The 72089-nt window shown below is 39.1% G+C and overlaps 1 protein-coding gene across 1 annotated transcript; it reads right to left on the bottom strand.

Annotated features, from left to right (window-relative positions):
- Positions 1-12033: 12033 nt before the first annotated feature.
- On the bottom strand, positions 12034-67725 carry FAM120B (family with sequence similarity 120 member B). Its single transcript, XM_075707955.1, has 11 exons — positions 66478-67725; positions 63027-63207; positions 55954-56049; positions 49564-49736; positions 45405-45497; positions 25056-25262; positions 21015-21123; positions 19600-19713; positions 17782-17820; positions 15772-15850; positions 12034-13484 (listed from the first exon to the last, which is right to left on the bottom strand). The coding sequence occupies exons 1-10, from the start codon at positions 67495-67497 to the stop codon at positions 15789-15791; spliced, it is 2094 nt and encodes a 697-aa protein (XP_075564070.1). The 5' UTR covers positions 67498-67725; the 3' UTR covers positions 12034-13484; positions 15772-15788.
- Between the last annotated feature and the right edge of the window lie 4364 nt (positions 67726-72089).

Below are 72089 nucleotides of genomic sequence, written 5' to 3'. Positions count from 1 at the left end.
GGCCCGGGTTGTCCCAGCAACGGGAACACTTCATCAGCTCAGCTAACAGATGGTCAGTGAGCAACAGGCAGCATATGTTCCAATAAGCACTGACATCAGCACAGATGGAGGGTGGGCAGGAGGCTGGCCCTGAAACATAACCTGACATTTCCTTCTCATTTGGTGCTGCATTGTTATAACTCACACAGGAAGATTAGCAGGGAAAAGTGAATAGCATCAGGGAATCTGCTCAGGAACCGATTACTAACACTTCACTGCAGTTTTAGTTTTTTACTTAACCAGAGTGCAACATTGTTAACAACATTCAGGGCCAGAAAAGGAAAATGCAGTGGGTTTTAATGATGGGGCTTTATTTTCATCACGGGCAGGTTTTCCCAAGAACACTAATTAACAGATTGCCACCTTCTAGGACTCTAGATCTCCAGTTCCACTGATTTCTACAGCTTTTTCTTTTACTCCTTCCATCCCTCCCCCAACAGAATGCACCCAAATACCCCACAGGATTAAATAAAGCCCCACGAAGGGTATAACTTTCCTCAGCCCACAAATAAACTTTAATGGTTGCTACAAAAGACAGAAAAACAGCCACAGAATGAAAAAAAAAATCAAGCATATATCCCTGCTGATAAGCATTCAATAAAAACTAGGAATCAAAGGAGACTATAGTCCTTGGAAATCAACAACAGATTGATCTGGGACACAGGGAATCAGTATGCAAACAGGTTACACACAAGTTGTATATTTATAGATTTGCATTAAGGATAATGGGAAAGCATGCTGGACGGCTCCAAAATGCCTCTTTGTGACAGACAGCAAATGTCAAGTAGATACATCCAAATGATGTAAGCATACAGCTGTATTACAGGCAAATATTACAGAATGCAACATGTGCAGCAACAACATTCTGTTACCTCGTGAGATACCTTTACAAGACTTTCCCTCTGCTAACTCATGAGAAAGTTTAGCAGGCACCTCCCTTCAGTGCTAATGGGACTTGTATGTACATCCATCTCTTGTGTCAGCAGAAAAACAGACCCTCCAGTGAAGCCAGTCTACAGTCCTGGGGCACTGCCAAGCTGTTTTGGGGATGGCAAACCCTTCCATCTCTGTTCCTTGTGCCTTTCTTTCAAGAGCATGAATTTGATCAGAGACTTGCAGTCTGGATAATCCCCTGTACACCCCCCTATTAATTCACACAGTTTCTTCTCTGAAGATTTACGCAGATACTATACAGTCCTAGAGCTCATTCACATAAGGATCTCCTGCCCTTCTTCAAGCTATAATCTCTCTGAGAGGTGAATATCATCAGCTCTCTTTTAGCAAAGTGCAGCACAGGGAGTCAGTTTCTGATATTTTCAAGTGGCTTCTAGTTTTGCACACCTTGGTATCTGGCCTCAGGATTACAGAGTTATTAGAGGTAATATTCCACACATTTAGTGGCCACCCACTACAGCAATCAGTGCCCAATGGATATAAGCTTCATAGAGACTTGTAAAGATGGCAGGCTGTGCTCCACCAGATGACAGTGAGCATCACAAGGTATTGGTATGTCTTGACCAAGGTCACAGAGTTAGTAAATGACAGGTCTAGGAAGGTGCAGGGGAATTAATCAGGTTTCCTAACTCTGTCCCGTATCCTACCAATTAGACAGAATCCTCTTATAGCAGACCAAATTAGATACTCATCAACTCTGAAAACATGTGTTCAATGAGGCCTCCCTAACGACCGATGTACATCAATGAGCAGATAGACAATCACACACAAACTTCAGATTTCTGCATAAGTAGCAAGGTGTCCCAAGCACATGCTCTTGTTGCTAACTTCCAGAGGCAAGCACTGTAACTCTAGTAAAGCCATTTAAGAACACTTTTAACCTGAAAAGACTGAGTAGCTGAAATATTTTTGATTAATTTCAAGCACAAGGATGCCAGACTGCTGAGAGGTGCCCTTTGGACTGCTTTATGCTTTATGCCATCAATGACTTTTAGTGTATCAAAAAAGCAATCTGCAGGTCTGGGATTGTGCTGTTGGAAGCCTACCTCTTTCAGTGCTGTTTGGGGGATGCTATTCCAGTCATAGGGGATGTTTTGTTCCTTTTCTCCACCACACATAAGCAAAGCTTGTACTAGTTTGGTGCAGCCTCCTGTCCCAATTACACTAAAAAGTCTGTACTTCAAACCACCATTTAGCTCTTTGGCAAATCTTCACTGAGGTTAAAGCAGCACAGATCCTTCATGATCAATGGTCTTCTTACGTGAAAGTTGAAGACGGTCAAAGATACACAAAGTCAAAATGAAAAACTCAAAGCATGTGTTTTAATTGCAGCAATAAAGCTGACTGGTTACAAAACAACTGCGTGGTCAGCACATACGGCCAGTATCTGCAAGTAAGGACATTTGGAATGACATTTAACAGATGAAGCCTTTCAGGATCCAGAAGGATTGGTCTGGTTTTGTATAACGTGCTCTTTATCAGAAAAAATATCCTCTGTACCTCTATTGGCACTACATCTGTTCAAAAACATGAGGCAAGCAGGGCATTGGCATTAGTTATCCAACAAGACAGGCACTGAGCGTGCCATTTCTCCCCACGTATATATCTGTACGAGACAGTCTGGACAGAGGTAATTTCTCTAGTAAAGCCAACGGCCGAAGGCTGTTAACATTGTCTAGATCTCCAGATGATTCTTGCCTCTGTGTACATCCATTAAAGAATCATAGAATGCTCTGGGTTGGAAGGGACATCTAGCCCAACACCCCTGCAGTGAGCAGGGACAGCTTTAACTAGATCAGGTTGCTCACAGCCCCATCCAACCTCACCTTGAACGTTTCTAGGGATGGAGCCTCCACTACCTCTCTGGGCAACCTGTTCCAGTGCCTGACCACCCTCATTGTAAAAGATGTCTTCCTTATGTCTAGCCTAAATCTATTCTTCTTTAGTTTAAATCCATTATTCCTTGTCCTGTCACAACAGGCCTTGCTAAAAAGATTGCCCCCATCCTTCCTATAGGCCCCCTTTAAGTACTGAAAGGCCACAAATAAGGTGTCCCTGCAGCCTTCTCTTCTCCAGGCTGAACAACCCCAACTCCCTCAGCCTGTCCTTGTAGGAGAGGTGCTCCAGCCCTGGGATCATTTTTGTGGCCCTCCTCTGGACCCACTCCAACAGTTCCATGTCCTTCTTGTGCTGAGGGCTCCAGAACTGGATGCAGTACTCCAGGTGAGGTCTCACCAGAGCAGAGTAGAGCGGCAGAATTGCCTCCCTCATGATCAATCTGGCCAAGGTACCTGAGCACTCCCTTCCACTGGCAAGGGAATCACTGAGTGATTCCCTCAGTTCTCTGGAGCAGTACACATAAGGGCTTGGACAGGTGGCTAATTTGAGCAAGGAACAGAAAGAGAGGAGATTGCTTCTACCTCTCCTCCACTCTCCAACTTCTTGATCCTCAGAATGAGCAGGACATTCATGTTTATTGAAATAAAGGTTTTATCACTCTCCTGTTCACTGCCTTCATTCTGACTCGCTGCAGCCATCATTCATAATGTAAGGCACCTACTTGTCACAGGTTAATCTATATTGCTGATGACACTAAACTGGGTGGTGAGATGGACACGTCAGGAAGGAGAGACATCTTACAGAAAGACCTAGACAGGCTGGAAGAGTGGCTAGCAAGAACAATATGAAGTTTAACAAAGACAGGAGTGAAGTCCTGCACCTGGAACAACATAACCAAAGTGCTCAGTACAGGCCAGGATCTGGGTGGCCGGTGAGCAGCCTTGCTGAAAGGGACCTGGGGTCCTGGTGGACAACAAACTGAACAGCAGTCAGTAGTATGCCACTACAGCAACAAAGGCAAATCGGATCCTGGGCTGCATCCACAGGTGCATTGCTAGCAGAGATAGAGGCATGATCACCCCACTCTACTCAGCACTTGTCAGGCCACACCTGGAGTACTGTGTCCAGTTCAGGTCCCCATAAGTCAAGAAAGACACTGACAGACTGGAGAGGGTCCAAAGGAGGCCATGAAGATCATCAAAGGGCTGGAGAACCTGATCTATGAGGAAAGATGGAAGGAGTTAGGTCTTTTCTCCCTGGAGAAGGTAAGGCTCAGGGGGGAGCTCATCACAGTATTCCAATACTTAAAGGGCAGCTACACAGAGGATGGAAGCTCTCTCTTCACAAGGAATTGCATGGAGAAGACAAGGGGCAATGACTACAAGTTGCACCAGGAGAGGTTTCATCTCGATATAAGAAAGAAATTTTTTACAGTGAGAATAATCATTCACTGGAACAACCTCCCCAGGGATGCGGTAGGGTCCTCATCACTGGAGGTTTTCAAGGTGTGATTGGACAGGGTGCTAAATAATCTCATCTAGGCTCCCTTTCCCATGAAAGATTGCACCAGATGATCTTTTGAGGCCCTTTCCAACCTGGGCTGTTCTATGATTCTGTATCTCCCACTGCTTAAAAAAAAAACAAAAAAGTTGTTTTACAAAATGCTTTTGGGAAGAGAGGCTGGGTTCACCTTAATGTGGAGCAAGCCCTTCCACTAAAGGGAAGGTCCTGTGTTCCCTCACCTGCTCCCAGCTACCAGTTTCTACCCCTTTTTAGTGCTGGCACTAGCTTTTGTGCAGCCACAGCAGACGGATCAAGTAACTGATCAAAAACTACCATTTATTTTTAGTTTCTTGAGCAGGTTAGCTTTCAGTCAAGCCAACTCCCTGACTTTGTAAACAAGGCATGAGCAAAGCAAGTCTGTGGACAGTAGTTTTCAATTTGCTATAAAGCAGTCCAGGACAGACCATGGTAGTATCAGTTGACTTCAACTTCTGTGGACATGTAAGCACAAAGGTGTCGAAGAATTAAGTGGCAGACACTGGGCAACATGGATCTTGAATTTTAACCATCGAAGCTGCGAAGTACTAGCACAGTCAGGACCTACAGCAGATGTGCTATATCTACAAGTAAAATCTCTCACAGGGCAGAGAAACAAAACTAGGGCATTAAAAGTCAGTTCACTGGGGGTTTCCTGAACTTTTGCCTTTGGGACATGGAGAGCAAGGCCCATAAAATACAGAAGAATCCTTACTGACAGCAGATCCTGGAGCCTATGAAAGAGAAAATGGTGTAGTTGCTTCGCCTAATGTCCCCAGCAATATGAGAGCCTCAGTGATGTGTTAAAGCATTGCAAATAGAGAGACCAGAGCAAAATTTGCTCTGAGGAAGCATAAACAGAGTTCTAACAAGGCTCATGCAATGTTAGGAGCATATTTGTGCAGGGATTGGCAGTGTTTTACAAGCAATTGCAGGTGCCTGATCTTAATGCTAGCAACCGCTTCTTTTTGTCTGTACTGTAGCCAGGACTTGTGAGTGTGAGAGAGATTGAATGCTTTGTAATGAAGGTATATTGTAACATTTCTCTCCAGGTGGCACTTTGTTAACAACAATTAGATCCTGATTGATCTTTGAAGGGCTAATTCTTATGTGGTTTGCAAGGGTCCTACAAGGAGCAAGTGTTGAGTGGGGGCACTTTAAAAGTATTAGTGAGAAAAAAAAAGAATAATAGTGCCATAAGAAATTTGCAATACAATGCCCAAGCCTCCTTTCCACCCCATAGTAATTTGTTCTTATTCCTGTTATTATCCCCTCGGGCACTAATGGTCACTTTATTAATTAGTTGAAAATTGCATTCTAGGTCAAATGGCAGCTTTTTTCCCTCCCATTGTTGCAAATTGCTAGTGGTATGGCCCAGTAAATAGCAGTGTTACTGCAAAATGGGAAAGATCCTTTGCTTTTCAAGATAAAGCCCATGGACCAGCTGCACTTTTCCATGACATTTCTAAGCAGAGCATTTCCCCAGGCCTGCTTTTAAGCAGTTAGAAATTAAACAGAACTCACTGTCATTGTTAAGATTTCTAATCATAGGCTGTTACTGTATTTGCTCTCACTTTCCTCACCCTCCCCCCCATTTTAATTCTAGCTGAGCCTGTTTTCTAAGGTGCATCTCTGCAGTGCTTAGCCCCATTTTTCAGGAAAGTAGGCAGTGTGTTTAGGTGCCTTCATTTCTGGTGCTCTAATAGAAATGCTTTAGAGATATCTGCTTTAGCAGAAGAGGACAGATGCTTCGCAATTTCTGAGAAATAAGGTCCTGTCTGTGGCATCTGAAGTTAGAGACTTGAAAATTACAAATCGCTCTTGAAAATATTTGCTGGCTACTGAATGTAGAAATAGAGCAAACCACAGACTCAGAAAACAAAATGGGAAATTACAGATTTTGTGAAAGTTTTTTGTAAAGAAAACTCCTACTGAGGACAATAGATGTTTAGCCTTTAAACCAGAGGATCAGCCCACCAGAAGTGAACATCAAAGCAGCCTATTTTCCATTAACTACTTTCTGCAGCCTACTGTGCTGGATGCAATCTGTCATGTGAGTTTGTAGTCCAGCAGTCAAGAAAGCTACCAGAAGTCAGAAGGCCTGGGCTAATTTCCCAGCAGAGTCAGCCTAACACATCTAAAAGGGTGCAGTTAATCTGAAGCCAGTTGCAAAAGCCATCTAAGACAAAACATAGGCCTTAATTTCTCTTTTTCAAGCAATTCTGGCCTCATACCCTCTTAATCTTCTTCTGTAAAGTTACCTTTAATATGATTTATCTCCTTTTCTGATGGGGCCCATTTAAAACCAACAGAATTCAGGGGAAAAAAACCCTCCCTCTGGCCCTTCAGAGATTTAACTGAAGTCACAAAACGAGTGAGGAAACTTTTTGTATGGGAGAAAAATGCTAGAGTCTCTTATAGAAACGTCACATATGCTACCCTCACATACCTAGAAGTACAACCGTTTTGGGGTTGAAATTCTTCCCTCTCGAAGGATAGATCATATCCAGCACAAGGAAAGGCAAATGCATCTTATCCTCCAGCAGGCTCAACACTCATCCTCTCAAAATCTAAGTGCTGCAGGTCAGCACCAGCTGTAGCCCCCAGTGAGCAATACCCAAGGCAGTTAACAACCCCCTGAATCACTGTACTCCTGGAGCACAAGCAACACAAGAGAAGCTCCCCCCCTCCCCTTCCTAATTTCTAAACCAACAAGCTGTCAGCCTTGCTAGGTTGGGCTCTCTCTACAGACAGATGGGGGTGTTTATCAGGGAGAAGGACGGTAGATTGGTTAAGCAATAACACGCTAGTGTAAACATATGAACAAGGACAAATTTGGGATTTCTTTCCTATTCCCAACAAGTAAGTGTTAGGACACACAAACTGGCTCTTATTAGCGCTTAGTATTTTTTTATTTGATGCTATTTTTTAACTTGCTTGAAGCAAAAATTTCTTACAGCACTATTTGTTGCCAAGAATTAATATAGTAATCAGTAATGCAAAGAAGTAAAAGAATTCCCTCCTCAAAATAAAAGGAGGATGAATTTGCAAGTTATTAATTACTTCTTTTGTTCGACCACTTAAGGAAATAATTCAAAATGTAACCTTTATGTAAAGCACAAACCACAATCCCTGTCTAGACTTGCAGAGGCATCACACACAGTTGCCAAATGAACCTAGATATGCAGATAGTCAATTAAAAATATATATATAACTGCATTAAGTGTATTGCCACCATGATGGAAGTACAGTAGGCCCTAGGTTTCTGAACTGTTTTTAAAATGTAGAACTTTTAATCTAGATACTCTAGCCACCTTCTTAATGCTCTGTGCTGCTGTGCATCAACTGTATAGCTGCTCTTCCTCTTTTATTTGGAAATGCAATGTTGCTAGTGGATTTTTTTGAACCTCTCCTGTTTGCTTCTCTGTGGAGTCTCTCCTCTGCATAGGGAAGGCAGAGTAGAAATTAAATCACACCTACAAAATGAAGGCTTTGTTAAAAAGAGAAGTATTGCAATTTGCCCAAAGATGGTTAAGATTCTGAGTCAGCCCTATCACCATATTTAAATGTGGCGATCTTTCAGATGTGTATTACATAACAAAAGGTCTAGCTTCATCACCAGCATGCTTCCAACCTGGATAAATTTACTCAAATTGAAAACCCTGCAGCAGATCAAAAGGACTAAAGGATCTGATGGGTAACTGAACTGGAGGGCAAAGATGACTGTCAAAAGGCAGCACATTATACACTTACATCCTTTTAGATGAGCTGCATCATCACCACAAATGAAAATTAAAGTATTCTCAGAAAGTAAACACAGAACCTGATGAGCCTCTGCTATTAACAAACAAACCCCTGACTAAAATAAAGCTGGATCTGATAACGCTAACTCCTGAATGGTTACCTTGACTTAAATTTTCCAAATATGATAAATGACATGCAAGTTTCTCATCACTTTTCTAAAAATTATGATTGCTTTCACTGAACAATTACTTTTTGAGCTACCTACAGCATATTTAGGAATCACATCTGAGAGCAGAACATCTGTTACAGTAGTTTTGCTCTTTAATAAGAGTCCAAAGGCCAGCTGCATATTTGGCTACCTAATTTTTGAGACAGGGGCCACCATTTTCTATTAAAAAGCCTTCAGTTACCAAGCATTTTCAGAGGGCTTATATCCACGCTTGGTTTCTGTGCCTCGTATTTCTTGTGTCTTCTGGCATGAAAAAGAGAAGATTAACACATTTGAAATATCAATGTATTTCATAGCAAAATTCATGCCTAGATTAAATATATTAACATTGAATATATCCCTTTTTATCTACGTGACCACTACTAGTAATAGACCATTCAACAAGCAATTCAGCAATGACTAACTGGGAGAATAAAAAAAAAAACAACACAAAGATAAAATATTAAATGTTGTATGCATCCCTCATATTCTGTGGCTCTTTCTTACTTCCCTAGACCATGTAATTTTCAGGTCTGTGACTGTATTAGATTAGCAAATCAAGTCCTTTCTCTCTGAAGGACTGGTGAGCAGTAGTTGCAAATATAATCAATGAGGAGAGGAGAGTCTTTTGGTGATGCTTACTGATGAAACACAATTTTGATATCAAATATGAACACCCAGTGCAGAATGCAACACTCTGTGTGACTGAAGTTCTGCCCTCAGAGTGGTTCTTTGGCCCCAATTAAATGTCTACCCCCCTATTTGTAGTATATAGAGATATGGTAGACAGAACTTGAAACTACTACAGCTGAAGTCACACCTGCACTCTGATTTCACGCGTGTTAGAAAGTTCTCAGTTGTGCACTACCATAAGTCCCATCGGTGCAATGAGCAGCACTCAACACAAGATCAGGGCCAGGACTTGGTTTTGATTCCTTACCTGAACAAACAAATATTCAAGACTGTAGGGTCACGGTTTTTTAATACAATAAAGATATATTTTCCCAGTTGGCACATGCAAACCCAAACATTAGTCCTTAATTTTGTAGTAGGATTAAATAACACATTTAGGCTGGTGAGTCTCAGACAGAATACCGTGCCAGCTGCCTCTTTGTCTTTTACAGACAACTCTTCAACTCATCATGTGTTGTCTCAACTACAGAGCCCTAAGAGAACTACATACTTCTAGGTAAAAAATCCTAGCCAAGACACTGTAGGTTAAACTTAACACCTAATGTCCCACCTAGGACTTTCTAACCACCTATGCTGTTAGGGCCTTAAAGACCACTGTCATGGGGCAGCAGGGGTGGGCTGCTCCACAAGGGATGAAGGCAGGCCAGCAGCTGAGCGGCAACACAGGTAGGACAGTGACCTCACTGGTGAGGGTGCAGTCCCACACTACCTGAACAAGAGCATAGCAGGTCTGATAATGGTAACCAGGTTCACACAACAGTCCTGTGATCACTGGACACATCTATGGTGATGAGGGATGTCTCAAGTCAAACCAGGAAGTCAAATCAGCAAGGCAAGGGGAGAATCAGCAAGGTGCCAGACGGGACACAGGCATACCTGCAAAGTAGGTTAGGCAAGGATCTGGGCTTAAATGCAGCTCTTGAGCCAAGGGGCAGAGGCCTCCCATGAGGCTTTTCACCACTCCCACACAGGTCTTTCTCACACACCAGCTGGATCCAAGGTCACCCAGCTGCAGGCAGCCAAACCCCTTGGGGGCCAGGAGGAGAGCCCAGTAGAGCATTCAGGGTGCAGACAGCCATATGGCTGTCAGGCACCTCTGCACCTGGGACCCTAGGAAACACTGGAGCTTGTATACTCACCATCACTGAGCCCTGCCCTGAGCAACCTCAGCAAGTCTGAATGACCTACATTCAGGAGCAACCTTACCAGGTCATCAAAACATACTGAAGAGGGCAGCCTCACCAGACTCACAAAAAACATCATGGTATCCCTACACTCTCAAGCATGATATGCCTGTGTGGCACAAACAAGCCAAGGTTTCTGCTTATTTACTGAGCTGACCATGCTTCTATATCACCAAAAGATTCCCTCTAAGAAGCAGGCTCTGTATCACAGTGGAATCTCCCATCAACCTTCCTAGGGAAACAGCGTATACTAGCCTGCCTCCCAGCTTAGCTGACAAGAGGGAGTCAATGTTTAAATGTGAACATGTAATCTTTCGATCTTCTTCCCCAACATTTAATTAAAGACCATGTTTGTAAAATAATACCATGTATTTGATTATCCTTATAACTTTGCCCAGACAGCAAGGCACAAAAAGATCTGTAGAGCTTTAGCACTGCTGTTCCCCTCCACCTCAGCGCAGCACTTGCTAGGGTTAGCAAAGCAATTAAAACGGTAGTTTCCTGTTTTATAAAACAGGCATAATCTATATGTTTTGATACTTACAGTGCCACAGCATCTTAAGATTAACTCAGTGTTTCAGTGTTTTCTGCAGTCTAGATTCAGATTCCCAGTGTGATGGTGTCACAAATGAGCAAAGTAATGTAAGATGAAGGATATGTAATAGATAAAAAGAGGAAAGCTGACAAATGTCCTCCTGTCGGTCACTCTTTCTCTCACAATGACCATGTCATGATTTCTGTTGAGTCACTGTTGACTAAGTTATTGATGTTAATGAGCGTTCTCTGAATCCCCTTCCAGGAGGAGAATAAATAAAACTAATAAATCAATCCACAATTTCAGTGAACATTTGATGAATGGCAGCTACCCAGTGCACAGGCTAGAGAAGACAGTAAGCAATATAGCCAAACAAGAAATAAGAATGCTTTTCTTCACAAACATAGGTTCCTTCACTTGAAATCCACATGTCTGTTTTTCATGTTTCCATTCAAAGTAACCCTGTAATCCACATATTAAGGAAACCCTATTAGACTGGAATCTTTAAGGTCATGTTCTTGTATATGATTTCCTTCTACAGTCCATAAGCTTTATGGTACTCTGACCAACTTCAAGTTCAGTGACACAGGGAAGTAGCACCTCTATGTTTCAACTTCATGCTGCTGCTTTCAGTCTACGATTCCTGGTGGGAAAAAAATCTTTTGGCTTGGAAATAATAATAAGCAGCTTCTGCTTACGGTCTAACATTAGGAGGGAAAAAAAGCCTCACAGAGAAGCTAATAATTCTTCACTAGTCAGGCTAATTATTACCAACAATTCATAACATACCACAACTAACACAGCAAAACTCCCACTCTAACTGTATTTAACTTTGTTTACAGAGGCCAACAGAAATCTTTTCTCATATCAAAGCTTGAAGGGGGAATTACCAACAAATTCTGGCACACAGTTACATATTTTTCAAATACACTATTATACATGATGAGATTCCTGAAACTAGAGAACTTTCCATAAAACTCAGACCACATTATTCCAAAAGGGTTGGGCGGGGAGAAAAAAGTGGTAGTACAATTACAGCCAGTGACAAATCAATAGAAAAAGGAAGCAGGAATGCCCCTATCATGACAGGACCCCTGGAACATAAATCAGACTGTGTTGTGTAAAAATTGTGTCTGTTCAAACTTTTAATAAAACTAGAAATCCTGTATTGCTGCCAATTTATTTGCTAAGCTGGGCTGTTGCTATATGCAGAGTATGAAAGAATATATTTATTGGGTTACAAACAGAAAAATGCATGCAAGGAAATTATAGTATTGAGTTATAATGTCTGACAATACTACTCATTTTGACATAACATGTATATTAAGCAGGAACTAAGTTCCACTGACAGTTGACTCACAGGAGTTACCTGCACAAGGCCTAAGAAACAGCATTAACTGAACAATAATGGACTAAAACCAACAAGAGCTTAAATCGGTAATCATTGTACCATAAAGACAAGTGCAAGTTGTACAATAGCTATAGTACTTCTTCTGAAAATAGATTTCAAAATTAGAGCTAAATTTTCTCTTTGGAATATAAAAATAATGCTTTTTCCTCATGCTAAACACTTCTAAAGACATTGAATTTCAAGTGTACTTATGTACTATTCTAAAAATACACATAACTCCAAAGTAGTAATAAAGTCTGTTTGATGAGTAATAGACCAGTGAAAATTAAGACAGGAGATCCCTGACTGCCCTGCCTGTACTCTGTCCATTTACCTGGACTCTTGGGACTACCTTATCAGTATGGAGTGAAATCATGGTGCCACTAATACCGGCAAAAGATACACCAATGATATCAACAGTGAAAAAATGTTACCCTGTGTGCTTCAAACAACTGCCACTTAGAAAAAAAAAATGAACGCATTCAAAATGTATGTTAGTTTCCTCTTGATTTAGAATTTCCTCCAAAATTATACTGGCCAGAGGCTCACACTGACACCTTTACTTCGAGGCTAAAGACAGATGTAAGGTCTGGCATAAACCTTAAATGTTTCATAAATGACTCACTACATATGGAGGAGAATTCTAGGTATTCCAGAAGAGGACTATGCATTTGACTCAGTTCTGAAAGGCCCCAAAATAATAGGACATAAAGCTGTAGCAGTTTTGTACATAGAAACTAATTTTATAACTTTCTGGAATGTTTTAGCTGCCCTTTTCTCATTCTCTGAGACTGAGGAACTATGGAAGAAAGCCACATGACAGAAAAGTAACATTTTTCAACCACGATATGATTGTAAACACTTTAGAAGTACCCTTTGTTGTCCAAGACTGGGCACTTTCAGCCTCATATATCATAAAAGTTTAACAGAAGAGACGTAATAGTTTTCACGACAGAACCAGATAAATTAATTAAATTTTTCCAGCCTTCTTCAATGCATAGGACTGGACTCTTACTTTTTAGACATAATTTTTTAATGATCATTTTTCATAACTGTGTCAACAACGTTTTTGTAAAGTGCTCCAACAATACTATCTGGAACCTAAATTATACAATAATTGTTTCACAACATTCCATAATTTACTTCTCTAGGCTACAGGCTAAAAAAAAAAAGTATACAAAATAAAACGGAACTGAAAATGAGGCATGATAAATTTCTGATTAGAGCCTTCCCACCACCATTTTTTAAATACTGATGAAGATTTTATGATCTTCAGCATACAGCATTTCATAAAAATGTATCTTGTTCTCTTATCAACTTTCATCCACTTCCAGCAATGAGTAGGGTCACCTGGGTGATCTAAAAGACAAAGAATTGTGAGGAGCCAAGTAAGACACATGAACATCAACACTGAAACAATTTTAGAAGTTACTGCCTATGGCAGGGTAAGATTTTGTGATCTGTATTATGCAGGTGATTAAACTACCATAATGATGCATTCTGGGTTTAGTGATCTATGTATCAATTATCCAGATCAGCACTTATGTTTTGAACCTTAAGTTCTGCAAGTCTCAATGCAGGCATTAAGTTTTATAGCATCTGCTACTCTCTGTTAGTATGGGTCAGGAGATAGTTTTCAGACATAAATTTAATTTTGAAATGCTTATAAAAATAAATAATCCTGGCAGTAATACATTAACAAGCCTAAGACTGAGATACAGTTTCTGTATCAGTAAAATCTAGAACAATGATTATGAGAACTACACTAACAAGATACTAATCAATATTATTCAAAACAAAAAAGAAAAATAATCCGAAAGAGTGGATTTTCCAATTTGATAAACATTAAGGCCACAGTTCCCTATGTAAATACAAAATTTTCTCCATGTGAAACACCACTGACTTCACTGTTTGGAATAGTCATCATCCTCAATAACTAAACATGCTCTTATGAAAATCTGCAAACTCTATCAGGTTTCAAAACTTGCTCTTAACATTTTGCCTCTATCTTTGGATATCTTCTTTTTCTGCTGCTCAGTCTGTTTTGAGAGCAGGAACATGACATCAGGCTTTGATTTTTCTTTCATCATATACCTCCCATATCAGAAGAAGAGAGGTTATTATATAACTTCATGTACTGAAAATGTTGAAGTACAAAACTAAACATACTGTGATTCCAAAGCACATAAACTGATGAAAACCCATCAGTTCCATAAACATCCACTTGAGCCAACCCAATTCAAAGATTGCTAGAAACCTAAGGAAAGCATGAAATTGTTGATTAAATAGATGGAGACAATTTTCAATTAGGTTGAGGTCCAGACCAGTAAAGAGATAAACATGGTTCTAGCGACATAAGTTTTGACACTTTTTTCCTCTACTACAGTTTTTACACTTCATTATTTTAAACAGGATTTCTACATAACTGCCTAATTTTTTTTGCCTGAAGACAGTAACTAAGTAAAGTACCTCTGATTATTTTTAATTGAATGGGTATGCGAATGGAAGACATAAGTAAGTTGTTGTAATCTCTGAAACGCTTTCTTAAAAAACACAAATAATGACTTGAAGAAGGGCTTTTGTGGTACCAATTTACCAATATATGATCCTACGGTGCTGTTAAAAATTGCATGTGCTCTACTGTTTTACATTTCTTTAGTATTATTTGTATTAACTCTATCTAAAATTAATTAATTTTATAATTAAAGAAATACATACATCACTCAAATTTAATCCAAAAGTGAAATATACCAATTTTTAAGAAATAATTCTGAAGATAAGTGTTTAAATTAGAATTTTGGACAGGAAAAAATATTTAGTTCTCGTAAGTATTATTTGTTACAGAAGTAAAGTGTGACAGATTCTTTCTCTCCTCAGCAGTGATGTGCTTCACTCTGCACAGTCAGCTGAGATAGACAGAAAAAGTTGCTTAACTGGAAGTGCCAAAAGTAACAGCATTTTTTGGCTCTTGTAAGAAAGTGCTGCATTTTACAGGAAGGTCATTTTGTTTCACTGGCAGATGATGTTTACGTCAGTGATATCATGTTTCAAACTTTTCAACAGGTTTCAGTAACAATGGTATAACCCTTAAGATAAAGATATGTCTACTCTACCCTTAATTGGTTTAGTGCGGACTTGGTAACGTTAGGTTAATGGTTGGACTGGATGATCTTAAAGGTCTTTTCCAACCTAAACGATTCTATGTGTCTATGATTCTATAATTCACAGTTAAGACACAAACCACAATTCAGCATGGACATGCCACATTATTCATGGTGAATAAACTCTTGTGATATACACAACTATAATGAAAATATGCAAAAGTTACAGTTTAAGTCTTAAAACTTAGTCAGGAATATCTAATGATGTTTTTAAAACACTTCAGACTTTCCAGTGCCAAATGGACAAAACAATGTAGCTGTACTGGGATGCTACTGTGCTTCAGCTGGTACCTTTAAGTTTTAGTGACTCTGGTCTCATAGCAAGCTTAGACCTAACACGACACGTGATTAACAAGCTGAATAGCCTCAGCTTTGAGTGATTTCCTCCGCAGTCACATGGTTCAGTACTCTGTAAAGTTCATAGAAAGAGGCTCTCGGACAAAAATTATCTCAATGGTAACTATCCCATCATCTCAGTTTGCTACCTGTACATAGGTATTCTTTACTGAGGAGGAAGGCGGAATCTTCTCCTCCAGTCTGGATGTCCCAATCCACGTCCTCTACCTGGAGGAAGTAGGAGAGGAATTAACTATTTTTAATGAACATTAAAGCAGGAAAACAAAAGCTTATTCAGATAGTCTGCAAGAAAAATTACATTTATACATATTTTGAAAAAAGAACATGTCCCTCTCCAGTTGGTGTATAACTATGGCTAGTATTTTGAGAAGCTGGAGGATAAATTCCATGGCGGCATTGCTCTTCTTAAAGCTCCTGGCCCACTGTAACTTTTAAATCTGGTCCAATTAATGGGCTGGGATAGTGAATCATACAGGTCACACACTGTGGTTGGTAGATAAGACTGTGTGAATTCAGGAAAGGTTTTCAGTGTGCTAAGACTGAAGTGAATGTATCCTTTTGATGCAATTACATTCCATGAAGAAATGGGACTCTGGGTAATTCCCTTCTGTCTTGGACAAAAGAGTTTGAGTGAGACATAACTCCAACAATTCTATTTTTTCTATATCTTTCCTTGACACTTATCTTTCCTTTCCCCTGAAAAACTGCTTTCAATTTTCCATAAAAGCTTTTCTCCAAGACCTTGTTTTTAAAGAAAAACAAGTAACTTTTTCAAAAGTCATATATTCTAAGTTGAATTCTTTAAAAAACAAAAGGTGCCCATTTCCCTTTTTCTCTCCTTTCCCAATAGAGAGATGGAAGAAAAACAAGGCAAAGGTGGATGGAAACAAAGAAAGCAAAACTTTTTTTTTTGAGAGAACATAATTTTCTTAGGCAGAATATAGTTGACCCCCAAATCCAGCAACTTCTCAATGCAAGTATGAAATTGTCAAAAAGATTCACTATTTCCCCATCTCACTGTTTATGATTCTGGTGGTAGGTGACTGGTAGCTGAAATTATCATCCATGACTTCTAGCTCTGACAGCTCTTACTCAATATGCCCTCATCCTTCCCCTGGGTCCATCATACAGAGAATTCTGATGTTTACCTTATCACTGGCAGAAATTCTATATCCTTGCCAACACCTTTCACTGTTTCTAATGTATTAGGGTATCCTTGATTTCAACCATTCATGTAGCTGTTACAGCCAGTCCCATAGACACTCTCTCCCCTATCTCCTTCCCTTATCTTCAGCTCACTTTCAGACAGGTTTTGAAATACTAGTATGAGAACCATTGTCCAAATCACTGAAATTTTAAAATATAGCTGTAAAAGTATATAAGACAATGCATAGATAAGGTTAGACTTACTTTTTCATTTTCTTTTTTTGCTATCTTTTGTATGTTGATTTAGATCTAGGTGATAATTTGTATGCTATGACAAGCAATCTCAGTGTTTATCAGTTGGACTGCTGAAGAGAGTGACAAAGACAGATGATACTCAATAGTGATTTCCACAGTTCTTAGTGCTCAGTTTATTTTTAGCTATTTGTAGAATGAGGTAGAAATGTGATTCAAAACAAAGTATTAGTGGTCTTAACTGCTAATTAATGAAGTATTGTCTACCAATAGGCTATATGGTATGTGGTGCGGTGTTTCAGCCACGAACCTAGAATCCGTAAAGTCATGCTTTATTACAGATACCTATGCTACCTCAGGCAAGAGGTATCTTTAAATTAGATACATACAATCTTTTTAACAAGCATCAGAATGGACAGATACTCAGAGTGGGATACACAAAAGTCTGCATGCTAAATAGGAAGTCTTCTAAATTAACAAACAAGAAACACTAAGGGGAAAATGTACCTCCCTGTGAGGCTTAGATGTCCCGTTCTGAGTTATATGGATGCACTCTCCATTTGTGATACACAGCCAAGAAATTTATGAAGAGGACTTAAAATAAATAAATAAAATAAAAACAAAACAAAAAAATCCCCAACCCCCCGAAAACCCCAGAAACCCATGGCTGAATTCCCTTCTCTCAAAATACAGCTAGAGGATGAGATGTTAATTATAAAAGATCAGTGGTTAGTACTCACCATAAAATGAGGGATGCCTAAGTTCAATTCTTGTTCTGCCTGAGGGGATTCAAACCATCATCTCAGAGAAATACCAGTGCTTTTTAGGTTTATGCTTTCTGTGAAGAGGCACTCTTTCCTCCATTGTTGAAGTTGAGACATTGTCATAGAATTCTTAAACATTAACTGATAAGGAAGAGCAAAGGCTGCCTAATCACTAGGTACACTCCTGACACAGAAGATATGGGTCCCATGGTTACTGTTCCATTACTTTTTAATGCATTTAATCCATTGATTTATATATAATATGCAACAGCAGGAACCACAACAGTATACCACAGGAAGGTATATAAAGGATGGAATAGATAGATACCAGTAATATTACTAGGAAGTTTTACCATGTAAGCTATCATGGAACACAAAATCGCTACTTTTTTGTTCTTTTTTCTCTCTCTTTGGTGAGACACACACATATAGCAGAGACAACAGCTACATAATGAAGCAACCCAAATACCTGTTTTAATATCAGCAAACTTAGGAAAAAGCAGCTTTGTCAAAATGGGTCATCTTGGCAGATCAATTTAAAAGGAGCTCTAAAACATTGCAGGGCTCTTTTGTAAGGACAGATATATTTTTCCAATAGATCTATTTTACTTATAACAGAGGCAATTTAACTGCACTTATGGGATCATGTTTTAAGAGTGTCCTGAGGATAGTAAATACAGCTAGTGTAGAAGCCAAGATGTTTTAATACTGCTAGTGAAGCACATTACAGTTCAGCACAGCTACTGTGGAACATACTTTGTGGAATACATCTATTCCTAAGATCTCTGGAGCTGGTCAAAGCCTGATGCCTGAACAGCAGGCTTCTTGAGATGGTCACAGCAACAATGACCAGTTTTGGTTCTGCTCACAGTCAGCATACATACTCTATATTTTAGCTTTACATTTTACATACACAATCAAACAATCTTATCTGTGAGTCAAATGATAGTATCTCACTCTCAAGCACACAACTGTGGTAGCCGAAACACATTAAATCTTTACTGTATTTATTTATTGCTTATCCTCCCTAATCACGTCATCAGTCTTCTTTGAAAACCTCACCTGGAAACAGAATGAATTTAGGCTCTGCAGACTTAATAAAATAATTGATCTTTCTTAGACACTTCCTTTTGCTTATTTTCTTTAATCTACATGTATATGCTTTAACTTGTAATAATGAGGAATTATTACAGGAAACTGAATTATGTCAGCTCAACAGTGTTATCCACAGTGATGCTTCATTGAAATGTCTGTTCTGTTCAAGAATGGAGATTGGTGAATGACTTAAGGTTAATGCAAAGACAAGATAGAACTTGCATTTGTATTACTCAGGCAACGATCTGGAAGCTGAGACCCTGATCTAGAAAACCACTTAAGAATGTGTTTAACTTTATTCATATGCTTAAGTGTTTTGCTGAAGTATGAATGAAGACCTGCAGCTAAAGACTTCAGACAGACATTTCTGTGCAGCTATGACAATTTGTTTTAGAACTATCACAGTTTTAAACACAGTTCAGCCGAGACCACACATGGAAAGTTTAAATACCACATGAAAGCTTTCTTCCCAAAACACTGTGAGTAAAGCATGACTCCAGATTATAATGCTACACTCTACCTCACATTGCAGAGTTAGTTTTTGCTAATGCTAGTACACAGCTATAATTGATACAAGTTTTGTTACTGACTGGTGTAGCCACAGGGTAACTGCATACATACAAATGCAAACTGCATATAGACACAGAGCTGTTATATTGTTGATAGAGACAATTCCAAATACACACATACATTTTTTACCTTGTGGTTGAGGATTTCTCCACAGGAACCCCCTCATCTGATTATGATACGGAGGAACAAAAGAACTTCTGTGTGTTTGTTGGAACCTGGGATTAAATTCTCTTTGTTGTGTTCCTGAAAAACAATATTTACTAAGCAACTCCGTATATAAGATTAAATGAAGAAAAAGAGAGACAGCATGTTCTTTTTCGGGAAACAACATTTCTTAGCTTAATGCCAAAATACTTATGCACAATTACAATTTTTCCAAACTAAAGTCAGCCTAATAAGCACAGTTCTTGTCCTCATTTCCATCTATGCGCATTATGATTACAAGCTGTTAACAAGTGTATTTAGAGACCAGATCAAAATTTTATGATCAAAATTTTATTTTTTATGATCAAAATTTTATTTGGAGACTGCAGTCATTAAAACAAAACAGAAATGTCTGTCCAAATTGGAATCACAAATCATAATTAAAATGGTTAAGTAGAGCTCTCAAGCAATAGCAGATGCTAACAAGGTCTGTTATCATAAATCATGAACACATACCCTTAGTTTTGAATGTCCAGCACCAGTATGGTGTAGCACCACATCAGAAGTATTGCTGTCACATAATGCAAACTACTGCAAACTACTGAACTAGCAGAAAATCAGCCTGTCTGTTGTAATTTGCTCAAGGAATTTTGAAGGGGTAATTTTTATCCTCACAGACATTACAGTTGATCATCTATTAAGCAGGTAATAAACCTAATACCAGTATAAACACTGAGATTCAGTGTGAATTACTTCAAAGCCTCAAAAGCCTCAACATTCAGGCTGATCTGTGAACGATGCTAAAAACCGTTTAGATGCTTTTTTCCCTGAAAGTCAGGCCAATCAGGTGGGGAAAACAAATGTTTTCAGTAAACCTATCCATAAAGTTGGGGAAAAAGAGTGCAACGTCTTAGGAAAAAAACAGCCATTCACCAGGTTGCCCAAAAGCTTTCTTATATTTTGAACTATATCAGTCAGTCCTATAAGGAGTATTCTCTGCAATGCCTCACTCAGACCTTCAACTATCAATGTTAAAATAGCTCCACTGAGGGAAAGGAAGAAAAAACTCGAGTCATCTAATTCCGTCTATAAAAATAACTTTAGTCATGGAGTAAATAGCAGTGATGTTTCTGTCAGTGAATGATATTTTATTTACTGCATATATCTCACTAACTATGTAGCTAGATGGAAATACTATTCTATCCAAACTTGGGTAATCAAATTCACATGAATTCCTAAAACCAGGAAATATGTTCTTAGATCTCTCCTTTGGTTTCTTGGAGAAAGACCTTATAATTTACTTAGCTTGATGGGCTGCCTATGTAAGTGCTGCTGTTGTTGAAGGATAATTGAGCTCATCCATACATTGACTTTATTGAGAAAATTAACACAATGCCAACCTGTGATAAATCCAATCCTTCTTGGTTTACTCTGTATTGTTATTTTCTTTGCCATGCAAGCCTTGCAAATGAAAGACTTCAGATTCTGGAAGGGTGTATACAAAGATTCCTGCAGACAATAGGGTTAAAAGAAAATCAATCACTGTTCTGCTTTTCTCTCTTCAGGTGTAGCACAAATCAATCAGATATACAACTAAAAGACTTGTCTTAGCCACACTCATGCATACATGAAGGCGGTAGATCTGGTTCGCATTTTTTCAGGAAACAAAGTTCAACATTTCATATTAAAAGTGGATCCTTGGAGGGATGAGTAGGGGTGCAGAACAAATGTTTTCCCCTTTCTCTTTAGTTCGTTTTCCTTCTCTGCTCACATCTGTACAACACTTGCATTCCTATTCTATTACCTTGTACCTGTAGATATACTTAACTAGACTTCTATCAGCAATACCTCAGGCAGAGATGGTTAAAGCCTCCAGGTAAGGACTGATGAACTCATGGAAAACACACCAGTGAAAATCAAAGTATCTTCATCTCATACATTAGAAATAAAACTTAACACAATAGTAATACATTAGCCCCAACTCCTGACTGATAAAATATAACCAAGTCTAATGAGAAAAGGGAGAATTAAATAAAAATGTTTACCTTGTGGTGTGATGAAAAGTTCTACTGTCAAAAGGACAAGCTGAAGCTATTTAAAGCCGCAATACTAAGACATATGATATATCCTTAACTTTCACTCATTTCAGTGAGCTTTGAAGAAGTGTCAGGTCTTAGAATCTTTTTCTTTTTTATTGATTTGTACTGGGCATGCAGGCAGTAGTCCACATTGAAAAGAATTATGAAAAGACAGATTTTAGAGCAATCGCATAATCTGTGATTTTCATAAAACTGAACTGAGTTTTACAGGATGACAATTCCTTTGTGTAACCACCAAGGTGGAGGGGGAGCAGGAAGGAGAGCAGAGGATTACAGGATAAGGTAAAAATCCAATAGGTGGCAAGACCGCAGCAACTAGAGAGGTTTCTTAAATTAGAGGTAGAGTCTGAATCCCTGATCCTTCCTGCGAACTTTCTTAGTACATTTTTTTGAGTTAACAAACCTCTCTATAGAGCCTTAAGCAAAACCCACAGATTTTTTTTTCCTCACAAACTGAGTACAGTCTGTGAAGAACACACGCTACCAAGAAAAACCTTTCATTGTATTCTTGGGAGAATAAATTCAGAATGTGTTTATGAAGGTTGGATGAAAGGCATGAGCAGAAAAGGACAAAACATATCACTTACGCTGACCTCATTAGGTAATTTGGTTTTAATTTAAAAAAATTGATCATGAACATACTCATTAGTGAGAAGCACAATAAAAAGGCTAATAAAGTGATAATATCATTGCCTCACTGCTTCATGAGACTATTATATCCAATTTTCTGTGTGGACAAACAAACTAATATGATTATGAAAAAGAGAACTAGCATAATATGAGCTTAGTTTTTTTTTTTAAAAGCAACATGGCTCTATTTTTGATTCTTCTCAGAAGCTTTCCATTTTTCATCTTTAACAGCTGCTAGGCTACAAAGAGTTGAGCCACATAAAAACTTGCCCACAAATATATCAACTGCATTTAATATATACATTTTCTTCTTTTGGTACAAGAATCTGTGGGAAGCAATCCCTAACATGTTCAAAATTTCAGGTATACCTGTAAATATTTAACCAAGATTGCATTTCTACTGTAATTTTCATAAAGCTATTAACTGTATTAAGCCCATCATAATCAAAACAACACTGATTCTGAGATTTCCTGAACTCCATGAAGTAAGGTAACTCTCCAGATCATAGAGAAGGGACTTTAGGAGTTAGAAGACAAGCACCAAACACCAAAACGAGTAACTTTTTCCTATTACTTATCTTTTCTATAACAAAACATCCCATGTAGAATAACTTTTTTCTGAATACAATGCTGTCACTATCATCAGATTAGATTTCTGGTGCTCAAGGGTAATTGTTAACAAACAAGTGCTGAAAGATCTTGGCTTCCAGAAGTACATTAAGCTCTGCCAGGAACTAAGTACCAGTTTTATTTATTAAAGTTGAACTTATAATAATAGGAAAAACCAATCACATAGGCTTGTTGCCTTGCCAGTGTCCCCAGCTAAACTGGCATCTCTTGGCAATTCTCCCAAAACCAGATTCTTGCCTCAGACTGATAAGCTGGAAAGCTATTTTATTAGTCTGGGAGGTATCTTTGCCATATATGTACCATAAAATCATACCTAAAAAGGAAAAAGATATTCAAACTACTCTAAAAATTCAAAGGGCTAGACTATTTTTCCCCACAACAGAACAGTTTATCTGGGGTTTGTTTAAACTGGAGTATCAGGCTTTTAAAAACCCTAACCTAGATTATTTTAGTTGATCAAGCAAATTTCCAACTCTGTTCTAGGGATCTAAGCATCTTCCTTCATCTTGCTCCTAAGACAGCTTAAAATACAACTTTAAACCTGACCACATCAAGATTTTCAAATGTTAGCTAAAACATACAACCTAACACATTTAAAAATACCTCTCAGCCAATATAAATTTTGTACAGATTTAGACACATATTGTAAAGTTATTCACTAACCTGAATTCTACCCAAATGGAGAAGTATCAATTTCACATAGCTCTGTACAGTTTTACATTTTCCCTTTTATTCTTTAGACCCTCTATTGTTCTGCAAAAGTCCTACATGAAAAACTGGATGAACCAGTGGCCCATCCAAAATCTACCGAAATCAACGGACCGATTAATGGGAACCACAGGATTTGTATAGAGGCTACAGTCCTAATCATATGATTGATTCCATATGGAAAGGATTATCCTCCTCCTCCATGCTGAAAACACATACATTCCACCCACCCACACACGTTCCACTCATCACTCCAGATCAGGATGGTATGTAATTGGACACAAAATTAGAAAAGAAAACTAATTATACAACACCTGGTACTGAATGCATGAGATTAAAATGATTCAAAACAAAAAACTTTGTAATCAGTTTTATTTATTTTAACCTCAAGCAATATATGTAACAGCAGGTAAAAACATCTCAAAGGTAAAATTTTCAAAAGTAATTAAAAGATACAGAATTTTCAGTTCCACATCGAAAAGAGACACATTAATCGAAGGTCTTAAGTGCTACCTACACAGACGAGTACAGACCTACCCAAGCATCTCTCCACATATTCTGTGCTGGTACAGCACGAGCCAGGTCTGGTCTGAGGTTTCACTAGTGCATTAATACAGCCTTGCACCCAGTCTAGCAGACCCTGCCTCTGAGCCTGGACATGATGCCACCCTAATGCACCAGATATGGCCCATACCCAGCAAGACTCTGCTGTTATCTCCCTGCCCTTGCCTGGCCAGACATGTTTTAAGTCATAGTGTTTTTCTGGTAATGTAGCATGCAAACTGTACAAATCCTCAGCTTCTGAAAAGTGGGACTGAGAACTAAGTAAGTACTTAGAGGTACAGGAAAGTACTTGGTGAGATTCTAAAAAAGTACCTAGATATACACCTTCCTCTGATTCCCAGTTCCTCTTTGAATTCATCAAACCTTCATCGCAGACTTTAGGTTCCTTAATACCTTTAAAAATACCACTCTTAAACACTTTAAAAATTACACCCAGTATGCTTATTTAAAGACATTCTTAATATGTGGCCTAAAATCTTAAGAGGAAAAAGATCTCATTAATATCTTAGTACTAGAAAACCATTACAGGCATTTTCATTTTTTAAATTGACAACCATTTTGACACTTCCTTATATTATTTTCTGAGCAATGGAAACAAAAATAAACGTAAAATTATAGCTTCCTTCATAGTCTCAGTATTTCTGTCATCTTATTTTTTTTTGGAGGAGAGGATGAAAGATGAATAAGGAAGAGAGGAAAAATACAAGGAAAGGTGACCAGTGTAAACATGAATATTAAAACAACAAACAAGCATGGACAGGTACATATTTCAAAGAATACAGAATTGTCTAAGAGGATGCGATTACTCACGTTGCCTTCCAAAAGCTCTTCCAAAGAGCAACCTCGGTGCGACTGCTGGTATTTTTCTTGAAAAAGTTTTCCATCAAACACTTCCCAAGGCATCAAATCATCCATTCTGAATGGAAAGCCACAGGCACTATTGGCCATGAGCAAAGTTGTAAGGCCACGAACAAAGACAGTGCCAAGATGTACACCTCTGGAGTCCACTTGTGCAAGCTGTTAACACACAAAAAAAAACCCCAAAACCCAAAAGCTAGGCCTCACAAATCAGGAAATACAAGCAATCTTACCATCACATATAACCATACGAACAGCAGAGCAAATGACAAACAGTCCCAAAGTTGTCACAATGATGGTCCTCTATTGCACATCAAAGGATTCTGTACCTAGTTTTATTCAATAAAGTGAAAGAAGTGAAGTTTGTGTTAACAAATACAGCATCTCAAGTTTTTAAGACAGACAGATACACTGAAAATTAATATGGAAAGACAAAATAAATGGCTATTCTCCATAGTATTTCTCAAGCATTAGCAGTTCCCCAGAAAGAATTCTGTTAGTGGAATGCAAAACATGAACTGGGAGTATGAAGTGATGTGTACAGTGATCCATTGACCTTCCACAGTTTGATCACGCGGGAAATGTTACAGCACTTAGAGATCATTTTAATTATAAGATTTGACAGAACAGAGTTTATTGTGCCCAGGCTTTTATTTTAAACACTCTAAAATTTCCTCTGACTGCAGTCTGAAAGTCAAATTATTTCACTTCAACATTGATGTCTCCAGAAGAAATACTGGAATGGTATGACAACATCCAGAAAATGCAAAATGAGAAACTCAACAAGACAATTAAAACTCATGGCCAAAATAAACCTGATGGGTGAATTTAACATTCTACTGTGGCAGAGCATAGCAAACTATAAGAGCCTTGAATCCAATATGGGGAAAATCATTATTTTAAGTATTGTGTAAACAGTACAAAGCTCCTCAGTGGGTAATGCCTTTTCCATGGCCTATACCAAAGCAGTCCATCAGGACCAGGAGGGATTCCTAACAGTGGGGCCATCAATACTGTAATCTGTGGCAGCTGCTGTACCCCTACAGTACATTTTCCTTACAGTAAGTTATACCAGGAATGCAATAGCATCCAAAATAGTCCGAAACAGAAAGGACAAAAATGTGGCTCAAATTTGTCTTAGCCCTATCTCCTGAAGAGCTGTGAATTGTTTGTTTGAAATGCAACAGAAAGGGTTGGCCCATTATTACTAACAATAACAACATCTTGAAAGGTCCCCAAAAGACTTAAAGGTATGCACATACACCATCAGTGCCCTATTTAAAAAAATGACACGTAATAGCAGACAATGTGAAATGCTGTACTAATGGATCTGAACTGTTTCCTCCCTAAGGTCCACGCAACAAAATCGGGAAACTGTTGCTAGCAACCCGGAGCTACAAAGCTTCTTCCAAAAGAGACAAACACTATAAATCATTTGGAGAATATAGCTAGAACCTGGTCAAGGACTTAGGTTTTCTGTATTACTGTGTAATGAGCTAAGTCTGTTGCACAATTTGACTACGTGAAACTGGCTTCTGCAATAGGGTTCCCCCTAACTGCAGACAAGGAACAGTAGGGTTCTGTTAAGCTGACTTGAAGATATGGGGTATACCTCCACTGGCTGTTTTTTCTACAGTAAAAAAGCAAAAGAGGACCTAGAGATGATGATGCAGGCAAAAGATACCAGGCAGAGTGGTCCAGAGCCCTCTGGGAAGAACTTTTGCCTCTAGTGATTCCTGGAAAGGCATCAAGCTGGCCACCAGGCCACTGACCCAGCATGACACTCAGTACTTGAAATTCACCCAATAGAGACAACTGAAGACAACCACTGACATCCAGACAAATGCAGACAACATAAGCTAATTTGAGCCGTCATTTAGAAAATTAAAGCCCCATCCTTTTCTGACTGTGACACTTCATACTTGAGCAAGGGAGACCTTCTTCTCCCCCCCCCCCTTTAAAATAAAAGTATTTTCAGTATGGGATCAGGCTACTGAGTTTCAGGAAGTTATTGCCTCCAGATGTAAGCTATCATTTTGCCAGCTGAGACTAGTAACTACATGCACACTCATAACTCTGTTGCTCTGGCAAGTAAAGCAGGTTTTTGCAAACCATCTAACAATGCTGAAAGGTATTTGAAAGAGGAATGTGGTTTAAGTGAACCAGTATTATTTGTACTAAAGCAGACTGTAAGAGTGCACACAGCCACTTATCATGTTGCAGCCGAGAGATTCTTATATTGCACTAACCAGATTGTTTCTGATCACCTGACCAATTCTTACAACTTGCCAAGGAAATGAGTCTACACCATTATGAGCTTTAAAATGAAATGTGCTTGTTTTGTGATCACAAAGACTTTATGAGCAGGAAGTATGAAGAGTAAGAACTGCTGGGAATCCTCAGAACTCCCTTTTTTTTGTAAACTAATCCAGCTAGGGAATTCTTTCAGAGTTTATGCACCCTGGTCTTGTTTTCAATGCAATAATAAACTGAACTTTAAATAATTTCAACAAAATACTTTAGAGAACTTTGACAAGTGGTAAGTTTTGCTCTTAAGCTGTAAGGAAAGTGGACATGTCAAGCTAAAATTTGCAGTGGAGGTCAAGAATGACAGTAGCACACCAACCAGGTGAATCAAACTTGGTGAAATTTATATTAACATGATTTATACCACCAGTAGTCTCTTTATTATAGATCAGTACAAAACCAGACTGAAATTCCCTGTCATACAAATCAGGATCTTCTGTCACTGTATTATCAGTAAGTACTGATAACATCAAAAGATGTAATGGCTGAAAACAAATTTTCATCAAGAATAATGAAAACAAGTATTTAAGCTGCTGAAAAGAATAAATGCTGTCATCTGCAGCAAGCAATCTCCCATCTTCTAATTTAACAGCTGTGTACTATATGACTATTAATTCATACCTTTTTGTCATTTATTGACAAAAATGCTTTTACTGTCCTTTTTAATCCCACTGTTACCAAGGATGTAGAACAGCTGTTAGAACAGATTACTAAAACTATATGTGGACGCTGGATGCCATCTGTGCCATAAATCTTAAGATAAAGCTTTTATATCTTTATTTTATTCTGAAAACTCTAAGCATAGACCCAACACAAATATGTGATTAACCTAACTTTCTTCAGTGATGTTATTCAAGTTAGTGCAAAACAAATGCATACTATTTGCAGAACAAGTGTCTAAACACAAATTTGAAAAATTTTGCTTTGGATGGTGATGCACAAAAAAGTAAAATATAGGAGAGGACTTTGAGTGCTGTCTCAAGCTGGAGATCAGTGTAGTACTGTCCTTGATGCGAATTGTTACTTCTGCCTAAGTGAGTATGAAGTCTGAGCCACCAATACAACCTAGCTGTGCTCTTTTCAACTACACTCGAGACATACTGGTTAAAAAGAGAAAATAATGTTGCTGGTGACATGTTTTATAGGTAGAAGACTTCACTGTCTAGGGATATCAATCCAGAACTTTCCTAAAGCACTAAAGTATCAGGGAGGGGTGGTGGGTATCAGGTAAGGCTTGTTTTTTTAATGGAAATCAATATTGGCAAGACCAAGGCAAGAACTACCAATAGTGATTTCTTTATTTTACTAAGACAGGAAATACATTCACTAAAGGGTAGTTTCTATTTTCCACGTCTGGCAATGAAAAACAAAGAAAATGAAAGCATAGTGAGTTTGTAACAATGGGCCTGTGCATATGGCAGACCGCAGACTTGCTTTGCCATGGGAATGCTCACAACTGCTTGGTGTCTGCAATACAAAGACGTCACGATGAGGAGAAGTGGAAAATTCCAAAAGAAAAGAAGGCTTGCCTTCCAGGGCATTACACCCTAGAGATTACTTCTTATTGGAAATTGTGTCTGTTCTTTTTACTATTTTTATAAACTCAGGACCCCAGTGAATCATGCGAGATACACTCCTGTGATCCTGCTGCTGCTACTCTTACCACCAGCTGATGACATTTGTGTGAGAGAGACAGGGAGAGCGTGAGAACTGCTCCTCCTGCAGCAGCTGCCTGTACTGTGCCCCTGCTGCTGCTCCTACCAACAGCAGCTCCCCACCATCTCAGCATTTGGGGAAAAAATTACTTTTCCCACTTGCAAACATCAACTGAAGACTGAGAAAAGAACCCTAAGTTCACAGGTCACTGCAGCAGAGGTTACTGATATGGTGCTTAGAAGGCCTGAGCTGAACTGAGTAAGCCCACTTGAAAAGAGCAAGAGAAGTGCTACAGCACCCACATCTCTAACGTATAATGTTTTTTTCCAACAATTTGAGAAATGTCTTCGCTAGAAGAGCCATCATCATAGACTTATACCATGCCTTTTTCTGCTTGAGAAACACAGGGCTTTAGGCCGTGGACCACAAGTTCAGGCTGATTTCTGTGCTTGTGTGCACCCTCATTGACCAGAGAGGCTTTGCAAGAAGGAAAGTGTTTGCTCATAGGAACAGTTTGCAAATCTAGACCCAGAGACTGTACATCCTGCTGAAGAGTTTTTACTTACAGGAAGAAAAATACATGGATCTTGTATATGAAATGCAAATCTCCAGTTCAAATTACATCTAATTAAATAAGAATAAAAAAATAATCAGGATGTAAAAATACCTTTATGTTTTAAGGAAATACTTAGTAGTGCTCCGAGTCTTCTTTGTGGATTCACAAGTGATTTTTTGATAGAGGTGTAAACTTTATCCTATGCACTTTATCCTGTGCTGCACAACCTATTTTCAGGAACACACTAAAAAAACCCACAACTCCTTCATCACTCTATGGAGTTTAGGGGGTTCAAATTCTGTTAAAAGAATGAATAGGTTCTACCGCACTTGAAATATGAGGGCAAGTATCTGAACATGCCAGATGTAAGCAAACACAAATGAAGGCCAGAACTGCACCCACTGACAAAGCTGCCTCTCTATCTTCATTTCTAGAAACCAAGGCAAAGGGTAAAGATGTGGTAATAATTTTACAATTCTTTACTTGCACTACTTTACACATCAACTGTATCTCAATGCGCTAAATATGGCATTTCATTTAAGAACTGGTTCCTTTAGTAGGATTTTCAACAACATTCTGGGGAACACTTTTTCAATGAAAAACATTGTATTAATAATTGTTACTTAGGTTAAAGTTGTTCGTACGCATTTAATTTTTTTCCTAATCTGTTGCCTTCTTCCTGTGGTTGAGCTGAATACAGAAGATATGACTATGGCTAACATCTTGAAATATAAATTTAAAAAGAAATAACTTTAAAAATACATATTTGTTTATTTATTTACATATTAAATTAGGCATTTCCCCCTACCTTCCCCACCCCACCCACCCTCAAAAGAACATACCTGTTTCTGTTACAAAAACAAACACACAACACTCAGGACAGGTTAGTATTTGCTAATTCCTAGTTAAAATTAATCAACTGAAGAACAGTCATTAAAAATCAATTAAATTTGACCCAAGCAATAAACTGCTGGAAACTGCTATTTTCCCAGTTTAACCAGTTCTTTTTAGATCCATTTGAACTCAAGACAGTATACTACTACTTACTTTACCTCCCCCAAACCCACCTGTATCTTAAATGTTCAAATATTTAACCATAGGCAATTTATGCTTGAGCAATAAAGGCAGCAGGTAGATCCTGTCTCAGGAACTTGCCATTAAAACAGGCTTAGCTTTGCCTGGGAGAGGTAAGGCACTTTGTGTTCCAAATATAAAGAGACAAACTGTCAGCTGATGACAACTTCACTAAAGTATCACTAAACAAATTCTTTCAACCAGAAGACAGTCCTTTCTTGAATTCCAGATCTTCCTGCCTTCAGCCATTAGTATAAATTCCCAGTGTCAGTTGTCAGAAGATGCTAAAAGCCCTGCGTACTGGAGCTATACACTCTGTTCTTGAGCAAAGATAACGTAAACTGGTGCACTGCTGGTAAATTTAAGGAGTGTTATCCTACAGAGACAGCCTGGTAAAACAGTACGTTTACTTGGCATCAGTCAGCTTTCAGCAATAGGCTGCTGGGAGTGTAGTCATCACCTGCTTCCCTGACCTGCCAAATTGAGGGGGGGAGAGGAGCACCAGTATTTTGAAAACACGACTAAGGTTTATTCTGATAAAAGATTATGGCTTAAATTAAGCTCTTCCTGCTTAAACAAGGTGTGTGCAAAGGAAAATGGGGATTGAAAAGAGATCCTATGAGGGCATCTACTGCAACAGAAACTAGAAAAACCAGTTTTTAAACACTTCTAAGGCTTTGCAGTAAATATTTAGCGGTAAACAACCCAATTGTTTGGTGTTTACATGTTGACGAAAATTTATTTACTGTGTTTTATCAGGAGTTTGATGTAAAATGATACCTCTCTGTGGAACAACACTGTTATTTACATTAAGACAAAAACTCCAAGGAAGTCAACCTAAAAAAAGCATAAAAATTGCTTTTACCTTTAAGCCCCCTACAAAATAACACAGAAGTACTACTGCTAACCAATCTGCAACCAGATAAAAATCTCCTCCAGTTCCAAAAAGATTGTTTCTCATTTCTTGTTTAGTTTTCAAAAATACTGGCCTTTATCAGAGCTCTTAATCATGTCTACAACAAAACCCAGCATAAATGACATTTCCGTGATGATGAATATCACCAGTTAAAACCTTCAGCTTATTTGTACACAGTTATGTAATGGACAGCACACTAGCACCTGCAAAAAAGATTAAAATAACATGACTTTTCTTGTTTTAGCCACAACTGCTCAACTCTGATCTAAATGATTACTGGGTTAATGACAGTCCATAATATATGTGACATTTACAGAACATGCACATAAATTTTGAGTTATAGTCATCAGACTAACCATCTGACTGTAGCCCAGCCAGCAGCCACATCTGTTCCATAAAAGTGAGTGGATTCATTAGGATTTTAATTTTTGCTGTCTCAAATATGTGCTCGTGGTTTTGGTGACATAGTTATCTTTGAACCTGCTCACCTTTCCCTTATATGGATAATATTTGATTTATTTGGTAGCAAAATATATTTTATTTGTTTGGGACTCTGAAAACTCTTACGATCACATCTTCTTCCTTTTTTCTTTTTTCATACATAAGTTAAATGTTGTGGAATTATGAGAAGGGGAAGTATTGGTAGCTCCATCTACCTTGCAACTAATAAGGTTTGTCCCTGATGGGAGGCAAACTGCTGACAGATTCCTGGTACATCTGCACCAGGAACTGATGGGGTCCTGTACGTGCGATGTCACTGGCATCTGAAATGGTTCAGTAATTATCTGAAATTTTTTCCCATCCTGTAGCAATGTCTCCCTCTCACATGGATGCCCTAATAATGTGATCTCACATTAAAGCTTCCTCCTGTTGGGCAATTTAGAGTGCCTTTCTGTTCTTCCCAGCTGCCTATTTAAAACAATTGGCAGTAACTTATTTCTCTCAGAGACTCCTACATCTCTGTTAAATGTGGCTGCAATTAGCCAACATATTCAAAAGTTATTAGGGGGGACAAAGAAAAATTTAAAAAACGTAGAAAAGGTCACTTCCCTCTGTTAGTTCCAGTAACTTTCCACTGTAAGCCTTCAAAGATCAAACTTCATCCACTCCCTTACTTTCTGACACTCACTATGTATTTCTGTATTCTACTCTACACTGACTAGCTCCTTTACCAAAACTGTTAAAATGAGGGGCTTCATTTGCCACTGCCTGCGTCTTGACCATACTCCTGATCTAAAGTCCTCATCCACACCTCACCCCAGCCCTTTCCCTTTGTTTAATCATAGGATGGGTCCATGTAGCAAAGTTTTAGGAGTAAAAATTCTGCCACCAACACAACTACTCAGCAAAGTGTGCTTGGCTACCTTTGCTATGCAGCATGTCCTTTCACAGCTGCAGACTACATTGGCAAATGATAGCTGGTTAGGCACACAACTGCTCAGTGTGCTGCTGTCTGGTGGCCTATCTTGTGGACATTTTTCACAGTGTACTGTGAAACTGCTGCCATGGATTATGACATCATTGTGACTACAAAGAAATTTTGATAGGTGGGAGTTCACTGCTAAACTGTCCAAGGCTTAATTAGCCAAGCTTAAAAATGAGTTTTGTTTTTTTTTCTCCCCAGAGTCCGAGTAGATGTTCAAGATCTATCTAACTGTCCTAACGTATAACCATTCCCTCTCTTAAGCTGTTTTGAGTATATACTCTTTAAGAGCCTGATCTATTTCTCACGGAAACCAACAGAAAGACCAGTGAACTGCAGCAGAATTAGATTAGGCAAAATTTAGTATGTCTGAAGCTCTGCAGCTTCCAGAAACATTATGACAACTGTTACTAATGTCATGTCTGGTATGTAAGCTCTTCAAGTAAAACTGTCATTAAACCAAGATGGTTAGTATAGAGAATTCCAGGAGAACAAATACTGTTTGCCAGTGCAATATACGTTTTCTTGGGTTTTTTTTTCTCCTAGGGTTTCTTTGTATTGCAAAGCAGCTGCACAGTAAGATTGTTGATACTATGGTTCACCTTTTGAAGTGATATGGTCCAAAGTAAACAGTTCTGGCTAAGGAATTTTCCAGGTGTTAAATCTACAGGTTGAGGAAGAAAAGAAGAACTAGTCTGCTTCTATTTCACAACAATCCCGAGGTCCAAGACAAACTAAACCATGAATCAATGCACCAATATCTCAGATGACCTATGAAAGTAACTGCCAACTTGCAACCTGTGATCAGGTATGTTCAAGAAACTAGGAATTGTTCTGTAATTAAGCTGCAATAGAGTATCCACTTCCAGAACACCTATTTCTTTTGGAATGGAAAACTGCCATACACAGCTTGAAAGTTGCTACCTTTTGGCACAAGAACATCAACCCCATGCTGTAGTTTAGATGAACACATAAAATGAAATTTGAGAGTCCTTGTTTGGTGCATACAGCTGTTGCATAAAGATGGTCTTCTGAGCTATCCAAAAACTACCTACAAATAAAGGTTTTAAAGAAAATAACATTACTTACATGTAATATTCTACATTTTCTTGTGTCAGCACTATGTCAGAGGAAACTGAAGATAAATAGGGAAACAGTTTATGTGAGAGTAACTTGGCCATTTTTAAAGATGTACTTAACATGGAGAAGAATGCTGTTTAAAAGGAAATGCATGCTCTGTAATAAGCTAAACTTTGGGATCTCAGCACTTCAGCCAGCATTGGACTCTGCAGGCACTTTGCTGATGAAATAAGCATTCACTGACATTCCAGGCTTAGGAACTGATCCACAGCCATTTTAAAACAAAAGGTACCTTTTTTTTTTGGCACAAGGTGCTGTGCCAAAATAAAATTTCCACAGAACCACTACACTTTCAGCCTCCTATAATTGAAAAATATTACTTGCCATCATTGTAGACTGAAGTATGCCTCTGTTGTATTGAAGCCTCAGTGTACAAATACAACACAGAATTGTATAATTTTGCTAAAAAGTACATAACACTGAGCAGACTGAGGGATGGTGTTTCAAAAGTGTATTGGCACAGCTCTCCTTTTACTGAATTCAGTAGTAAAGCTCTCATTGACTTTAGTAGGAACTTACGGAACTTCAGTCCTAGCATAGCAATATCTTCTGCCAAGATCTATTTCTGTATCCTACACACAGGAAGTAAATAGAAAACTATTGCTAAATAGGAAACAATCTCCTCTTATGACCTGGTGACCTGCCTGGTAGATGATGGAAAGGCTGTGGACATTATTTACCTGGACTTTAGCAAAGCTTTTGACACAGTCTCCCATAGCATTCTCCTTGGGAAGCTGGCAGCTCATGGCTTGGACGGGTGTAGTCTTCACTGGGTAAAAAACTGGTTGGGTGGCTGAGCCCAGAGAGTAGTGGTGAATGGAGTTAAGTCCAGTTGGCGGCCGGTCACAAGAGGTGTTCCCCAGGGCTCTGTTTTGGGGCCAGCCTTGTTTAATATCTTTATCGATGATCTGGATGAGGGGATTGAGCGCACCCTCAGTAAGTTTGCAGATGACACCAAGTTGGGTGGGAGTGTCGATCTGCTGGAGGGTAGGATGGCCCTGCAGAGGGACCTGGACAGGCTGGATCGATGGGCCGAGGCCACTGTATGAGGTTTAACAAGGCCAAGTGCCGGGTCCTGCACTTGGGTCACAACAACCCCATGCAACGCTACAGGCTTGGGGAAGAGTGGCTGGAAAGCTGTCTGGCTGAAAAGGACCTGGGGGTGTTGGTAGACAGCCGGCTGAACATGAGCCAGCAGTGTGCCCAGGTGCCCAAGAAGGCCAACAGCATCCTGGCTTGTGTCAGGACTAGTGTGGCCAGCAGGGGCAGGGAGGTGATTGTCCCCCTGTACTCGGCGCTGGTGAGGCCGCACCTGGAATACTGTGTCCAGTTTTGGGCCCTTCAATACAAGAAAGACATTGAGGTGCTGGAGCGTATTCAGAGAAGGGCAACGAAGCTGGTGCAGGGTCTGGAGCACAGGCCTTATGAGGAGCGGCTGAGGGAACTGGGGTTGTTTAGCCTAGAGAAGAGGAGGCTGAGGGGAGACCTTATTGCTCTCTACAACTGCCTGAAAGGAGGTTGTAGTGAGGTGGGTGTTGGTCTCTTCTCCCATGTAGTTAGCGATAGGACAAGAGGAAATGGGCTCAAGCTGCACCAGGGGAGGTTTAGATTGGATATTAGGAAAAATTTCTTCTCGGAAAGGGTAGTCAAACATTGGAACAGGCTGCCCAGAGAGGTGGTGGAGTCACCATCCCTGGAAGTGTTCAAAAAACAGGTAGACGTGGCACTCTGGGACATGCTTTAGTCTAGTCTACCCTTGACTGGTTTAGTGTGGACTTGGTAGTGTAGGTTAATGGTTGGACTGGATGATCTTAAAGGTCTTTTCCAACCTAAACGATTCTATGATTCTAATACTTAGGTATGCATTAACTGCCCTTGCTAAAACCAATACATACATAATTTTGTATTTGGCAAGGAACTGAACGTCTTTTCTTTTAAATCTATCAGGGCAATATATAGCAAACTAGCTGAATGTAATATACCTTTTTAGTTAATGTGCATATGCTTCCTACTAGTGCTGGTGTGACACTAGACACACTGATTAGATTCCTAAACAATTAACTAAATCTCTCCATAAATCACTAATTTTGTTTGGAAGTACCACACACCACCACCTTTACACATCTAGTTTTTATTGTGCCTGTGTGTTGTTTCTTCACTTCTAACACTGGGATAGAATCACCTTAATGAGTGATGATATCTTGAGGTGTTAAGATATAACGCTGGTAAGGGATGTTATAATGTACACATATCACTGTTCTTTTAACACAGCTCCGTTTCTTTATAAAAAGCTCTTTCAGCCACATCTCAGCTATTGTTCAGTGAATGTCAAATGAACTAATCCCAAAGTAAAGGTGAAGGGATGGAGAATATATATGCGACATATTTACACAGCACTTTTGACTAAAGAACTTCTATTATTGAGACTACTGGTGCATGAGTGTTACAAATAAGAACTAAAATACGAGAAAGAACTGAACAATTTCATCAAAGTCATAGCGGAAGCAACAGATAGGAACTGGACACCATCTTGACTTTTAACCCCTGGACAATGATCATGTCAATCAAGAATACACTTGAAAAGAAAAGGAACAAATTAGTTCTTGGTTAGCCTGGCTGTTTCTGATATCTTCAAGATGAACATGTCTACTATAGTAATTTTAAAAATTCCAGTACATCCTACAAAGCACTGTAACCATATGCCTAAAGGCTTGTTTTATCTTCTTTCTCCATTCACCTACAAATGGGTCATTAGGTAATTTCAGAAAACGTTTTTGCTTCTCCGAAGTTACACATAGCCACCTGCTTCTCTAGGGAAAGCCTAGACAGATGTGCAGCTTGCACTCCTGCTCAGGCATGACAGGGGCACGCAGGCAGATGCAGGCAGCCCTGAGCAGATGACAGGCAGGTGCACACATGCCACCACTTCCTGACAGCACACTCCCTTCCCTCCCTGGCTGCAGCCCCTGCACGTCACCTGCCCTGTGGGGACACAGGTCATCCCTTAAAGGCAATGGAGAGCAATCCCACCTACACCATGCAAACACCACCTCCAACCCTCCTGTACCACTTGTTCTTTCTAACATACAATATGCAAGAAGTGAAAACTATTTATCTCATGAGTAAACGTACACTTTGACCAATACAAGCTTGGCACAAAAATGTCAGTTGACACCAGAAATTATTTTCCCTCTCTGTAATAACTGATGTCTGACTTCTTCAAAACTGTCAGTTTGCTTAATATTTTGGGAGAGGTTTATTACTCTCAGTACCAATAACTACATTTCACCTTCTGCACTGTTATTGAGCATGGATTAATAATTAACAGTAATTTTTTCTTTTACCTTAAACACCATGAAAAATTCTTTATGCTATATGAAGCCTAAAAGCAATTTATACCTGAAATGTTGCTCCTATTTCCTTGCTGTTGAAACCTTGCTAATAAGCTACATGGCAGTACAGGGGAAAGCTCACAAAAAAGCAGAGCAAACTCATACAGTTATGGAGAAAAATGCAAGGTCGTCTTCCACAAAAAGGAATACGAATCCTGTAGTTTAAGGCCCTTGCTCAAAATCTTGCTCAAGATTTTATCCGTAAGCAAACTGCGTCCAACTAAATGAATGCATTTTTCTCAGAAGGTAGAAAAGCTGATCTAGTCGTGCTGGGGTTTGTATTTGTGCCAATGACACATAACAGAATTCACAGAGTTATGTGAATTCTGATACTTGAGCTTACGTCAAATGTAAAAAATGTTCAGGGAAACAGACTCTAGTAATACTAATAAGTATACCCAATTTGGTAAAGAAGAAAATGGGGGACAGTGGGGCAGAACAGCAATCTTGTCTGGAAGTCGAATATGTTAGCCTAAGAAAGTTTTTTTTCCTATATGTTTATGAACCAACAGCAGCAAAGAAAGGCGGAGCCAGTTGTCCATGCAACAGGACCAAGAAAACTTGAATTTCTTCAGAACTTCAAAAGATGATTATGAAAGTAGCAACAGATTTAGAGATGGGACTTGTCTGTAAACTGTAAACAGTGACTAACTTCAGCTCCTCAGATATAATTGTATTTGCACTAATGCTTGATCCATGCAAATGCAGTACTTCACTCTCAGTAACAGAATGGGGGAACCATACCCACCACTTCAAAGTCATTAGAGAAAATAAATAGGTTCTGCGGTACTGAACTAGGCATGCAGGCCTGGGGGGCCAAAACACAGTTATTAAGAGAAAAGCAGAGTATAGAAGCCTGAATACATTCAGCCTTAATATACAGATTTAATATAAGCAGGTTCATTTCATGCAACTTTCCCTTGATTAATCAAGTAATTTTTTTTTTTTTTATGTTTTAAATGTTTTAAACCAAAACTGCTCAAAGACTTGAACTGTTTCTATTTGGATTAGTTTGTTCAAGACTATCTTGAAGAACTGAGAAGAAAGTTATATTACTGAGGTTGAACAGGGACTGAACCAATCTCAGCTTGCAATCACATCCCATACTGATGACTTTTGTTCTAGATTATCCCAGAACACTGAGAAAACCTGAAGACTGCAGATGACAGAATGGGCTGGGAAGCAATGCCAAGATCAGTAAACCACCTCAACCCCCCCCCCATCCCCAGTTCCCCACCCGCTGCCAGTTACAATTGCAGCTATCATTTTAAAAACACTTTTGACAGATGCAAATTTTGTGGGGCCCTGATTCAGTAAAGCATTTGGGAATGCACTCAAATTCCACTTCAGTTAATACCAACATACATCACAGGAGTAGGTCCTCAGTATGTAAGAGAGGTTTATCTTTGAGATGTTTACAATATTCTTACTTGTATTTTATGTTTTCCTCAATCCAATCAGACTTCAAGCAAATATTTATTAGGAAACAGTCACACAGGCACAATAAACACATTCCCTGGGGGAGAAAGGATTTTTAAAAAGCAATTGTATTTTGACAAATATAGATAGCTCATAAAGCCTGTTTGGAGTCTGTCTGAAAAGTATCACATCTAATGGTGTTGACAAACACAGCTTGGCTTGCCAAATAGGTCAGAAGATTGAAATTCTGGAATGTTCAGAATATGGGTATTATTTATGCTTTTCTGTCTGCATGGCAAGGGAGGAAGAATACTGAGTTTACAAATGCAGAAACAGATTTAGCAACATCTTTCTGAAATTTGCGGGACCCTAACCAAGATACCTACATGCTACTCTAAAACATACTGCTTTTTTGCATGCATATGGCTAAGTATCCCTCAGGAAAATATTCAGAGAAAAATAGCTTGTGTAAAATTGGTATAATACTATTACCAATCTAATTCTGCTTCCACGACACTGTACAACGGAAAATATTAGAAGGTTCCATGCAACTATAATTCTTGCTAAAGCTACTTCTGCCTGTCAAACTAGTTAACTGGTTTGCTTGGTATTTTTTTTTAATTATTCCAAAAGCTAATTAAGTAATACTTAATATGTATTTTGTGAAAGTTCATTTGCAATCAAAGTGCAAAGACTCTCTGGAGTCTATAATTTTTTTATCTAAAATGACTGTGTTTATTTCATATCAGTTATATTTTTTAAATAACTGAAAGCACTTGAAAAATTGGAGGAATACACTTCAGTGCTTGACTTTCTTATACCACGTACACAGCCAAACTGTTCCTTTTATGGGTGGCACAAAGGATGTAATCACTCCAAAACAGATATTCTAGCATAACTGGATATTTTATGGCAAAGCTATAAAAAGCTTGCAAATGCCATAAATTCCAGCAGTGATGTATATGTCCACCCATGCATCTGCTACTAACATTGAGTTCATATTTTCTGACATACATTTCACTTTTTAAAAGCACTTAACAGGACCCAAATTTCATCTACTAATTTCCAGGTGTATTTCTTTTTTAACCAAATTTTCCCATCTCATCTTTGGCCACAACTTTCAGAAAAGATGTGATTTTCAACTTTACACCTCCAATACAAATTTTTCATATATTCACATATTTAGAGAAATCTTAGGAAAAAACATATTTGTGTTTATAAGTTATTAAGGGCTCTCCTGTTTGGGCAGTATTTTACATGCATTACAGGTGGAAGATGATGTATAATTGCACTTGTAAACAACCAGTGCCAGCACAATGTAAGAAACAAGACTGCAAGCAAGACTGCTGGTGCCTCTTTTTCTCCACGATGGCCTCAAAGTTAGACTGATGGCTCTCTGGGCTTTTTGCCAAAACTGCACACCAGATTAAAATAGAAAGAAGGGAAATAGGCAACCTGGGGTCCAAAATTTAATTCTGACCTTATGTATAAGCTCTATGGGAGGCTTGGGCAAAACAGAATGTTAATCTACCATATAAGGGGGCACAAGGAAACTAGAAAAAAACTTATGAGAAAAAAAATGTATAAAATTTCTTCTCTATCATGTGCACATTTTGGTATTTTGAAACCATCAGTCTTGAAAAATAGTCAACTCTTCATGTATAAACATTACGTTATTTTCAGAAAGTAACTACTTAATGTGCATTTTAGTTGTATGCCCACAGCCCACTTTCTTTCAGCATGACATAAATTATATTTTTTATGGCTTTAACCCACTTTATTCAAACCATGGACATTTCTGTTTCATAAATTTGTGGGTTTATGGATCTCATTAACTATGAAATATGGATAGTGTATCAGAAACCAGATTTGAAAGTGAAGGCTGAAAAGTTCTCTTCACCCTATCAGAAGAACAGGCTCTTTACATATTCTCTCATACTTCACAGTGGAAGTTAAGTTTTCTTCTGCTAAAACGTATTTGCTAATAGGCTCCTTTGCAGAAAGAGAGCAATTTTTTTTTTTTTATCAAATCACTGTTCTTCACAGAACTCTTTGCAAGGAGTAAACATGTTCTTCTACATTTAAAATTACAATATGGTGTTAAGTCCAAAATTGCAAATGAGCAAACATTTTCATAAAATTTTGCAGATGCTGACTAAGTTTAACATAACCTCCTTGAAAGCTCTGTTATTGTTTCTAGGGATCATGTTTAACTTCTCAGTGGGGAAGAAAAAGTATGGTAAACAGATTAAACTCTGTTCCTCTGTTTTTCTACCACAAAACCCATATATTAATTACCTTTGCACCAGTGTAATTCACTGTACTCGGATCCTTCAATTTTAAACACAAATACATAGAAAATTAAGCTGTTAAATACTTATTGATACCCTATTTACTAATTACTAAAATAATCTAGCAGCATAACTCAATTTTGTAAAACTACTAAATAAACATAGTAACAAGTAAAAACAGTTTAAGCTATTCTGAGATGGAATCCTGAAAATGAGATGCTTGAATTACGATGTTCAGAAAGCTGGCTTTATTGATCATTACTTTTAGAATATTTATGTAAGATATTCTATTAGTTTAGTCTCTAGCCCATCCAAGAGAAAATTCATGGGACATTATTAAGTTCATCTATACACCACATTTCAGAAGCACAGAACAAGAAACAGACCGGTTTTTACTGTTCCTGTGAAGTGAGATTAACCTCATATGAATCTTCAAATTGATCCTGGTTCTACAACAAAATTACAGGTGGCTTATATATGAAGAAAAAGAAGTACTTTTTATGGCAATTAATACAACATAACACTCTCTCTTGATACAGCTTGACAAGTCAGAGATACATAACAAGCTAAGAAACAGCGACTATTTTCCACTGGAGATCCAGGTCATCAAAACACAGGAAAGGAGTTTAATTTGAAGGCAATGGGGGAAAGTTTTGAAACTGCTATTCACCTATTCACAATTTCAGAAGGGAAAGAGTCCAAAATCTTTCCTCACTATTCTCTTCAGAGGGATTTACTCTGGCTCAAACTACTACCAAAGGCACTACCGTGAATTTCAATAGAGTAAGACAAGGGAAGTGCTCTACAAAATAGCCTGATACAAAAATTTCAACTGCACTATATAAATCTTTTGTTGTTTTTTAGCACAACAGAAGGCATTATGCATCAGGGCATGAAATGCTTACATAAGCAGCAGAGTGATGTAACTTTGGGAAGTACCTGCCAGTAGCACGCCTATATCAATTCCAACAACATACTGTCCGCTTCATAGAGTGATACGTGATACAGTATAAGACCAGCTTCATGTTTCACATACTTTTATGTCAACAGTGGAAAAGCAGACAATATCTGATCTGCCATAAGCTTTGTGGGAAAGTTACAAAATTTTGTGAACAACTTTGAATTAGCAGAATCATAGAATCACAGAATTATAGAATTGTTTAGGTTGGAAAAGACCTTTAAGATCATCCAGTCCAACCATTAACCTACACTACCAAGTCCACACTAAACCAGTCAAGGGTAGACTAGACTAAAGCATGTCCCAGAGTGCCACGTCTACCTGTTTTTTGAACACTTCCAGGGATGGTGACTCCACCACCTCTCTGGGCAGCCTGTTCCAATGTTTGACTACCCTTTCCGAGAAGAAATTTTTCCTAATATCCAATCTAAACCTCCCCTGGTGCAGCTTGAGCCCATTTCCTCTTGTCCTATCGCTAACTACATGGGAGAAGAGACCAACACCCACCTCACTACAACCTCCTTTCAGGCAGTTGTAGAGAGCAATAAGGTCTCCCCTCAGCCTCCTCTTCTCTAGGCTAAACAACCCCAGTTCCCTCAGCCGCTCCTCATAAAGCCTGTGCTCTAGACCCTTCACCAGCTTCGTTGCCCTTCTCTGAATACGCTCCAGCACCTCAATGTCTTTCTTGTATTGAAGGGCCCAAAACTGGACACAGTATTCCAGGTGCGGCCTCACCAGCGCCGAGTACAGGGGGACAATCACCTCCCTGCCCCTGCTGGCCACACTAGTCCTGACACAAGCCAGGATGCTGTTGGCCTTCTTGGGCACCTGGGCACACTGCTGGCTCATGTTCAGCCGGCTGTCTACCAACACCCCCAGGTCCTTTTCAGCCAGACAGCTTTCCAGCCACTCTTCCCCAAGCCTGTAGCGTTGCATGGGGTTGTTGTGACCCAAGTGCAGGACCCGGCACTTGGCCTTGTTAAACCTCATACAGTGGCCTCGGCCCATCGATCCAGCCTGTCCAGGTCCCTCTGCAGGGCCATCCTACCCTCCAGCAGATCGACACTCCCACCCAACTTGGTGTCATCTGCAAACTTACTGAGGGTGCGCTCAATCCCCTCATCCAGATCATCGATAAAGATATTAAACAAGGCTGGCCCCAAAACAGAGCCCTGGGGAACACCTCTTGTGACCGGCCGCCAACTGGACTTAACTCCATTCACCACTACTCTCTGGGCTCAGCCACCCAACCAGTTTTTTACCCAGTGAAGACTACACCCGTCCAAGCCATGAGCTGCCAGCTTCCCAAGGAGAATGCTATGGGAGACTGTGTCAAAGGCTTTGCTAAAGTCGAGGTAAATAACATCCACAGCCTTTCCTTCATCCACCAGGTGGGTCACCAGGTCATAGAAGGAGATCAGGTTGGTCAAGCAGGACCTGCCTTTCATAAACCCGTGCTGGCTGGGCCTGATCCCCTGGTTGACCTGCACTTGCCTGTTGAGTTCACTCAATATGAACCTCTCCATAATCTTTCCTGGCACCGAGGTCAGGCTGACAGGCCTGTAGTTCCCCGGGTCCTCCTTCCGGCCCTTCTTGTAGACAGGCGTCACGTTGGCAAGCCTCCAGTCATCAGGGACCTCCCCTGTTAACCAGGACTGCTGATAGATGATGGAAAGTGGCTTGGTAAGCTTGTAACCGCTTGTAACTGACTGCTGGTAAGTAGTATACAATATATATTATGTGTTTGGATGCAACAGTCAGATTGATAATTTCACAGAATGACAGCACAAATGAATCGCACAAAGACATGTTAATTCAAACAGAATAAACTTCCAAGCACTTTAGAAACTTATATAATAGTACCTGTAAGTGCACCTATAAACAAATTGTTTCAACACTTGCCGCTTACGCTTGGCTTCCTTTATCCTTTTACTGAACGACTACCACAACAGTCATTGCGACGATGATACTCTCAATGTTAAGTGCAACACTATGTGCAATAATGTCTTCAACCGAAATAAATCCTACATTTTTGCTGTTTTCCCTATTACCTTCATCTCCTTGATTCCTTTTTGTCACACAGATCTAACACTTGATCAGCTGCAGAACAAATCTGTGATGAATTTGGAAAAACTGATAGGAGGCTGGTCTTCATCTGTTATATTGAATCAAATAATGAAACTGGAATCACACTGGTTTTGCTATTTTGGTCCCTGTGCACTAGAAACCAATGGATAGTAACAGGAGTGATTGATTTACTTCGCTATCACCGAAAAGTACTTTTAAAACTCTAACATGGAATGTTCAAAGTAACAGCTAATTTATTGGAAATATAAGTAAGATATTCAGAGTGGAGATACGTTAAGGTTCCAACCATTTCTAACCCTTTCCCCCTTCACTTTTAAGTAAACCCACAACTCAAATAGCCATTGACATGTACAGTCTGCACTGTACACTGCTAATACCTGGAATACAATCTCAAGCTATGAGATTGAAAATACTCTTGTATAATTAGATATGCAAGAAGAACTATTTAGATGGTTCTACTGTAATAACCATCTAGGAACCTGCTTTTCCACGTGTGGATTCAAGAAGATAGGAAAGGAAAAAAACAGACTTGAAGAGAGTATATAAAATTTTTTAAAAGAACTCCTGAATAATTACAGAATAGAGTGATCCAAAAGGCGTTCACTAGAGTGGGCCACATTAGGTAACAACATATTTTCTGGTTAGGTTTATGTTATGTTCTCCCACAAGTAGTAATAACAAGCTTTATTTAATGCAGTAGTTTTCATACAACTTATATCCCAAAACACTATACTCCTCAGGAAAAAAAGAATGAAACAATGCTGCAAGACAGGATTCACCATTACAAATCTTCCATCAGCTGGAAGTCTGGAAACCAAGTCAGGAAGACACCTGAGACTAATTTGCTTACCCCTATAACTGCAACCACTAGAAAATGTCCTTTCTATTTCTTTTTTTTTTTTTTCACATGATTAACAAATGTAAGTATTCACATGAACTGTAGCACATTAAAAGCCTATATATTTACCATGACCCTCAGTTCCTGTATCTGAAAAAACTTAATGCAGAAGAATTTTCCCCCCAACTATTCATCCAAAGTTACCATGAACATTTTATGTTACTCAATTATTCCAGTCCATACCTGCAAACCTGCCAGTTGAGCAGCTGACTTCCCTTTGAGGCAGAGAATGAGTGCCAAAAATGCATTTAAGTCCTCCAGAGAGAGGCTACTGACCTAAAACAGATGAAAAAATAACACATTATCTGAAGGCTCTGAAGAGGAACTTTCTGAAAATTGTCTCCTCTTGCTCAAGCACATCAAACTTAAATCAATGACCTCATGAAGTTATGAGTACCATGAATGCATTGTACAGGAAAAGACATTTAAAGGGAACAAAATACTTACTTTCAGAACTTTAATGAAGTGCATACCCCAATACGCATGTATAGTGTATATATATGGATATTTACACATCAAACAAAATGCCCACCCTTCATGTATTCCCTTCTCTCTTCCCTTGGAGTTTCTTAATAACAGGAAATTTCTTCATGACCATAACACTAAGCATAGTGAAAAAAAAAAAAAAAAAAGAGAGATTTAAAAAAAAAAAAAATTGCTTTATAATCAAGACCCAGAATAAAAACCACCTCAATGAGCCACAGATGCGATGAGCATTAGGATTTCTTTCAAATGCTTACATGGTTATCTGTTGGAAACTTTAAAAGCAATCTGAAAAATATTTCAATCACCTATTTTAAGCTAAATTTCAGGATTTAACAAAACATATTTGGATTCTTTTAGTTTTTAGGTCACATACTGAAGTGGGAAGAACTCAAAACTAGAAGAAAACTAAACCTAAAATGTTCAAGTGGGCAAATAAAAAGGAAAATTCTAAATTAATGTAAAAGTTCACTCTAATACTTCTATCAGAAAAGGGAGAATGGAGGCATTTACTGTTGTGAAAAAGTATTCTGAGATTCTGCAGAGGCACACGGTCACCTCAGGAGAAAGACAATGCCTCTAGACCAGCTGGGCTGATTCCCTGATAGTGCCAGACCAGTTCTGATCACTTGCTTCCTCTTATTAGAGCACTATAGCTTATACATCTGCACCAAGACCAAGCATGTGTTACAAATGTTGAGGCTGTAGAGAGGGCTCTAAGTGAGATCCATAAAGCACTACATTTTTTTTAGCAATTGGAACTCAAGGGAAGGTTTCTCTTGCAAAGTGTGGAAAAGTGCATTGTGGGTTTACAGTACAGTTAAAAGGCTGCCTAAAACTCTGTATTGCCTTTCTTTTAACAGCTTGATTTTCAGGGAGTGTGTATATCTCATTTCAATCTGTTAAGAGTTGCTATTAAGAATCAAAAAGTGACAGAAAAAATGGAGAGAAAAAATAACAAAAAAGTATTGATGCAAATCAATAGAAAAAAGAAAAAAAGAACACTAAGAAGCTGTCTATAATTACTTCATTCATTTATTTGCTTAGGAGGAGTAATCCATTCTTTCCTCCTCAAGATAAAAATTATTCAACCACTACTGTGAATTTTTTTTTCTTTTTTTAATCAGGCCTTGCTGCTTATCCCACTGTAAAATACTTTGCCCTCTATGACTCTCTTAAAACTTGCATAAAGCACAAGAATGTGAGGGGTATCAGAAAAGTTTTAAGCTTTCAAAATGCTCCTTGCTATTCATTAACTCCACCTGGCTGCTAAGATCTGATAATGGCACTACTTTACCCTGTATTTCAAGTCAGGTGTCGCCTCTGTGTAGATGGCAACAAGAGACGTTTACTAAACCTGCATATTTTATACACTGCAGTAACAGAAAAAGTGACTTTTGTCTACAAAACAATTCTTAATACTCGCACAATTTTGTCCTAAGAAAAGTAAGTCAAAGAGTGCTTGCAAGTACAACAGCAAGGAAAGGTCCCCAACAGGGCAGATTAGCCAAAATGCTTCTGAATGTCAACACACTTCTTTAAAGAAGTATTTTATTCAGTAACCAAACTTGGTGAGTTATCACACTTCCACTATCAGTTTTCTTCCAAAACTCTAAGAGCTTGAAAGAGAAATTTCCCCTTTCTTTGGAGGCTCCACAGTTTGATATTTGAACTCATTTACTCTTTTCCCTAACTTTAAAGGCAGATCTATTATTTTGTATTTTTTTCACTATTTTTGTTCTTAATTTGGAGGATATTTGAAAAGTAACCTCACTGAAAAGATTACTCTTCAAATCGACACTTTCTTTATATAGTTAAGATTTGCTAATTGGAAATTTTTTCTCACTTAAAATGCATCTGAAGTTTTCATTAAATACTTGCACATAAATTTTGAGGAAGCCACATGGGTTGGTCAGTATGCTGGTTCCTGCAAAAACCTAAGTTTTAGGTTAGATTAAATGATAAGTAATGAAATATTTAAGAAGTTTGTTTCTCCCTCATATGAGCTGAAGGAAATTATGTTAGCCTCCTTCAAGGCAACCTACAATTGCTCAACTTAAATCACCTTTGGGGTAACAATTCACCTTCCCTTTCTAATACAAATGTAAGACTAAGGTGTAAAGACAAGAATTAGGCCACAGCTAGACAAGCATTGTTTTCCCGGCTATAAAACAAATGGAAGCAGTATGGCCAGCTCAAAGCATGGCTGCTGACAGTCTTGCTCTCACGTTTTCCTCTCAAACACCCCAAGAAAACAAATGGAAAATGTCAGAGAACTAACCAGAGTTCAAAACAACTCGGCAATTAAAATCTACCCTGTGAACCAGACTAAGAAATTGATTTGGATTAAAATGTTTTTATCAGTGCAACTCGGAGGGCAGAAGAGAATCAGGAAAATGGGACAGGTGTTGAGAAGCTGGCACTGCCATAAAAAACCTGCCATCAAACTAAGCCCTTTGCATGATCTCTCTGCTATTATTCTTGTTGAAAACATGAGCTGCAAAACTGTTTTCATCTCTTTTTAACATTAGCTACTGGATAATAAGTTCTGAAAACCATATCCCTAACAACCTTTTTTTTTTTTCATTTTATTAATATGCTGTGATCAAGGCTCAGTAAATCCACATTTCTGTAGGTGTTCTGTCCTGTTACTCCTCCTCTTAACCCCACTAAAGAAACCCGTCTCAAATAATCTAGTAATCATGCTATAAAAGGGTGTACAGGATAGCAGAATAAATAAATGAAACAGTGAAAACAGATAAATAAGTGAAACTGTGGTTTCATATCCAAATATGAAAAACACTTAAAGTACGTTTAAAGCTAAGTACATAAAATGTATCTTGCTAAATTGAAACCACAAGGCATGAAATTATGTTTAATGAGTTTCATCTTCAAAAAACTTTCCATTTATATTCTGCTATACAAAAATTAAAGAAAAAAAAGAGCTACATGGATCATTTGTACAATTCCCATATGCACTTCCTCAATGCATCATCTAAGTTTGAACAAACATGTATGAAGGAAAGAGAAAGGAAAACTCAGGGAGAACTTGTTTTCATGTATCTCACACCAGTATAAATCTGTTATTGAGGAAAGTCTGAAAAAGCAAAACAAAAGACACTTCAGTGTAAGTAAAAATGCAACAGAGCTTATCAGATTAGATAAAGGCATTATAATTTTCTCATCCTCAGAGAGTAAAATCCTGTGAGATCAGCATTTGAAAGGTGGCAAGTACAGACAACATATTAAATACCTAAGAGAAATGTAAATAATGAAACAATATTGTATTTAATCTTGTGTTCCTTTTTATTACAATTTAGGTAGTCTGCAGGCTGACAAATGTTTGGAGTTATAACAGAACTGCTACCTAATGATCACCTACTACTCATAATTTAATAAGAGCCAAATCCTCAGTTCTGGGTTGAAACTGAGTAGATTGACAAGGTAGTGTGAAAAAGCAGTGAGAGCTGACTAAATATTTATATTGTCTGTTTCCACAGCCTGCATAGTCACACCTGAGGGAATGTCGTCTTTTGACAACACAACAGAAACACAAAAAGAGGCACACAGGTCCCAAAAAGCGGGAGAAATCCTCTCTCTATTAAACTGCCCAAGGGGCTTTGTCATGGGCATGTGAGAGTTATGATTAACTACTAAAAAACCCAAGTGTTTCTTGAACAGGATGATGCATGCTAAATGGAGTAATTAAAAATACCGTAATGCAGTACTATTATATTTGATTGACTATGCCTACAGTAAAGATTAAGAGAAAAATCCAGCACAGGCTAGCAAGAAACAGTTTATTAGTCAATCACATCTATCAAGGTTGACAGCTGAAGAAAAAGCAACTGTCCATTACCTGCATCATAAGATAGGCCAGCAAGCAGCAGAATGCTGCAACAGGTGCTTCCAGAGCTTGGAGCTCTTCCATCCTGTCCTGAAGGTGAAAGCATGCCAGAAATGTACTATACCGTTGCTTTTCCACATCAGGTCCCTTGGCAAACCACAGTGTTTTCAAATTAGGTGTTCCACCTACAAAAGAAATCCATTATTTTATCTTGGCAGCAACAAGATAAAACATGCCTACCTCATTACAATCTGAAAGGAAACAACTGATCTGCTCTTGGCACTTGCAAGGACCACAGAGTTGAAAGTAAAATGTATCTGACAAAACTTGGCATTTGAAAAAAAAAAATTAACAAAAAAAATTAAGGCCTGTAATTTAAACAAATTGTATTGAATACAGGCATGTTTAAGCAGAGTGGACTGAATTCAATTGTTACAACAATACAGACAACTTTGAGACATCAGGCTTTTACCCTTTGCAAGAACAAAGTTTGACTACAAGTGTGTCCTTTCCTTTGGGGATCCACAGCATTAAATGAGGTTAGTTTCATCATAAAATAGTGATTCAGCAGAAAACAACCATATCTGCTTCTTCTCTCTCTCTCCTAGAGCTAGCATATCAGGGGTCCTCAAAGGATCCTCACATTGCCTCCCTTATAATCGCCCATTTTAATGAACAAACTGGTCACCTATGCCATTTGCTGGCAAACACGCATTCTCCACAAAACACTGTGCTGGTATGACTTCTCTGCACTAGGTTCCAGTTTGGGAACAAAAATCAAGGCTATCTGGTATTTTGCACTCCCTAGGCTACTGTATGAAACACTGTTGCAAACACGCACTAAAGAACTGTCATCATGTATAATGTATCACGTATAACACATCTTTCCAAACTTTTTATAGTACCATTCACCCTGGTCTCTAAATCCTTAATATTTACCCCATGTTGCCATCTCCCAACTTGACACATGTGAACTGATGTAAAATTTGCTCCCCCTTTGAATTAAATTTAATCCATTATCAAAATAAACACTAAGGCACGTGAAAGAACAGAACAGCTAACTGGTTATGCCTAAGAATCCCAATTAAAGACAGAATCCTCCCATAAAGTACTGCTGCTTCTGTAGTTAAATAAAACGAGGTGTGAATTTTAAATGTGGGCTAATTAAGCTACATTTGGTAACAACTCTTCTTTTTTGTGTGACATGCAGCAGCTGTAGTCCAGTTAGGAACACTTGGTGATAATAAATGGTTAAAGTGACAAAGTGCTGAAATCTACATAAACGATGTTTATTTAACTGAGAAAGCCCATTAACCAAATGGTCTAATTCTTTGGAGAGGGGGAAAACAGAAGAGAAGTTAGTACTTTCTTTCTTCATCTCCCTGATGGATGTTTCTTTTACTATTTTTAAGACTAACTCTCCCGTCGAAAGTTTTAACCCTGTAAAGAACTGCCATCATACAATCTGTAAGTTTCTAACCTTATTTTGTAGGGAAATATATATATTAAGAAAAAATACCAGTTACTTGATTGGAGTTGGAAATGCAGGTTAGTGATAATGCAAATACTAGCAGTGAGTGGGCCAGTACAGACAGCACAGTAAGACTCAGATTACTGGTTTTGATACTGGTAATTGCTGCTTTAAGAAAAAAGAGAACAGCAGAGACGGACTTCCAGGAAGAAAAGCAAAGATAACATGCATAAAACCAAAACAAAGCCAACCTTTCCTACCAAGGCTAAGCAACTTTAATGTGCGAGACAATTTTTACATAGGTGAACTCAAATAGTTCTGATGGTTTCTGCTTTCCAGAAGGTTCCAAATCAGCTGTATATGAAGACATAGGACAAGAATCAGTTAAAGTACTCTTTCCATCTGTACGGTTTTTTTAAATTAATTGCATCCAGGGGTATACCTAATAATAGAAATCCTTCTTTCTTCAGCGTGAAGCCATGAACTACATCAATAATCAAGATTACATATCTATATTGAGAGAGCTCAACAAAAAATTCAAGACATCTCTTCAATAAACAGTTTCTTATACTTTCAGAAACAACATCTACTTGTGCCTGGGAAAAAGAGGTACTGATGAATTATGAGTTATTTACCCTGGGAAAGAAAAATTTACGCTAACTCCTTTTGGAACATACCAACCAAAAGCGTTATTTTTCTGAAAGGATCTCTTCCACAAGTAATTAAATTCCATGTAATACCCAAGAACAATTCATTATATTAACCCTTAAATGAAAGATAAGTAAAACAAAGAAACAAATACACTGAAGTTTAATGACTCTCCCATCATGCATACAGTCCACAACAGACCTAAGATTCATATACAGTAGACCCACAAAATTGTTCTCTGCTCTAGTTACATCCTCACTACATAAACTTTACAGCAATTAGAAAATGTTTCTGAAAGAGAAATTTACTTGGATAAGGAGGAGAAATATTTTACTTCCTGAACACATCTACGTATTTACTAAACTAACCTTAAAAAAACCCAAAACTGGGTAACAAAAGGGAAACAGAACAAAACATACTTATATATATATAATTGATTCAACTTTACTGTAAAGATTAGTCATGAGAAAATTACCTATCCTACTGGTGTCAGAGGAACCACAAGTTCCTATGAATTACAGAGATACTCAAACACTGCATATGCTTATGGTTATTCTCAACATGCACAAAACTGTGTGAAAACGATATTCAGTACTATGTAAAACTGTAGTCCTTGGGAACTCCAAGAACAGCATGACAAAGACCTCCATGGAGGTCAAGAGGTACTACTTGCCTAAACACAAAAATAGACAACCAACAAGTTAAGAGAAAAAGCATTGATCAAATTATTTTTTTTCCTTTTTCCTTTTCACTCACACATTTAAAGACACTGTCATATAGAAAGCATCATGATAAACAAGAGCATTTCAAGGGAATACATAAACATTTACTTCATTTGTTTGAACTTTAATAACTGACTCATGAATATGCCATGCATGCAAAAGTTGTGGAATGCATTAATACTATGATATCCTTGAACTCAAGGCTTACACAAAGGTGATCCTCACATCCATACCAACTTAAGACATGTCATCATTGTGTATATAGATATAAATGTACAATATTAACTGTTTATGTATATTTGAAATAATGACTATTGAAATTTCATTTTATCACACCAGTAATAGAACTTTAACATGTCATCATTTTACACGCTCATGTAAATACTGAGCCAGAAAAATAAGTTTATAAAAATGTACTTGCTAGGAACACTCAATATTAACTTGTCAACAACTGTATCCAATTTTAAAGATGCCATAAACCCAAATGCCAATTAAATCTGACCATTAAAGCACATTCCAGAGACAGCATTTTGAACATAAGGATATTTGTTACATATTCCTGTAAGATGCAATGATTAGTATACTGAAAGTACATCCAAACTCCTGTGGTATGAAGCTACAATATCCTACACATTTTCAGAAATAAAATTAAAAGCAGAATTCATACATTTCTGATAAAGACTTTAAAACTTCCTCTGTTCCATATAAACTGCACACATATCAAATAGATCAGCTACGTTCACAAGATATGGATGTTAAACAGTATTTTCTTGGATCACAAATCTTCTAACAAAATTCATTTCTCAGACATTTTTTTATCAATTTAAGTCCTGCTCTGTCAACGTGTGGAAAACATCATGATCATATTCATTCAGCTGAAAAGAAACATTCCAGAAGGGGGAGAGACAGAGAATGCGAGCAAGCACAGATGCTAATTCAGAAGACTGTATCTCATGAAAAATACATATACATAATACACACTATATTTTAAATATATTTTAAGCTATCATCTTACAGCCTTTAGGATTCAATATTTTGTTTTTTAAAAAAAAGCTAACATTCAGTCTATCACCTGGAAGCTTTTCAGATGCAAGACAGTTTTGCTGTTTTATATACACACAAAAAATCAGTGGGAATTTTTTTTTTTTAAGATCAATGCAAAATGTAAAATATTTTAATGGTTATGAGCATTACAGTTCAAAATTCATATCAAATATTATTTCTGCAGACTTCTTAATCTAAATCAAATTCAATAGAGTCAGGATTTCCCATATATTCTCAGTACACTTCTAAAGTAGTTGTGATGATGAGGTTATCATTTTTTCCAAAAAAGATAAAACAAAGAATCTTCCCAAATTAATTGTGCCTGTGATTTTTCAAATAGTTTCTGGTAAGGTTTTTTTCTCTTTTTTGAGTAACCTGATCTTGATTGACAGTTTTGAACTTCAACTTCCTATAACAACTTCTTTAAATTTAGCTCTAAATACGATCCCTGTCTGAAAAATGTGATGTGCTGTTGAGAACCTTATTTGGTGAATTAGAAAGTCATGCTGTGGAAAATAAAAGATGCATGAGCGAATGTAAGGCATACAAATATGGACTGCAAAAATTCTGGAAAAATATTTGTTCGCTGAAGGAATGACAACAGAGCACTAAAAATAAACACTAGAAGTCCTCCTCCCCTTTTTTTAACAGTCTGCTTGAACAGCCTTTCATTACTGAGTTAGTAAAGATTATGGCTCAGAAGATGCTGTTTTTATAAATTCCTCTTATGTGGCTGCTATAAACAAACACACAGAGTGATCTTAAATCCTGTTTATTGTCAACATGAAGGTGGGTTCTATGTGTGGCATGTTTGCAAAGCAGTAGAACCAGAGTACATGAAGATTAAGTGGATTCCTCTCCAGAAAGGGAGGAAGGTACTATACCATGTGGGAAGGAAAATTTCACAACAATAAATATAGTATATTTGCCATGCAAACTGAAAGGTAACTACATAGGTATTGTTTACACTTTGTTGGGTTTTGTTTGCTTGTTTTACAAATGCATGTTTCCAGACCATTGTATGCCAAAATAAAACAGTTGTACAGGACAGACCAATCAATTTTTACCCTGCACATTCATATCCATTTGGAAAATTTCACAGCAATTTCATGCTATCATCAAGTCAATTAGATAATCACTCTCCTAATACTGTATCGTGGTACTGGACAGTGAAACTACTGTATATCAAATGAAATCTTGTTTGTACTTTGCCTATGTAACTCATTTCTTTCCAAACAGTTCCTTTCAAAAGGATTTTGAAAAGGCTGGTATCTAAAGAGCAACTGTTTTTCCTTCACCCTTGAATGTGAAGACTCTCATTAAATATATGAGTTTCAAATATGAAGATAAACATACAATTTTAGGATACCTTAAAGAAAATTTACTATAACCCTAGCAAATTAGAAATAAGTAGGTTCTAAAGCAATCCCTAACAAAAAAAAAAAACAACAAAAACAACCCACAATCAAATGACAAAGTGCATGCATTTCAACAACTTCTGAATCTGGATTTAGACTAGATCAGAACAAGGACTGCTACAGAAAGCTCTGGGTACTGAGGGAAGAATTGCTGGTAATTACTCTCAAAGATCTGAGTAGATAATAATTTTTCTTAACAAGATATCAATGGTATTGTATATCATATCAATGGAACTAATTCATTCCATATGAAAGACTAAAAAAACTCTGATCCACATGATAGGAGATGACCAGACAGAGAGAGCAAGCTGTGACAGTAGAGGGGTTATGACTACAACAGCATGGACAAATGAACAATTAGAACAATTTTCCCTCTGAAATAACAAAATTGGTACAGTACTGTTTACTTCCTATCCTAAACTTGCATTGTGTGATACAATTTAGTGATAAAGAGATGAGTGACATATGCAGTGCCCAATGTTTTCACTGTTATATATGATACTTCCTCGTAAATGTAACACATTCCTCGTAACACTAATTTCACTAAGAGTGTTCACAAATGGGTCCTTTACCAAAGGAAAGAAGATAAGAACACACAAAACACTTGAAGCTTCAAGACAGTAGAAATAGCTTCACAGAAACAGATAGCCTAATTATTTTTTTATTGAAAGCTGGATTCTCTTTTTGGGTTGTCACAGGTGATGTAAAAATGGCCCTTTTTTATATTCTCTGCCAGACTCATTAACACATTCTCTCAAACAGCTTAATAGAAGAATTTTAATATGGCCCTACACACCACTTATCCTGGCCTCAGAGCAGTATTTAGAACCTCTAAAAAATTGTTTGCATTTTAGAACTGACATTTGAATTAGCACTGGATTTAACAAGACATAGTAATAACATGTAGCTCAAAGCTGAGTCATATAATAACTATATAGGGTAATTAAAAGCAATTACAGGCATGCAGCATTTCTACTTCAGCTCCTTGTTCTCCACAGTCATTTTGGATTCCATATCAAACATGTGATAATGGATTGTTTAACCTGATTTTAGTGATGTCATTATTTCAGTTCAGATTTAAACACATTTTTTATTCTACCTGGAATAGAAGGTTGTACAGGTTGTACCAGCTCTGGCTGCTGGAGAGGATTTCCAAAATAGACAAACCACTCTTTTACCAAAGGATAGGATCCACCTAAAAAAAGACAGAATTGGATCAGTAAGTCAAATGCAAGTATTGACACTAGTGTAAAAGTTGGAAGCAGTGGTGATTAGGATTCTGAAGTAACAGAAGGCACTTCATAATGACTTGTTTGCTCAGCTTCTTTAAAAACAAATGAAGAAAAATTAGTTTTAGTATCTTTATGACAAATCATCAGAACAAATGAAGAGAGTTTGAATTACGTACTATAAACATGAGTTTGGAGTTGGGAACTGCAACCAAAAATGTAAGTAAAAGAGTCTGTGGAAAGCATTCTACAGCAACTTTCAGCCAATTTTAGGCCTTCCCATTCCAAGGCAGTTCAGGAAGCTGTGGAGGCACCTGGCATAGCTTAGGGACCTATATGAGGTACCTCAGTCTCTCAGGGCTGTCACACTGCCACATATGCAGGCCGTCCTTAATATGATTCTCCTCCCAACTTGCCCTGACATTTCCTGTGTCAGGGTTTGAGACAAAATCTTTATAAGGAGAGCTTGATGGCTATTTGAAAGCTGACAGCAATGGAATCATCCCACCGTCAGATGCAGAGCTTTTACAGCCCATTGTTACAGACCTTTTCTCTAGTATAAAGGGATTGTTTATGCATAATAGCTCACATGGCTTCCTACCCCCTAAACCCAACTCTGCCCCACCCCCCAGTAGAGGAGGGTGCCTCTTAAATTAAAAATTTCACTACTTGAGTTGTGCATCTAACTACTTGATGCTTAAAAAAAAAAAAAAAACACAAACCAAACCAAATGAAAATACCCTCAGAAAGAACTCAAGCATTTAAGAATTTCTGAAATGCAGCCTGATTTCCAATAGTCAGCTCATAATGATCCAATGCAAGTCTTCATAAAAAAAACTAGAATCGTTATCATTGTTATAAATGGTGCTTCCGCATTCTGTCCAGATTTGCTTATGGTAACCATGTCATAGTGCCCTAAATTTCCACTCTCTGTATTGTGATAAACAGTATGAAGTAAACAGATTTAGCTAGTCCTGGGCACTTGGAATAGCATTTTCAAATTTTTTCCAGACAAATCTCAAAGCTTTTTTTTTTCCTTCCCTTGTCCCTTTCTAGATTCACATAATTGCATCTCTAATGCCTTTCAGCTCTCACCCAGTGCTGAAGTCACGGATGTTAAAAACTCTTGCCTTTTATCATCAATTTCAACCACCCTGCACTTTACTGCACAAGTACTTCTGATGCCACATTATGAACCCTAATCAAAAACTTCACCTAGCTTAAAACAAACCAAACAAATCTCTCCAACACTCTCCTTCCCTTCCCTCTACCACCCAAAAAGTTTGGTCACATTAATTTCCTAATCTTGTTTATAGCTCAATGCTGTAACTGACTGTTGGCATGAATGAACGAGTAGTGTGCTGTGGTGCAAGGGCAGAAATTCCTCAGATGGGGTTCTAGCATCAGGGATAAGAGAGGGGGAAAAGAACACGACAAAATTGTTTTTACAGCCCTGATGCTTCTTCCTTCCTTACTCATGGACCTACAGTACAATCTCCCAATAAAGGTGAGGGACTGAAGAACCAACAGCTGGACTATAAGGGACAGCATTACACCTGGCTTGCCATGCTTCACTGTTCAAAAACTGATGACATTAAGAATAAAAAGAAAAATGCTTACACTGGGGGGGGGGCAGGGGAGGGGAGGACCCTTAAACTGCACATTCCAGCAGCTGAATAGTCTCACATGTTGATTATAAATCACTGCCTATGATAATGCTATTTCATGAACAAAACCCTCCAATTCAACAGCCCAAAGTCACTTCCAGAAACATGCTGATGTTTTAGCATTCTTTTTTATTATGTAAATTACTCTGCTTTATTTAATCTATTCAGCTCGCTCAGCTCATCCAGAGGGTTGTGGTGAATGGCTTGATGTCCACATGGAGACCGGTAACAAGTGGGGTCCCTCAGGGGTCCATACTGGGACCGGTGCTGTTTAACATCTTCATCAATGACATAGACAGTGGGATCGAGTGCACCCTCAGCAAGTTTGCAGACGACACCAAGCTGGGTGGTGCAGTTGACATGTCAGAAGGACGAGATGTCATCCAAGGGGACCTGGACAAGCTGGAGAGGTGGGCCTGTGTGAACCTCATGAGGTTCAACAAGGCCAAGTGCAAGGTCCTGCACCTGGGACAGGACAACCCCCAATATCAATACAGGCTGGGGGATGAAGGGATTGAGAGCAGCCCTGCGGAGAAGGACTTGGGGGTACCAGGGGATGAAAAGCTGGACATGAGCCGGCAATGTGCGCTTGCAGCCCAGAAATCCAACCGAATCCTGGGCTGCATCAAAAGAAGCGTGGCCTGCAGGTTGAGGGAGGTGATTCTGCCTCTCTACTCTGCTCTGGTGAGACCTCACCTGGAACACTGCACCCAGCTCTGGGGCCCTCAGCACAAGAAGGACATGGACCTGCTGGAGCGGGTCCAGAGGAGGGCCACCAAAATGATCCCAGGGCTGGAGCACCTCTCCTATGAGGCCAGCCTGAGGGAGTTGGGGTTGTTCAGCCTGGAGAAGAGAAGGCTGCGAGGAGACCTTATTTGCAGCCTTTCAGTACTTAGAGAGGGTCTATAGGAAGGATGGGGGCAATCGTTTTAGCAAGGCCTGTTGTGACAGGACAAGGAATAATGGATTTAAACTAAAGAATAGATTTAGGCTAGACATAAGGAAGAAATTTTTTACAATGAGGGTGGTCAAGCACTGGAACAGGTTGCCCAGAGAGGTGGTAGAGGCCCCGTCCCTGGAAACATTCAAGGTCAGGTTGGATGGGGCTGTGAGCAACCTGATCCAGTTAAAGCTGTCCCTGCTCATGGCAGGGGGGTTGGGCTAGATGACCTCTAAAGGTCCCTTCCAACCCAAAGCATTCTATATTTCTATGATTCTATTAGGGCACCAACTGAAAGAAAGGCAGGGAAGTCAAGCTACCTGTTGTATCCGAATGCACTGGATGGCAAATCAATACACAAGTAGCTATGGAAAAGCTAGAGCTGAATAAAAAGGTAGATGGGATCTGGGGAGAGCAGGAGGCAATATACTTGAGAACACCATATATTGCAGGAGGGAGTTGTCAAGGACACAGGGAGAAGTTACAAGAATGCTAGGAAGGAGTAAAAAACTTTGCTGAGGGGAACCTGGCAGGGAGAGTCACTCTTTATGAGTTCCACAACTCACAGAACAACTTATGAAAATGTCTCTTGATTCCAAATGCCAGTGAAATACTATTTTTACATCACCCATTGAGCTCAAGCACAGAAAAAGAGAAGTCAATAGGAAACCTCTAATTTTGTTCTTTTAATGTATGTGAATGTTGGTACAGGACGTAGCACCATATCAGCTGAATGCTTTTCACTATTATAGCCCATTAGTAACAAAAGTATATTACTGTTCACATAAGTAGCCAAATAAATATAGCTGAAAGCAAGGTCCTGCAAACTGACAGCACATTAACATACCAAGAACAAAATGGAGACATGATTACTAAATGCCAACCCTCCCTGCATGGAAATATCTCTGGAAAAAAGCAGTAATTTTCCAAACTTTTTTCCCCACAATGAACATGCAGAATATCACCAGTGAAATTCAAAAACCAGCAGTTCCTTTGTTTAAATAGGTTCTGAATGACCTGTGGAAGCACTGCTTAGGCAGCCTAAGGAAAATTTCAACTATGTGCAAAACACCAAAACATGAGACAGTTGAAAATGGAAATTGTTATGCGTGCTCCTCTACACCTGTGGCAATGCCAGCCCTCCTGAGTGCTCATTGGGGATAACTGGCAAAAATTGTGCTAATGGACTGTTTTTTACAGTGTCAAAGCAAGGGTCAGTCTGGCCTGCTAATGTTAGAACTGGGAGTGATGCCAGGACTTCCAGGAGCTGGCCACAGGCTTAGGCTACATTACATAACCTCCTAATTGGCAAGTCATGCAGATGCAGGTATTTCCATCGACCGCGCTAGTGCCAAAATCTGCCGGCTTTGTTCAGAATTCTTCGCACATAAAAGAAAGAGTTTGGCTGGCCTATCAAGGTGCATTATTTACTTTTTCCAATAGTATTGTTTTTCTAGGAAAGATGCTAAAAGTTGACAATTTATATATCATTCTATGCAATATTCCACTTAACGACCAGAAACAGCTTGATTAATTATAAAGATACCTTTAAAATACACAGGCAACAAATGCCATGCTATCAGGATTACCATCAAGCCCCTATTTATTTTGGTAGGGTCAAAAGTAAGGCTGTGATTCTAGTGACATTTCTGTGAGTACAGGTATGCACATGCTTACCGTATACCAAACTATGCCAAAGGCATAGCTACATGAGCAATTCTTTCAGCAGCACTGCTAACTTTTTCAGGCAACCACCGATTTGCTCATTCCCACTCCCTGCCATTCCCTCGGGCTATTTCACCACAGCTGTTTGTGGCTACACAAAGAGTCAGATGGGGAAACAGAACCAGGTTAGTTACCTGACTGCAAGAAAGGGAGGGAAAAGAGAGAGGGGCTATTTTCAGTTTCTCAAACTACGCCACCACGCAGCTGCACAAACAGCTGCACCAGCACAACTGAAAGGTTGCACTGGGACTGAAATGAGTGGCTGTGCAATAGAATTACTTAAACTAGCACTGACAACAAAAGAAACGCTTATCACACTATGGCTTCAGGCAAAGTGGCATGGCCTAGGTAGGTCATTTCAAAGGATATGACAACATCCAGCTCCTATGGATTCTTGGGTCTCTTAGGCACCCTTGGAAACCTCAGCCTGGACATTCAAAATTGACAGTTTCTTGTTTCAGGGTAGAGGAAACAGTTTACATTATTTTTAACCTGTTCTTACTAAAACTGTAACCACTGCTTTTACTAAACTTTGACTGCTTTGCTACCCCTATTTAACAGTAAAGCAGATTTGCAAGCTGCAAAGAGGTCACTTTCCAACATAGGAATCTTGTAATTGAGGGATCTTAAGGAATAAAAAAGAGGATCACTAATACACACATCTCCACTGCAAACTGGAACACTGTGTAGAGTTAGCCAAGTTAGCTTCAAATGAGCTACATCAGCAACTGTATCACAATGGCAGCAGACTGCACATGGACTAATTTAATTGGTTGACTCCTTCCAACAAGCTCCTTCTTAATGCTAATCTGAAGTAATTTTAAATTATACTACAACCTACACACAGTGTAGGTTACTTCTTGCCATCCTACCCCTCATCAAATTACAAAAAACAGTCAAAACGGTTAACCTCATCTGAGGGAAACTGGCAAAGGATTCTACTTACCTTGTAAAGAATAAAACTTCCTTGTAGGTCTAGCAGCAAATTCACAGAAAAAAAAATGCTGATATTTACTTATGAATTCCCATACAAACTCTGATTAATGATCTACACTCTTGACTTAGAAGCAACTATACACCGGAATAAAAAAACAACCCATAAACTGCTAGGAAGTGACATGGTTAAAGCAGTTAGAGGTAGATATGTCCACTAAAAATGCAGATTTAATAGGGGTGCCGATGAAGACACACTCTACCTACTTTTCTGGAAGGGTTAAGGATTGAGGGTGCGCTATGATTTACTTTAAAAAATTATCTCTGGAATTTGAAGTATGAACTGAGGACAAATGATACATGTTATCTGTGGTTTTACTCTAAATACACTTTCTTAAAAGACAACCTCTTTCACATTCGAATTTAATTTTCCATAAGATTCTAAATTAATGTTTCTGTATTTCAACTCTAATCTTCATCTGAGTACTACAAACACTGTAACACAAACGCAAATCTACCTACTACCCTGCCATCTTGCAGCAACAATTGTTAATTAGAAGTTTTGGTCTGGGTGTTTCTGAAAACATGAGTGAATATCCTACTGCTTAGAGGAATAAACCAAACTCAACCAAGTTATAATTGTCTACAAAATTTAGAGGCAGAAAGCTGAAAAATGAAAAGTGACAGATGTGCATGATTACTGCTGAGACTTTTGTTACTCTTTCCAAATGACTATGTAAACTCTGATTCAGTTTTTCCTTTTTTTTTTTTCTATTATGGCACAACTTCAACCTCTAGCTGCTGAAGGAAGTTAGGTACTTAATTACCTTTCTGTGCCTTTCTAAGCACATAGTTTGAATATTAGATTTGATGGCAGTGCACTTTCATCGATAAAATGTAAAGTGATTACAAAGGAGAAATCAACATATTAAAAAGAATAAAAGTTCAGTATATTTTTAATTTTCAACTCACTGCCTAAAAGACACTGTAAAGATAACATTTAAATAATGGAAGTCTTAAGAACATAAAATTTGTCCAAGGATGTGAATAAAGAATTCTCTCTCTTAGAGCAGAAGAATGGAAGCACAGATACCTGCTACAGAATCCATTTGTACCACTGGATAAAGAAATCATATTTTCTTGCCCTTTGATGAAAGAAGTAATAATTATTGGCATAACTACTTGCATTTGTATTACTACAATAACTACATTTGACTATCCACTGTTCTTAAAATTGCAGTCTTAAAATCAACAGAAGGTAAAACTGTAACAGTGTATTACTGTTTCGCAGAAGTGTATTACAACTCCCTAATTCGTCAGGAGCTACATTTATCAAAGCAACATAAGGTTTCATATCCTCTCAAACTTTCAAAATCTTCTAAATGTCATTCCTTTGCTCAATCTTTTGATCATTAACAACTTTCACAACTTCCCATTTAACAAGGACAATTCTCAATTTTTTAAAAATCTCTTTAAAAGCACTGAAATTGAACAGCATGTAGAAAAACTGCAATTTCATTGTCACATTTTCTCGATTCCTTAAGAAGTACACTTCAGCTGCCCACAGTTTTTATCCTAAATGCCATGCTGATGTAGCTGCTGCAACAATGAATTCAAGATTTCATATTTCAAAATTTAAAGTATACTTGAATAATGGTGTAAGTAGTTTAATCCTTACCTTTTCCAGATTCCAACAAGACAGAATAAATATGCTGACGAGCAGGACGGTAAATAAGTGCCTGTCCAGGAATCTCTGTATCACATTCATCTTCCAAAGAGTTGCTGCACTCAATCTCTCCCTTACTCAGGATATTGAAGATTGCGTAATTTTCAGATTGGATATGCTGTTCTTTAGCTAACTGTTTGTTCAAAGAAGGAAGAAGGCATTATCTCCAAAATTAAGAAGGATCAAAAAGTAACAAATGTATTCACTGTTCGAGGAAACGGTAGTTTCTTTATCAGTGGAAATGGAGGGAATAGCCAGGGAGGGAACAAGTGCTTTTTCAAATAACACCAGTTTAGTATATTTTCAGACATCTATCTTTTTGTGGACAGGAACCCCCAGGAAACCCATCACTGCCTTTCTTAGCCCCTCCTTGAATTCTGCAAATGTGGGGATCTTAATGACAGTTTTTTAGAGAGTAATTACTCCTAAAATTAATTCTGAATTCAGGCATAGAAAAATGAGCAGCCCTCCTTTAGTCACCTGAAAACATATCTTCCCTCTATAAATAGTGAGTGAAGGCATGACAAAACCCAAACTTTTAATTTTAGTGCAAGATGAACTGCATAAGACAGCTCCATTTCTTTCCTGAGCTGATTTTGCGTAGTTTACATTGTGGTGAAATTACAGTACTTAACTTCACCACGCTTCTACTTTGCAATAGCTCTTCCCCAAGAAAAGAAATACCATCTACTCTAGTGAGGAAAACCAGGTCTGTAGGCTGTTGCTGAAAAGCAGAATCATAGCATCACCCAGGCTGCATATTAACCACGCACTGGATGCAAATACATCTGGCTACAGCAGCTGGCTACAAGCAGCCTCAGTACCAACATGGACCACTGGTCCTGAACAGCTTAGATGCAGAAGCAGCAAAGCTGCTCTCAGGCAGTGCAGAACTTCAACCAGTACCACTTGCAACCTGGACTGGCCAAGTGCAGAGCCAGACATTCTACTTCACAACCTCAGACCAAAACTATGGGGGTGTTCAAACAGCTGAGTAGAGCCAGTTACTTCCATGGGGTACCGCTAATAAATTCTCCTGGACCCATGCTGTATGGTGACCAGGCACTGAAGTTTCTCTGCTCCGTGTTCCCTGCATGTGTCACGCTATCTGCATTATTTGGGTTGAGCCATCCACGCAGTTATCTCAGCCTCTTTCACTGGGAATTACCAGACCGCTGGCCAGAGCCAAACTCACTGTTTCTGCAGAATTCCAGTATCTGCAAACCTGGGAACTCAGCAGGTCAAAGCTGCAATCAATCACTGGGTCATTACTGATCAAAACTAATTCTACTGAAATATACTTTCAGAAGAAATTCTCATACGAACATACAATCAATGATAGGCGTCTCTATACAATGCCAATCAACAGAGCACTCTCTCATAGCAATAAATTAATGGTTGCCCTGGAAGAAACACTTCAGTATCCCTAATATAGGTAAACAATGTAAACCCCCTAATCTACTTTTGTATAACAAAAACAGTTAAGTATTTCTAAGCATTGCTTGAATGAAGCATTGAACTATTTAATACAAACCGCTGTCACAGATATAATTTGAAAATACTAATTTCTTGCAATTTGCCAATAATCTACACAACCTTATGTACTGAAAAAAAAATACAAGCTCATTTCAAAAGTATTGCTGTATTCAATGCTGTATCTTGAAAAATATTTGTGATTTACACCTACAGTCAGCTAGAAAGTTATGCTCTTCTTTTCCGAGAGAAGCAGCAATGAGGCTATGTCCTCAAGGTTGGAACTGAGCTGTGTATGTCATTTACATGCAGCTCATTATGTGCAAGGTAAGCAGAACTACATATGGGTTTCAAAATATGAAGCAAAGCACACACATTACATATACAAATATTTAAACACCTGTAACAAAAACAAAAGACAAGTTAACGTGTCTACAACTTTGACTGTAATTTCCTTGGCCCAGGGACTGGCTTAACATAGGATTTATGCAGCAACAGTGAGGCATTCTTCAATGGAGTTTCTAAACATTATTATTTTATTACAGCAGTAGCTCAGCATGATGCTAGAGAACTGCAACCCTTCAAATCTAGGATCTAGCCAAGAAATAATGACCACTTGTCATAAAGACCGCATGGTACATTCTCTTAAGGAGCAAGGATATTACCATTATTATCCTGGCCATAATCCAACCTAGATAATTACATTATGGCTAATTTTTCTTTGCACTTCAAGAATAAACAATATTTTTCAACACTTTGTTAGGATGTAGGGTTTTTTTTTTTTGAAATAGTGTCTTCTATTTAACTACTACAGTCAAAAGTGACACATATCTATGTGTGGCTAATTAAAAAACACAATTATATCTGCAGTTTAGCTGAAATGAGCACTGCATAGGTTACAATGTAGTTTTAAAATGGTTTAGAGTCTTTTTAGAAAAGGAAAATGTAAATTATAGGATTACTTTAGAGTAATATGAGGAAACAGAAAAACCGTTTTAAAGAAAATGCTCAAGATAAATAAGAGACAGAGAAAAAAAAGACCTTCTATTTGAAGTCTATAGGTACGTAAGAAAATAGGGAGTAACAGATGGCTAATATACGGTCTAAAATACACTACTTCGTATAGGTTTTTTTAATTAAATCTCAATACGTTATCTTAATAGCCATGAATTCACAGAATTGTACTCTAGACTTACTACCATTGCATAAACTCTGATGCAAGGTAGCTCAGTTTTGTATTAGCCAGGTAGGCTACCCTAGCTAATATATCCAGTCTCTCAGAGTGACCCAATCTGACTGTACTGTTTCTCACCCCAACACCAGCGCTTCTCTGCCCATGTGGGAAGCCATAAGTGAAACTTGCTAGTGCAGCCCTGCCCTTTAAGGATTAACAAGCCACTTGAAGTGCTTTTGGTTCCTTCAGGGATAACGAATCTGAAGGATAATTAACCAAAAATAATGAAATACAGATTGACAGGAAGCTTCCTCATCTCCTCCACAAGAGCAATTTCAGCTTCTGCCTTCTTAGCACAGCTCCCTTTGATACCTCGACTGTATGTGCCAGGCACGGCCAAGCAGACCACTGACCAGCTGTAGCTGACCTGTGGGTTCTCAAAGCAAAAAGCAACTCGTTACATCCTGCAATACATGGGAAGTACCTCTCTACACACAGCTATAGGCCTATAGAGGAGCTGCTCCCCATTATTTGACCTGCCTGATGCTTCAAGAAGAGTGGAACCACTTTTAATTGAATGAGCTGCATCCGTCCTCATGGTGATGCATATAATAGTCCTAAGCATGGCTGTACTTAAGAGAGACAAAAGATTTTGCTCAAGCAAATTTAGATCAATAGGTTCGGTGTACTCATTACCAACTTCCACTAAGCAGTCATAGCAATAAAGTGACTATCAAGCTTTAAAAAACAAGGTACCTGAAAGATTTCCTTATCTTGGCACATGGCTGTTTGTTGTTGAAGGGAGAACATTTGGCAATTTGTTACGTTGGGAGGAATCCATGGAGACTGCTGCCCGGGCAAAAGATAGGACTCCACTCCTCTGTAAAGTAATGTCTTGTCTGATCCCAAAGGTAGCATCTGTTCCAAGTGTTTCAGGCTGCTGTATGAGCATGGAACTTTTGAGATGTAATTTGCTACAGCTAGAATTATGTTTGTTCTTCTGTTGCAGCTGTTATTCTTGTGAGGACTGGTGGCTAAACATTTACGCCAAAAGCCTTCCAACAAGCTTTCTGGAACAGCATAATTGCCAAGCAAGCAAGCAAAGAGAGGGAGGTGTGTCAAACTAAGACCCAACGCACGGCAAAGATCTTCTCGAGAGTACATAACAGTGACCAGTCTGTCCAAACGGAGCTTCTCAATGGAAAAGTAGGGGCATGTATTATAGATGAGGTAGTCACTATCTTGCCCGAGAATTCCTATGCAGTTACATTGCAAACCATAAGCAGCCACCTCAAAGTCTGCCTCTTGCAATGTGCATACTGTTTTTTGACCAAGCGACTTCAGGGCAAAACGTGTAAAAGCAGGCAAAGCCGATGGAACAATGAACATTCCTCTCCCTGGTTGCTTCCTGTGAGTCTTGATAAACTGAAATATTATGGCTATTTCCTTGTTATTCTGCAACCTCCGTTTGATCCACTCTTTTCTCTTTTTCTCTTCTACCACTCCATCAAAGTAAAACATCAACTCGATACCAGCTGCTGTAAAAGCTTTAATAAAATCCTCTAAAACAGCAAGGTACTCCCGCCACTGGCCACCGCACACCCAGGATTCTGGTGTGTACCAGTATTTAACACAACTCATGGCATCTACTACAATAACAGGCGGGAAATCAGGATGATCGATGCGATGTTTTTCTGCCATTTCTCTCAGGTCTACCATTCTGCACACATCAGGGAAAACTCTTTCCACTAATCCCTGCAAACCTTTAATGCCCATGGCTGATCTCTGAAACTCACAGCAGTCTGAAAGAAGGAAAATAAAAACAACATTCTAAAATGCAATAGTGAGAAACGTAATGAAATTCTACAATGAAAAAAAAAGCAGCTTGGAAACTGAACTGTCATTTTTCTGCTTTTGCTGATAGCGCTTTGTGTTGTCCTGGCCTTCAAACAGTTTGAAAATGTTTTCTTCCCATCAACACACTGGACATAAGTGCCCATTCACTTTGCCTTCCACTTCTGCTTTTTATATCAGTGACAACTGTAAATATCAAAAGGTTTTCATAAATATGACTTTAAACATTTCAGATTAATACCATAAAATATAGAAAAGTACATATTGCTAGAAAAGCAAGTATAGATGTAATTAAGAACTTTATAACATCTTAGCTGACAGTGTACAACACAGGAGTTAACGGCTTGATTTTCACACTAAAAGTGTACGAATGCCTCTAATTGAAGTCAGCAGAAAAAATACTGAATAACTTTGGAAATCAGTCTTGTATCTTGATTGTGCAAATGGCTCAGTTACCATCTGAGTTTACAGACAGCAGTCCGTTGATATGGCACCAGTTGCAATACCTCTACTTCTGCAATGGTTTTGGTAGTATCAGTTCTGCTTTGAATCAGAAATTCAATCCATTTTACAACCCTGTCATTTGAAGACATAATTTTCAAGACCTGTTTAAAGAATTAGAGGTTTACCTATATTTTGTGAATCTACAAATGTATCATTAATAGTGAAGTATGTTAAATATTAAATGGGATTTCTGACATGCACAGCAATTTTGAACCATTCTAGTTTAAAAGACACACATGCAAACATTAGCTAGACATTAAATAAAAATGGAATAAGCCTATTTTCAGTTTAGGAAATTGACCAAAAGATTGAAGAACAGAGTCTCTGAATTCTGTGGCAGAATTTAATAGCATGCCAAATGAACCAATTTACACGTTCCGTAAGAGAGCAAGTTGTGGGATAAAATTAAAACTGTTGATGACCTCCATTTTTGTTTCTAGAAATCTTAATGCAAAAAAGTCTGGCACAGCCTCTAGGATAGATGTGCTCTTTCCTCTACTGCAGCATCAATTTGCTCTACCACAGCACCATTTTATTTTAAAGGACCTTCCAATGAAAAATGGAGGTAACAAGCTCCATCAAGCTTTGTTTTCTTCTTTATTCTCAGAAAATCTGTTCTGTTTTTATTTTGATTTTACTCAAAAGTCAAATCCTTTTTCAGTTAAACAGTGAAGAAATTCACTATGTTTTAATTAAACAGGTACAATTTTTCCTGCTTTTCATACTGCTGATTTCTGACATTTCAATCACAGACTGTCTCAGGAGTGTTACATTACAATATACATGCTTATGGTACACAAAAAGAAAAAAAGGAAGTTGAATTCACAGAAGTATGTGAATTGACAGCTTTTAAAGGTATATCTGAGTCCTCAGAGATTAAATATCTAATACCCTCCAGATACAGTTTTTGAATACCATCCTCTTTAATCACAGAATCACGGAATGGTTTGGGTTGGAAGGGACCTTTAAAGGTCATCTAGCCCAACACCCCTGCCATGAGCAGGAACATCTTCAACTAGATCAAGTTGCTCAGAGCCCCATCCAGCCTGACCTTGAATGTTTCCAGGGATGGGGCATCTACCACTGCTCTGGGCAACCTGTTCTAGTGTTTCACCACCCTTATTGTAAAAAATTTCTTCCTTATACAATGCAGTATGAAATACATACAAAATAAAGCTAAGAGCATACAGTAGACCTCATTGTTACAAAATCAGAAATAAATGTCTATGAATCTGCTTCATTGCTGCACACGTATACAAGGTAGGGCACTGCTCTCTCTGTGATGCTACTTCCAGTGTCACCTGCATGCCCTTAAGAATCCAGCCATTTGCTTTTCCAGGAAACCTGTACCTCTGATTCCAAACAGTTTGAGCACTGGTAGGTTATCAGTTTTCATTACTTTCCATGGAGACCTAGCAATGGGTGTGAACGTCTTCATCTTTCAAGCACTAACACATGCGGTCAGACTAAATGATCTGAGGTCACTACACAGACGCACTATGCCATGGCAGGTCTTACTACTGCAAAAATGCATTGTGTCCAAGCAAGTTTCATTTATGATTCAGTACAGATTCTGTCCATAGTGGCTATGCACCTAGAGTGAGGAACGTGGTAAACTTACTAGCTATGCTGTACTGTAATAAATGGAAATAAATGTTTTCCCACCTCCTCACCCCTGTATCTGAAGCACTCCTCTTGCCTAACAATTTAAGCAAGTCTACAATACAGAGATTATCAGAAAAATTTCCATTACCAGTACTAGTTTAGCTTAAACAATAGTTCACACCCAAACACATAAGCAAGCACCTTGGCCACTAGTAGCATTTTAATATTACTATCAAACACACTCACTGAAAGCATAATGAAAAAGTTTATCTTCTGTCGACCATCCTGTTTCACTGCTGAACAGTAACAGTCATGTTAAGGAAATCACTCTCTATCACAGTAGCAGAAAAGAGAACAAATCTACTAATTTTCATCAGAGGCACCTCAATAAAGCTGGCAGAATCAGGACTAAAATGTTTTATGTTGTAACGCTAAGTTTCCCAAGAGTGCAAAACATGCACATTCTGTGCAACAGATGAACAGCTTAAGGCTGAATGCTTATTTCTAATGTTACTTGTGTGAAATGGAGATCTTGGGTTACCACAGGACCTCAACTGTACTACTATCAAGTGCATGAAACTCAGGGGGGTGGGGGGGCTGTTTTCTCCACAAACTGAAATAATCAAAACCACCCCCTCACCCCGTTTTATACAGACACAAAAACTCAGAGATGACCCCTACAACGGCCGATGATACCACTAAACTTCATCTTGTCAGCAAGCAACTACCAGAACACAAATTTTTATTATGTCCATAGTAACACGCAGCATTGCAAAAGGTTGTTAGCAGAAATGTTCACTACAACCGCACCAGCCCTCACAAGAACCCTCCGGCCAAGGCTCACAACACAAGGGACGAGGAGCAAAGTCCTCCGCTGCTGACGTGCAGCAGTGCACAGCCAGGCCCGCAGCCCCTCGCTGCCTGGCCCAGAGGCACGAGAGCGGGTGGCCGCAGGCAGGCAGGCGAGGGGCCGCCGCTATCTGCCCACCGCTGGCGGGGAGAGGCCTGCACCGGGCGAGGTGCGAGGGCCGCTGCGTCCAGCCCCGGAAGGGCCGAGCCCCTCCCTCGGGAGGCCGTGCGGCACCCGGGCCACGCTGCGAGCGAGAACCGGGGCTCCAGGCGCCCTCACCCCGACAACCACCCCCGCCCCCACGCTTCCCCCCGCGCAGCGCGGCCATTACGCAGCCGCCCGCCCCCTCCTATAACGGCACCGCGGCACTGACCCGAGCCTGCGCTTCCGCTTCCCGCGGGGGCGGAGCTGCGCATGCGCCCGGCGGCCGGGGTGGGCCGGGCCGGGGCTGAGGGGCCGGGGCAGTCGTCGTCCCTGTGGCTGCCCGCCTCCTGCCCTGCCGGCTGGTAGCGCCGTCCCTGCCCGCCCCACCGGGGACAGCCGGCTGCAGCCGGCCCCTTCGCATGACAGCGGTGGGGGGGGGGCGGGCTGGTTTGAACCGTGGCTGTCCCCGCTCGCGGCCTGGTGTCCCTTCGGCTTTGTACGGCCACAATGGGGCCGGAGGGGCCATTGTGCCCCCGAACAAACCCCGCCGGGACGGGGATAGATGAAAGCGTCGCGCACCGAAATTGCTTGAAAACCCCCGAGCTGTACATGGAAGATTTATGTCGCCCCGTGGCTGCGCGCTTGCTAAGCCCTCTGCCCTTGGGAAAACAAAGCGGGCCGCGGCAGGCTGGCGGCGGCTCCAGCAGGACCCGGCCCGGAGCGGGGAGGGGGCCGAATTTGCTTTGCTTTGCTCGGCACTTGCCAGTGGAGGGGAGCCCCCGTTTCCCGGGAATAACGGGATAACGGCCTGGCTGCAGGCGTGCCGGGAGCGCAACCCACTTACACCCCGCCGGCAACAGGTGGGGACCTGAATGACTTCACATCTTTTCAGGGGGGAAAGAGGGACGTGGGGGAGCCGATGGGAGGATTAGATCAGATGTTATTGCCGGTGAAAAACTGAACAGAGCGGTGCTCTGGGGAGCACAGATTAATATATTTGGTGACTCCGCGTGCACAAAGCCTCACCATTGTAGCTGTGTCTGAATGCCTGTGAATAGGATGGAGCATATGCGGCCTGTCACCGCAGGTGCCCACATCTGTTCGTCTCCGGGCAGATGCTCTCAGAAAAGGGAAGAGCATTTCCAAAAGCTCAGGCCCGCCCCATCCAGACCCATCCTCTTTCTCATAATCACCTTCTGCAGATGAGTTTCTGCCCCCTTCCTCTCCCTCCTCACCGCCCCCCCCCCCCCCCCCACTCATAGAGAGATGTGGAAAGAAGTAAAAATGACGCAAATTGGAAGTGGCTCCGAAGCCTTGGAAACATACAATTGGACTGCTCCCCCCCTTCAAAATTTGATTAGCAGCAGGTTTTGCGCTGCAGCCAGTGCACAATGCACAAGATGTGCACACC

This window comes from Pelecanus crispus, chromosome 3, assembly GCF_030463565.1.
Source record: "Pelecanus crispus isolate bPelCri1 chromosome 3, bPelCri1.pri, whole genome shotgun sequence".
Classification (NCBI taxonomy): domain Eukaryota; kingdom Metazoa; phylum Chordata; class Aves; order Pelecaniformes; family Pelecanidae; genus Pelecanus; species Pelecanus crispus.
This window is presented reverse-complemented; position numbering and strand designations above follow the sequence as displayed.

Bases quoted from the DNA above. Each gene is read 5' to 3' on its own strand.
- FAM120B (XM_075707955.1), bottom strand. From the start codon at position 67,497: ATGGGCATTAAAGGTTTGCAGGGATTAGTGGAAAGAGTTTTCCCTGAT. The intron at 45,498-49,563 runs GTAATGGACAGT...CATCTGTTTTAG, and splicing joins TGGCCTATCTTATGATGCAG to GTCAGTAGCCTCTCTCTGGA. The intron at 17,821-19,599 runs GTAAAAAATGTA...GAATCCCCTCAG, and splicing joins GAGAAATCCTCAACCACAAG to GCAGAACAAGAATTGAACTT.